This window comes from Caloenas nicobarica, chromosome 1 (assembly GCF_036013445.1).
Source record: "Caloenas nicobarica isolate bCalNic1 chromosome 1, bCalNic1.hap1, whole genome shotgun sequence".
Classification (NCBI taxonomy): Eukaryota; Metazoa; Chordata; class Aves; order Columbiformes; family Columbidae; genus Caloenas; species Caloenas nicobarica.
In genome coordinates, this window is record NC_088245.1 from 62243832 (window position 1) to 62315920 (window position 72089).

General features: G+C 38.0%; 1 protein-coding gene across 1 annotated transcript; it reads right to left on the reverse strand.

Moving 5' to 3' along the window:
* Positions 1-11624: 11624 nt before the first annotated feature.
* MTPN (myotrophin) lies at positions 11625-52563 on the reverse strand. The gene is made up of 4 exons (XM_065626713.1): positions 52218-52563; positions 28276-28389; positions 27036-27119; positions 11625-14908 (listed from the first exon to the last, which is right to left on the reverse strand). Exons 1-4 carry the CDS (start codon positions 52287-52289, stop codon positions 14822-14824), a joined length of 357 nt encoding a protein of 118 aa, XP_065482785.1. The 5' UTR covers positions 52290-52563; the 3' UTR covers positions 11625-14821.
* Between the last annotated feature and the right edge of the window lie 19526 nt (positions 52564-72089).

Here is a 72089-nt window from a genome sequence, read left to right on the forward strand (position 1 = left end):
TGCTGGCAAACCTTGGATTTTCAGTTGCAATGGATTTCTGAAAAATATTGCAAAGATGCAAGTTCACTCCATTCCTGAGCCTGCATTATTAACGGTCTGTCCAAACTTAGTTTAGATGGAGAGGAAGTCGTGTATTGAAGTTGCCTCAAGAGTAGCTGGTAATTTGTTGTTTGTTACAAGAGGCAGGGGCAGGGAATCGATTAATTCATTCAGAAAAGGAATCGATTACTCCCCTAAGCGTATGTTTACCCTTGTAAAGAACGGTTTATAGAGTAGGATGCTTCACAAGGACTTTGGGGAAAAACAGAACTTCTGGCTTGATTTTAATTGCCTATTTATGTGTTTGGGATGCTTGCATCCTCTGTTTCCTTTGAAGTTAGAGTCCAGAGCCCTGAAGGACTGTAAAGTTACAAGATAATTACTGATCGCTAAGGGACTATGCTTTCTAAAAAAATTGCCCATATTGTTTCTTGTCTATTGCCCTCTCCCCTGTGCAAGTGATTTTAAATAGAGAAACTTCTAGATGTAAAGTGCTTAAAAAGTGCTTAAACTTTCCAAAGACTTTTTATAACCTCCTTCACAAGAAGCTATTGAAGAAACCTGGCAACCAGCACAGGGAAAAGTCATGGCACAGTTTAAAACCTGAGCGAGAGAAAATTGGACATTAGTAGCTATTTCTCACTGTTGACAGAGGTTAATACTGGGGTGACCAAGGGACCAGCCTTAGGACTGGACTGAGAACATTCAATCCCCCTATTAATGAACTGAAAGGGAGGGTGAACAGCAAGGTGACTATATCCCCTTGATTATTCTAGATTCTTGTGGCCAGTGAGGATTACAAGAAACTTTGGAAAGACCTAGCAAGCCTGGGGAATGTGCCAGATGCAGTGAATCCATGGAGAGCTACGTACAATTTTTGTCACTGCTGTAAATTAAGAAAGAAAAAATTGCTGCTTCTCCCTGAGAACAGCTAAAATATTGTCTCGGCCTTATCATATTTTTCTTATTGCTGTTAGGCTACATTTTTTGCTGTTTCAGCTCTCTTCAGGACCAGGTGAGCATTAGTGCTAAAGCAGAAAAAGAGGCTGGGGCTTGGCCCAAGACGGGGAAAAAAATAATCTGCCTTTTCAGCAGCATTTGCTACTTTAACTGTTCAAACTGCAGCATAAATGATTTGTCCAAAGATCAAACAGAATCCGTCACATAAGGAAATCAGCTCTCCTGAATCTGAAGACAGCCACTTAATCATTTGGACCATCCTTCTTCTCAGCGGGGAAAAGCAATGAACAGCAATAATCTACTGGCTGTCTCCTGTATCTTGCTGTACTGTGGATATCTGTAACTCTCCCACTACTGCTGCGATGACAGCAACACTGTCATGGTAAAAGCCATGACAGCTCACACCACTATATGTCACACCAGTTGCATAAGGATCCTTTACACCAGACCCCAATACATTACCCTTTGAAGAGTGATTTTCTTCCTCCTCCGCTGTAGTTCACAGAAGCTCATCAACGAAGGCCTGCAAGATTATACACTAAAAAGGTGTTGAACAGTGCTAAAAGCAAACCTAGAGGTGACAGCTGTGAAAAATGAAGTCATTTGCAGCCAACCTACACAGGCACTCCTGCCACTGCTAGCTAGAAAACGGGGAGCTGCCTCAAGGACAGGACCCAAGCAGGAAAACCCAAAGTTTTGTCACATCGGATTAGCCTGCCTTCAGCCAAATAGATTCGCGTTTCCCAACCTCTACCAGGATCGCTTATTACAGAATGGAAAGAGTTTAGTGCTTGTTTATTTTGTCGAAATATACATTTATCTTTGTTATTTCTGTATTCAGGATTACTGGGTTGGGTGACTGCTTCTCAAGCGCTTCTGTATAAAGAGTCTACATCAAAACAGAATAAAGTTTCACAAATTCCAACCAGCTATAAATAAATAAATAGAACTTGGTCATTCCCAGTCAGAAGAGAGGCAGAGCCTGAAAGTGTAGAAAGCCTATGGAAACTAGTGCTTTGTAATTGGTATTCACTTATAATGCTGCCAATTCTAGACCCACTGTTGCATTTTAGAAGGGCTGCCGTGTTTGTCTGTTTCAAGAATAAACATTACAGCTGCTTTCCTGTGCTTTTTGCAACACTGTATTTCACAATGCTATTCCAACTCTGCAGAATACAGTGGTTTTACAGTCAAAGATTAAACAATAGCACCATTTAGAAAGCAAATATTGAACCGAAGATCAAAGCTGCAACATTCACTTACTCAGCTTTCATCTTTCAAAAATTGCAACTAAAACAAAAAGAAAACAGAAAAGCACAATTCATTCATTTGAAAATAGTTTCTAACTAATATCCTCAAGTTTAGAGTTATTGCTGTTGCTCTCTCCCAAACTGCAGCATAAAAAAGCCCCAATGCTCATTTTACAATACTGAGCTAATGCCCTCTGGAGCAGAAACTATTGGACTGTGTAAACTTGAAGTTTATTAGCCAATGCATTGCAACAGACACTTTGCTTTCCTTTCCTATAGAGTAAAAACTCTTTCTGCTGCCTTGGACACAAAGATAGCTTTGCCATAAGAATCACAGATATGAATGCTGCCCATAATTTGCTGCTCTGTATTTTTTTTTCCAAGTCTTGCTGCAATGCATACTTTCTATTATTTTTACTCTTTATGTTGCCTGATAATTTTCTGTGTTCCCTAATAACACTAAAAATTTCCTACTTTGCCCCTCTTATGTATGACCTTCGAGAGATCTCTGCAGCTGTCACTTTCCAATGTAATTTTCTCCAAAATTCATCAATTCATAATCAAATAAATGGTTTGGACCCTTTCCCCAGGTCAGGATGACCATTTTTATTTCTGTGGTCCCAGTTCTCACTGGTCTGAGTGAGACCCAGTTTCATTCAATCTTACATTTTTCTTCCTTGATTAGCAGGTACAATGGATACAGCTGAGTGACTGCAGTCCCGGTATGATCCTTAGTTCTAGAAGGACATTTATTCTCAGTGACAAGAGTCACAAGTCATGAAAAAGTGATATGCAGTCTAACCATCACCTGCAAAGTTCAGCTACTTTGACAGTATAGCCACAGGCATTGCGTGTGATCCTGCATCATTCTTCAGCTTCTTGTCTTGTGTTTGTTGAAAATTCCTCCCTGCCACTGGCTCCGCTGTTTAACCGCGTTTTATTTTCCAGCCAAATACCATTTCTTGGTATGCAAGCAGGATGAATTCAGAATTCTTCAGCTTGGTCGCAATATCCTGGGCAGTTACACTACACAGGTTAAGAGTGCTTAAACTTGTGAATATTTCCTACTTTTGATCATCTCTTTCCAGAGCGAAATTATAATTGGCAAGGTCAAACCCAGTGTTTTCAAGGAGTGACTTGCTAAATAACCATGAAACTGAAGGATGCACAGATTTTCTGGAGACTTAGCTTTTTTGTATATTGCAGAACCAAAAATTAAAAAAAAATATTTTCCTCCTTCTCCACTATATACTTCTTAGCTATGTTGTATCAGCCTGAGCTCCTTTACTGCAAAAATAACTTGTTGCAGGAACAGCTCTCAAAGATCAACTTTAACTTCACAAAAGCTAAACACCACAGATGAAAACAGTGAACCTATTTAACGCTCTCCCTAATATTTCCCCCTAATATTTCTGGAGAAAGGGAAATACTACATCTCACAGAAACAGAATAGAAAAGATCAAAGTTTTTGAGAAGACCTGGCCTCCTGTAGACACTTGGCCTGGCTATCCATTGAAACAATGCCATGCAGAAACATCCGCCTGAAGACACTGCAGAAAATAGAGACCAGATTGCTAATACACAAACTTTTAAGGCCTAATATTTCATGTTTCTCTGGTGTAGTCACAAAGCTGGGAAACTGTTTTTAAGATGCTACTGGTACTGGATAGTAATGGAGACGAGACATATATGCTACTGTGTCAAAAGACAGATAAGAAGCTGAGTAAGTTGCAATTCTCAGCTTGGTGCACAAGACATTTATCTCTCAACTGTCTCAGGCAGGAGCACAGAGCTCATTTTTGCTGTTGTTTTTTTTGTGATTTTTTATTTTTGCCTTTGGCAAAGGAAGTGGGAGATTCCCATGGCTATTTCCATACCTGCTTATCACCCACCACAGAAAGCCAAGTACATTCATTTAACTTCTCATTACAAATAAAGTGTTTGGATCGAAATGCCCTGAATTCTTCAATTCTCAAAACAAAATTCTTATATATTAGGTAACAGTTGTGATAACAAAGGTGTCCAATGTTATCCATTTCTGTAGAATTCAACTGGTAGAAAAATTTCATCAGTTCTTGTTGTTATGCTAACCCTGCCAAAGACATATTGATGAAGGTATCGATTTTTAATCACAAAATTGTATCAAAGTCAAGGGATCGGGGAAATTCCTGCCTCTTATTACTTGTGATCAATGGTCCATGAGTAAGATAAATTACCCTCTCTCTTTCTCTCTGTCTGAAAAGAAAGCAAAGTAACTACAAAAAAAAAAAAGATAACTTCTATTCTAGATGTTACTCTGCCTGTTTGCATATAGAGAAGTTCCCCCAGGCTACAAGGGATTATTCTATTTTAATCAAAGAGCACACAAGCAATACATACCAGCTTTAAAACTGAGAACCAAGAGACAGAATAATCAGTTTGTCTACCATTATAGGTAGATGAATTTGTAAACAGAAGGAAAATGCTGACTGATTTTCTCATGACAAAAGAAAGCCTGAAAAAAACGACTGCCAATAACATGTTAAAAAGTGACCATGTTTCTTACTATTAACCCTTCAAAATAAATTTAGTATAATTTCAAAATGTCTGTAAGGCAAGCTTTATGTTGTTATTTACTCAAATACGTTAATAGGTTGACTCCCTTACTAGCTATTAGTCCTTATCACTGCTGCTCTTACGCTAAATAAAACTTAAAAAGAAATTTGCTATGCTTTCAGTACGCGTCCACAGCAAGTATCGTTGCTTTTCTTAATACGACTGCTGTCAAGAATGACAAAGGCAACTTTAGACTGCTGGTTTCACCCACCAGCTTTTTAACAGCAGAACACAGAACATTTGAACAAACATTCTAAGTCCTCAGTAAATGGATGAGACAAGATGACCAATCAGTAGGTGCATCCTAGCACATATACCTACTACCAGGCAATGGTTTGAATGTTTCCTTAGGAGAGGATCCAGCAGAATACACTTTTTTTTTTCTGTAGAAGATTTGAATTAGACAGGTCAAGCTCATGTTACCTCTTTGAAATAATTTCCTCACTCTGGTAAGTTGTCACTACATGACAAGAACAACCACCTGGTTGAAACCTTTTTTTTAAAAAGGTTACAGTTTTCTGCCTAGATGGCCATGAAATTATTGATGGGTTTTCACAGCCACCAGTGAGAAAAATGCATTTGTAAGTCCACAATGTGTCGCAGCTGCTCTCTGGAGCGAGAATGCTTGTGCATGCAGCAGGTAGCTCTGCATTGATGTGGGCCTCTGCTTCATAGCAAACCCCCAGTTCAATAGAGCAGGATTTCTCAGTCGAAAAGGTTGACGAGCAACAGACACCTAAGCTTTTCTGCAAAAAGTTAAAAGAGTAATTAAAAAAATTCACAGAGCATGTTGCATCTATCATTTCAGAGCAGGAAAGCAATAAATAACATCTTCAGCATGAACACACAGTGTTACAGAACATTGTAATTCAAAATATTAATGATAAGAAAAGTCAACGAGTCCAGTCATCTGGATTGTGGATTGTATCTCACGAATGCACACACAAATCTTATTCATTAAAATGCCAGGTGCTTAGGGAAATAGGCTGGTTTGTTGAACACCAAACCTGAATGTAATATTTTTCTTTGCCTTATCACATCAACAACTATTGCCCTCCACTCCCCTAGACTGAAGCTCAGATGTTTGTGAACTTCTCTTACAATTGTTATTGAAAAGTATATTGTCTGCAATTGTAACTGTGAGGAAATGAGCTTGAAATAGCTTGTTGCCATGTGATCTTATTTTTACGTCCTTCACTTGCTTGCCTTGTTTTTTGGTGTGAAAGTCTAAAATACCGCAAAGCCTACTCAAGCTCCTTGATCTTTTTACCCTTCTGTGTTACAGCTGATCTTTTAAATCCTGATCTCCACTATGTCATTTTGTCTAATTAATTAAAAATATGTTGTCTGCTCCTGAGTCATCCTGCTGTTAGAATGTCCAATCTTGGAGGGGTGCATTTGCCCAGGTATATTTTGAATTATGCTGTATCATAACAATAAAATTGGAGTCATAAGGTCAACTACACTGTAAAAAGCAGTTGGACCACAACACAGATGATGTCTTCTATTTCTGCCAGAGTATGATGTATTAACCATCAACAGTTCAGTATGCAAATTAAGTACCTTGCTGTTTTAAGAAAATTATGTTGCTCCACAGGTTGAAAAAAAAATAGAGTCATTTACATTCTTCCTATTAACCTCTAGCATTATGAGAGAAGCAGTCAAGAAGGTGTCGAGAATTCAAACAACGTGCTGGTGAAAACACTTGTGTTACATTCACATTATTTCAGGATAGCACCAAGGATCTCTGTGGCACCACTGATATTACTGTATTTTGCAACCACTTTGCCTTCCAGTAGCTTTCAGGAAAAAAAAACCCAACCCAAACCAAACAAACAAAAAACAAACAAGGAGAAAGTAAACCACATTATTCTAATCTTACAACTACTCAGTGTACACCTGATGTGAAGAAAAGCAGTAAAGAGATAGAGCATCTGATACAAAAAGAAATAGGACATACTACTATAATATTTAATGTGGAGAACAAGCCTGTAGTAGCATGGAGATAGGGTGGAAAAAGTCTTTAATTCACTTAATTTCTCCTCAGTCTTTCCTCCTGTGATTTTAATTCCTCCTTTCCTGTTACAAATGACAGACAGCCCTAGATGGAGAACTTCCTAGTAACATCTACAAACAAGTTCTCAGCCTCCTTTTTAGGTGTCTATTCAAAAGGCAAAGCTGCAATGGGGTGAAGTACAGCTTTTGAAAGCCGTACATCCAGGGAGGGCAGATAAAGATGAGAGAATGGGAGCACGTGTCACAGGTCAGCTCCCATGTGTGGGGAACAAATGCAGTTGACAGAACGTGCTCTTTAGAAACCACTCCAGGAGATTTTGACATTATAGTATGTTTCACTCTCAGTACATCTCTGTAAATCTCACCTCTGATAGTAAAAAAACCCAACCTAAACCAAACCGTTCAAACTCAGGCTCTGAGCTTTGCAAACTGGGAACAAAGGAATTCTCTTTTCCCCAAAGCAACCATCTGCTAACTAAGTGCCAATTCTTTTTTTTTTTTTTTAAACAGACAAGAGAGTATAGCCAATATATATCCAGCTGTTTATAGTGAGAACAGAGTCTTAGAAACACCTCCATATTAACTGTACAGGTTATGCAGCTTTATTGCTGTAGGCTGGGTCTTTTTTCTTTCAAGTTCTTGTTTAATATGGCTTTGTAAATATTTAATTTATAGCTATCTTCAGAAAATTCATTAATTTATAGGCTTGGGTTTTGTTCTTACGTTTTAAACCTCTGACAATAGAAATTGGTGCGCTTCCCGTCTGTTTCATTTCTCTCTTTAAATAAGCTTTTCCGTGCTTTTGAGATGGTTATTGACACTGACTGCAAAACACACAAAAATAACTCCTTTAAGGTGTGTCAGGTCCTGACAGATAATTCTTCCATCACCTTACAGGCTAAATACACCAAAAAAAAAAAGAAGGAGGAAAAAAAGTTTTCCTATCGAGAATTGAAATAGAGAGGTTTGTGCATAGTCACAAAACAAATCTCTTGCTGTTGTATTGATCTCAGTTCAAATGATATTTCATCCAATAGCTCAAACAAAAACTTAACTATTTCCTCCCATATTCTATTTATGCCCACTGTTCAGGATTTGTCTACATGTTGATATTGGTATCAGGTGTAGAACTAGATTTTCATAGCAATTTGTTAACAGCATAGTTGGGAAGTAACCTTCTGCACAACTGCTCCTATATAATAGACAAGAACACACGAACATTGGCTATGTTACTTTTCATTAAAAATAATGCAAAAGATACATTTCTGTTAGAAAGGGTGAACTTACTCTTTTGCTTTATACAAGGGAGCAACGAAAGCAGCATTCCTCTTTGCAGAAACTGAACTAGGTAGTAATAACCCCTATTCAGATATCTGTCTTTATGTTAGTCCTAATTAAACTTCTACATCTGCTCTGTGCTACAGTGGGCTGCAGCATGAAGCTCAATTAAGAGACACTACAAAAGTCTAAGGCATCATGCAGCTCTCCCCGGGATATCGGCACTCTCACACAGAAACCAAGTTGAATCATTACGTGGGGACACACAAGCTTGGTGGCTGCATGGTGAAGCTGGAAGGGAAAAAAACCGACCAAACAAAACCAAAAAAGGCATTTCGTGTCGAGCTGGAACATACCTGGTGTTTTTTTCCACTAAAAATACATAAGAAAGGGGTGGTTGGATTTTTTTTTTTGGTCACTCCTAAGTAGCAAGTGATAGGACAAGAGGAAATGGCCTCAAGTTGCACCAGGGAAGGTTTAGATTAGATATTAGGAAAAATTCTTCACAGAAAGGGTTGTCAGGCATTGGAACAGGCTGCCCAGGGAAGTGGTGGAGTCACCGTCCCTGGAGGTGTTTAAAAGGTGTTCAGATAAGGTTCTCAGGGACACGGTTTGGTGCTAGAATGAGGTTATGGCTGGACTTGATGATCCTGAAGGTCTCTTCCAACTGAAATGATTCTATATGCTGTCACTCTTTAAATAAAAGGCTACATTTCTTAATTAAAAGTCTATTCCAAAAAGTAGTATAGCTTCATTTCCATGAAAGTGACGTACTTTTCAAGACCTCCAACCTCTAAACACTTCTGAGGCAAAATAAACATTCATCAAAGCTTTAAAATGGTTTCTTTTACTTTGAAACAAAAGCTTTGGTGAACAAACTGAAGTTTCTTCTGAATGTACTGAAGAATTGCTTTCAGAGGAAAATGATAAGCAGCACGTATGAAGGAATGTTTCAAAGGCAACTAATTTTATATATGCAATGAAGCTGAGTTTGTTGTAGGTCAAGAAATTATTTTTTAAACTGAGTTTTGGATCCTTCAAATTGGTACTCAGCTTGAGACAACTGAAGTAAATTTTCCTTTAACAAATTGTAAGATTGATACACAATCTATTCTGGTTTGGACACACTGCCCTGCCCCTCAGCTTTTATGGCCATGAGATGGACCTCAGTGCATGAAAAGGAAGGTCTCTATTAATAATTTTGCAATGTTGCAAAATGAAGGTACATTTGTCGAAAACAGAATCTCACCAAAAAGTACAAAAGAATCCTGTATTCTGTAGCAGCCTGCTGTATTCCTGAAAACAGAGACATTTAGGATACAGGAGAATGGAGATGTGCACACAGGTACTTTCCAAGTACAATTAGAAAAGTGAAAAAATCAAGACATTCCAAGACTTCTGTTTGAAAGAAGGCTCTTCAAATTAAAATTAGATCACAACCACAAGCAATGGTACGTAAACACAACTTTTATTAGTTTTAAATTATTAGAAATGTTGTTTTGGCTGCTAAACCGCTCCTAGGAAAAATGCTCATTCACTTCCCACACAAACCACTATATGCTTTTGAAGACTTTCAGGGCACTACATGAAACAAAATGCTTTCTGAACACTCTATCTAGGAAGTTTATGGCATTAATTTAGTTGAAAGCTGTTCTAAACTGTCAGATTACGAAGGGATGAAGGGATTGAGAGCAGCCCTGTGGAGGAGGACGTGGGGGTACTGGTGGATGAAAGATTGGACATGACCCAGCAATGGGCGCTTGCAGCCCAGAAGGCAAATCCTATCTTTGTATCAAAACTAGTGTGGCCAGTAGGTTGAGGGAGGTGATTGTGCCCCTCTGCTCTGCTGAGACCCCACCTGGAGTCCTGTATCCAGCTCTGGAGCCCTCAGCACAGGAAAGACATGGACCTGTTGGAGGGGGGCCAGAGGAGCCACAGAAATGGTCAGAGGGCTGGAACAGCTCTGCTGTGAGGACAGGCTGAGAGAGAGAGCTGGGGTTGTTCAGCCTGGAGAAGAGAAGGCTCCGGGGAGACCTTATTGCAGCCTTTCAGTGCTTAACAGGGGCCTATAAGAAAGATGGGGACAGACTTTTTGACAGAGCCTGCTGTGACAGGACAAGAGGTAATAGTTTTAAACTAAAAGAGGGGAGACTTAGGCTAGACATGAGGAAGAAGTTTTTTTTACAATGAGGGTGGTGAAACACTGGCCCAGGTTGCCCAGAGAAGGTGGTCGATGCCCCCCATCCCTGGAGACATTCCAGGCCAGGCTGGACGGGGCTCTGAGCAACCTGATCTAGTTGAAGATGTCCCTGCTCATGGCAGGGGGTTGGACTAGATGAGCTTTGAAGGTCCCTTCCAACCCAAACTAGTCTATGATTCTATGATTATAAGTAGAACAAAAATATTCTGAGCAGAGCTTTGAGAATATACTTTTCTTGAAACAAAGAAACAATCAAGTGATCCAACTGAAAAAAATTGGTTTCTTTGCCCAACTTCCTTTTGGAAGGGAGCTGAGAAATCCATTTGTTCCAAAAGATCAGCTGTAAACAGATGTTAGGAAAAGTGTTTACATGTATAGATGAATTTGGTTAGCGAGACACTGAGGAATGTGAGTGAATGGAATCTGTGTTCTGAACCTTAGCTAGAATTTACTCCTACAGAAAAGCTGTCCATTAAAAAACAAACAAACAAGGTCAGATGAATTGAAGCACATACATCAATTGCTATCATACTGTTTGAACTGCTTTGGTATTAATGATGAACATATCCTCTTTTTTCCAATATTTGACTGAAAGGTTCTTCATACAGCATTAGAAGTCCCTGTTTTCAAAGTTTAGCACAGAAAAATAGATTAATTTTCTTTTGAAATATTTTTTCCCATATTTATAGTTTTCCCACTTTGACACAACACCTGTCTGTACTTTTTAATTAAAAAGTGCATAATTCAAAATAAATCTTATCAAACGATTCAAGCAATAGGATCTAGATCTCTACTGACAAGCAAAGTTATAACAGGAAGCTCTGACCGAGTCACCATAAATATGCACAATAATAATGAATACACATTTTATTCATACTTTGGCAGTGTTTTCTGTAAATAACTGTTTCATTTTCTTTGATAAAGTACAGAACAAATTGCTTTAGCCTTCACAGGTAATAAGAGGAACATCCCTCTATCTACAAACCGCCTCTCAGAATTTAACATAAGAAATCTTCAACATTATGCATTACCATTTAATGCAGAGTACAAGACCAGAGAATTAAAACATCTTTTAAATGAATCTAAGTAAAACAAAACAAAAGCAACTTTATATATTTAGTTCTCAAAGCAGCTTCCATTCCACATTTAAGTCTTATAAGTACCTGAAGTTTTTAATCACTGTACATGTGAGCTGGAGCTTAAACGCCTTCCAGGCAAATAAAAAGTTGCAGCCAGAGATGAATAAAACACAGCAGCAGAAAGGGAAATAAAGCCCCACATTCTCATATCGCACAATTCAAGTTTATTCCATTCATTCTTGCAACACAAACTTAAAAATACAGTATCATTTAGCATTCTGATGTCTATGAACCATGATGATGATGAACCCAACTGTGTCAAAACAATTAACAATGGTGAAAAGAGAAAGTCAAATATCAAAATGCAGAGAGCACTAATTTTCTTCTGTCACTGTATAGAAAGATGATTGTTTATCCATTTACAAAATATAATTAAGACAAGTTCCTTTTGAAATTTTGCATGCAACACTGCAATTGCTTGACCTAGGACACTCCATTCTTACCAGCTTCTTCTACAAATAATTAAACATTATGTTCAAAGATAAAGTTCCATTTAACTATTGTACTCCTTTTCCCATTTGCCCCACCCCCCCTCAGGAAAAAGGAGCAGAGGGTATAAAATTCAAAATAAACGTAAGGTTATAACTTATTCAACATAAATTTAAAAGGAAAAGGTTTAAGAACAGAGTGGATTTCCAAGCACATGTGATTCCAGTCTGACAAAGTATTTAAATTCTGTTTATAGAATGTAAAATAATTTACGGTTTGGTATTTTAATCTAGTTAGGGCCTACTCAAAGATACAGCCAGTCACTTTTTTTTTTTTTTCTAAAGTAGAGCTAGCAGGGGAATAAACGAACAAGCCCGGTTTCTAGATGATTACAAAAGCATAAGCTTTTGTTATTACTCTTTTTTTTTTTCCTCTTTTTTTTTTTTTTTTAAATTCTGGGCAAAATGATCAAACACCTCTTATGTAGTGCAAAAAGCATGAAAGTATTTCTTCTTTATGAGCCAAACATTAAATGCCCTCTTTTAACTATCTTGAAAGGCAGCTTGGGTATGTATTACAGCCAATTAACACTTGTATCACTCAAGTTTGTTTGCATTTTTTTTCCCCTCAAGTAAGAAAAAAATTAGGTGTCCACATAATTGTAGAAAAAGGGAGGCAAAATTGCCTCAGTGAATCAGCAGAAGAGTTAGTACAAAGATGATCTTTCTTTACTATGATAATGCTCACTAAAATGAGAATTGAAGGGAAAGGCAGGAAAGAATACAGAGAAAAAAACAAACCAAACCAAAAACCAAACCACTCTGGCCAGACGACTTGACACTAATCAACACAAAAAACTTGAATAATCAAGTTTTTTCACATAAAAACAGATTGCAGTTTTCTAGACTAGTATTTTCATAGCTAAGTATTTAATAGCATAATATGGAGGCAAATTTATGCCAAAGATGATTACTTTCATAGCTGAATAAAGAGTTAAACCTATAGTCTGTGTTCACAATATTACAATGACATGACAACCCAGCACTGATCAGAGATAAGATTAAAGAGTTCGCTTTAAATAGTCATTAAAAGCACTGTTCACCATACATGCTTGTTCTTTTATCAGCAGCTCCAATTGATTTATCACTGATTTCCAACCCTTCTGCTCTTCCTTGCCATCCATCTCCAAGAAGCAAAGAGTAATTGCACTGTACAGTTTATGGCCAGAGTTGATTGTTTTCTCCATTGCTTTTCTTATAGGATGTGTACATGTAAATCAGGTTCTGCTGTCCTTTTACAGTCTAAATGCAAGGCTTTTTATAGCTGAGACAGTCAACCATAATAAGCAACATTATTCAAGTAAAACTAAGTCTCCATTAAATATGAGTGGTAGTCACCAGCCTACTTCTACATCTTTTCAATTTCAACAGTGATATCAAAATATCAGCTACTTTTCCTTAATAATTCAGTATGAGACATTATATACATTTTTTTTCTGTATTGTGTATGGTATCAGAAAGTTTGAAATCTGTATTCCAAAAAAGAGGAAGATGTATAGTTTGTGGTATGAACTTTTCTGTTACAAAACCTGTTATTCAGTTTCGGATGAATCAGCAGTCTAATGAAAATTTTCAAGATGGGACAGGAAACCCTAAAACTTTGTTAAACACCTTCCTGTGAGTTATCAAGGCTGTTGTAGTACTGTCATACTTACTGGTATAGTAAATCTTATCTAGAAGTTGATGGTTAATGTGGTATAGTTGCACTGGGAACTTTCAGAACAAGCCCCAGGCCTTAATAAAACTTGAGGGGTTCACTCAGCAAGCAACAAAACACTGATTCAAAGATATGCATAATTAAAAGTGTTGTGTTTTTTTTTCCTCCAGTAGTTAAAGCAAGTTAAGACTTCTACTTGTATGTCTTCCTGTTCCTAACACCTGAACTTAGAAAGCTTACACGTACTTTAAAAGTTTACAAAAAAAGTTTAGCAACAATTTTCACCTCACAGGAATGTCTGAATAATTACTGTTCATTTTCCACACTTGACTTTATTACCCTTGTGTACCAAACAGCCTGTAGCTTTTGCACGTGTCTATAAATTTTATGCTGACATGGTGAGTAAAGAAATTCTGTCTTACAATACTTTTGGAAGTAACTACTGTGACATTTTGAACTCTCTCAAAAAACAGTTGCTTAAAAGGTCCATCCTGGACTAGAACAAACATGGGAAAGAAAAAAAAAAAAATCAAATTCAAGCATCCAAAAGTACTCTGACAGATATTCTGGAGTGTTAACACCACCATGCCTCAACTGATCTTTCTTGGTTTACTCAAGAGTCAGAAAAACATCAGTATGACATCCAATTAGTCAATATAAAGAACAGCTCCAATAACTAGTATCAAAAGTCCTCAAAACTGCAACATAAGCTTTAGGCAGAAGAAGAATAAAGCTACCCAGTGAGAGAAAGCGAGAAAAGCAACCCAGCCACCTACATTACTACACTTCAGATTATGGCAGACACTAATAGCATGGGACTATTGTTTCCTTCACAATTAGTTTCAGGTACATAGCACAGTACTTCCATCTAAAAGATTATTTCAACAAAAATCTTAGTACTAACCTAGGAGGTTTACAAGCCAAAAATTCAAGATCATGGTCTGTCTTCCTTCTTCCATTTTCACTAAAAACGGGAAGAGATTGTGCACTGAAAAGAAGTCCTAGAGGGACACTGTTCGTAATAGTTTTCAACCCTCTCCTAACAGATTATCTTCAATACAAGCCTCTAACTAGTCTGATTCATAAAGAATTTCCCTCCCCCCAAAGTATTTAGCTGAAGAAGCTGGAAGATGCAAAGAGTGACAGACAGGCAGCAGTGTGAGGCCACAGGAGAGACATTTAAGATATCGGTCCATCCGTCACTGAAGAAGAGTTTTGATTGCCTGGTTGTCAGTGGCTTCAAAGGCAGTTAGTCCATCTGGGCCTTTCACAGTCTTATCAGCACCCTGTAAAGACATGAAGAAGGATTGTCAAGTCATAAAGTCAGGCTGTTTTACTATAACATGTGTCACAAAAGTTACTCTGGATAATTATATTGATTATATACAGCTTTTTAATGCAGAGCATTTTTTCCATTTAGAAACCAAACAGACAAGATTTATGTGCAAAACTATTCGGTACACAGCTACCCTAAATTTCAAAATTTACTTTAGAACTAAGAAAAAAAAAGTCATGTCTTTGTCACACAGTAAATTGCAAGATCAGCAAATTATCAACTAATCTTTGATAGAAACAGAAGGATTTGGGTTTTTTTCCAGCAACTACTCACATGAATGCAAGAATTTAGTATTACACGCTTCTATGAAATCTATGGTGAAGCAAGCTTTTTCACACGCTATATTAAACAGGTAATTTCTGGAAGAGCTTACTAATAAATCAGACTATTTTCTTTCTATATCATGAAAGACTTCATCCATCTAGGACTGTGCTTCTCTCCCATTTTGGAAAAATCCCTATTGCTACATAAAAAAGACCAAATCATTCCAAGTCAAAAAGTGATCCAGTCTGTTTTGAATAAGTTATGCTTACACCTAAAAGGCAACAAAACAGAATAGGAGGGCAACAGGAGGATAGAGGATAACAGAAATATACCAACTAGACAAACTGTAGAATAGTAAGCGCAAACACAGTCTCCATGCTAGAATTATGGAAAGAGAGAAAAAGAAGCAAAGAGTAATTACCTAGTCATGTTTGTTTTGAGCACTGTGTAGTCATAAAAAAAAGTGAAAAAGCAGACTGAACTGTAAACAGGATAGATAAGTAAAGGGAGAAAAGTTATTAGAGAACACAGGACTGACTACGGAGATCAAGAGAGATGTTTCCTGAAAATAAGATAGATTCCAGAACACCTCCTCTTGAGAAGATACACAAGTCTCACTTTAAAATGTGTATCTGTTTAATCAAGTGACAGGAAGAGCACTGTGGGTGGCAAGAGCATGTACTGCAGAGGTTTGCTTCTAGTTTTACACATAAACTCTTAGTTGAATAAGTACAAATATCTTCTCAATCACATTACAATGAAGGAAGTACACAGATTAATAGTAAAGGACACCCAATAGTTTTCTAATAACATAACAGACATAGAATTTCAAGTGCTTCTCTACTGATAAAAGATAATACACATAAAATGCCACTAAACTTCCATATGTAATACTATGTCTGTTCCCAAGACAACTCTCAGCCCATTTAACTTCCCATAGTAACTGTTTCCAATGATCTAATAAACTGGACCTGACATTACTATGATTTGCTGCCAATATTACTTTTCATAACACAGAATATTTCCATCTTTGAGACCTCTACTCTCTACTTATAAATATTCAATCTGCCATTCTAAAAAGATGGCTTTATAGTGGTTTCTAAGGCATCAGTGCCCATCCTGCAGCCCACCAGCCAAGCTGATCCCATCGCAGCAGTTCCTCTTCTTTGCAGCCCCTAGAGACCCCCAGTGCAAGACGTGAGCTGAACAGACTGTTTTGTTTGGTGGCTGTCAGGTGTGGGGCAGGGAGTCAGGCTTCTGCTATCAGGAAAGAGCCTGGGAAAATAACATGGTCTGAGAACTCCAGTAAAGAATTCAGAGAGGGATACTTACAATTGCTGTAATTCCCTTCAGGCAGCTCACTCTAATACCTTTCAGGTAGCAGAATATAGGCATACATTTTGCGCATATGCAATGAATTCACTCCAGTGACAGAAGCAATCATAGTATTTATCTCTCTCCTGTCACCATGTAACATCCTTGGCCCAAAGAGTATGCAGTATGCTACAGTACCACTGTTCTGTTGGGTATGAACCTGATCTGAACCGTTCTCTTCCCAAGAAGTGACTAGTTGGTCGCTCCAAACACAGCTTAAGCTGAAACCACAGAAATTCACTGCTTGTGAAACATTTATTTTTCCTCTTAAAAAACCTGAGATATTTGACAGGTATCATCTTAGCTGTCCTGGGAGAAGAAAAGCAACCGTGAAAGTAATGATTTCTTTTGCAGGTGTTGATTATTTCTACTGCTTGGATAGCACTCTCAGATTAGAGCAGGGGTGTCAAACTCATTTTCACTGGGGGCCACATCAGCCTCACAGTTGCCTTCAAAGGGCCAAATGTATTTTTAGGATTTGGCCCACGAGCCTTGTGTTTATCACTTGGTTACGTGCATTGTACTCAAACTTTATCACCGACACTGTCTCATAACACAAAAGACTTACTGGTTTTTCTCCTTGGAACACAAACACATATTCACTTTCCCATCTCTCATTAAATTGCCTTCCTTCTGCATCCATCTTTCTCTTTCTGGACATTTTTGAATTCACGAGTGGGACCCTGGGTGCTGGTTACAAAATATCATTTTACAGGTACTTTTAAAAAATAACATGTAATTGCTGAAGTTCACGTATCTGACTAATTTATTAAAAAATTAAATGAAATATTTGCCCAGTTGAGAGTAACCCTTTAAGCGTAACCCCGCCCCGTCCCATGCGTAATTCTTGTCTGTCTTGTCTTTCAATGCCCCAAGGCAGTTAGTAGTGTCCCCGATCAGTCTCAGCTATTACTCTTTTTACACAGGCTCACTGCTCTCCTGTAGATACAGCTGCAGCTCCTGCAGCGTAACATGCGTCACACCTGACCAGTGCGCTGGCAGGAGCCTGGGGGCAAAGAGCTTGGCACTGCTACTGGGTTAAAACAAAGTGCCAGGCCGGATAAAAAAGCTGAAGGGCCGGATTAGGCCCACAGGCCGTGTGTTTGACAACTGTGGATTAGAGCCCATGTGGAAATCAAAAGGGCTTCAAAGCCGTTCTTTGGTGTTAAGCTCGGAAAACCTGAAGGAACTTGAAGAAAAATGGAACTGTGCAGTAACTGACCTGCCAGTATTCATCTTGAATCAGAGTTTAAAGAACTTTAACTTATAAAACTCTCCCTCAGTGTATCAGCATTTAGGGTACAAAAGATATAACTGTTAACTGAAGTAACTTTAAAGTATAAAGAGAACTTTTAGTTTAGATGCAGGACTGGTTTCCACCCCCATGCACATTTGTACTTCAGAGAAGTTACAGACATGGACACCCTGAGTTTCTAAAACAGTTTTACTGAAGGATAGGAGGGTCATGCCTACATAAGGAGGACATAATTTAATAAACTCAGCATTAATAAGTTAGGAGAACAGCTCCTTAGCTAGGCAGAAAGATTCCTGCCTGCATTCAATAGAATGAGAAGGAAGTAATAAACTTCAGGTCAAGAGCACTTTAACTTTCAGAAGCAGAACAACACTGCCTGGAAGCAAGTTCAATGGAAAGTTCATCAGAGTACAATGATTCCACAGTACTGTCTGTTTCCCCAAAGTAAAAAGCTGTTAACATTTTATGTTTGTCTTACATTCTTTTCTTAAAATACACACACACAAATATATATAAACCTTCTTTGGCAGGGTAATCACAAACAAGAACATTTGCCCTCTTAAGCCACCAGGCAAAGCACAAATGTTAAACATGCTCTGAAGGCAGCACAACAGCTACTTGGGTACAGTTGCAGTTCAGAACAAAACCCCACGAAGGGATGAGATAAAGACAGTGCAGAGCTGCCACCAAACCCTGTGAGACTGGAATTGGGGGCACTTAATAAAGCTGGTAGACGACTGGTTTACACAACAAGCAACAAACTTCCAAAAGAAGTTGCCAGATGAAGTTATGGAGGCAGATGTCAGCGTGTTCCAAAAGAATATGGATGAATTCATGGACAACAAATCTATAACCACTTCTTAAAGGGGACAGATGTGTGTAACTCTAAAATTTCCAACACAACAATTATGAATAAGAAGAATAAGTGAGCAGAAGTGGTCATACTCACAACTCTTCCCAAATGACATCTCCTCTGCCACTGTCAGCAGAGAAAAAAAAGGTGCTAAATTACCTAACTCAATAGGGTATTTCTTATAACACATTTTTAGTGGACAGTAGAAATCAAATTGCATTAGAGAATTTTACAAAAAGCAGAACAAACTTGAAAGATGAACAAATGGACAAGATTTGTCACATCTTTCATGATAAACCTCATCCTCCATTAGAAACATTCAAAATAGTTTATTGTCTATTTTAACAAGGTATTAGTTTCTCCTACACTAAAATAATCATATTTTTACATTACAAAATAAAATATAAAATTCTTCAAGAAAAACATGGAACAATTTGAATTCTATATATATCTTTCTGCTTTTCAAACAGGTGTCCCTTAAATCTGCTGTCCCTGAAAAAAATAGAAGCAAACTAAAATACAGTGACTGATGTTCCTTCAGTGCAGTTCTTAGCACTCATTACTTTATCTGTTATTTTGTTTTGTAGAAGGCTGGTACATAACATGAGCAAAATAAACACTTGGTATTTTGGAAGACAATTCAGTTCTAATTTTGTCAAAAGCTACTAAAAATTCATTTCCTCACTAATAGTAGAATATCTTCCAATATTACGATGTTATTTAACATTTTTTTATAATACTGAAAAGACAAAAGTGAAAAAATGAAGACAGGATATGACATTTCTGCCTCACTTTGAAGTCATTACATGCTGCAAACCACTTTACTGTTTAAAATTACAAAGGCTATTTTAATATGCCCCAAATTCCTGGAAAAATATTTTAAGATTAATAAAAAGGATTAACTATTGTTAATGTAATAGTAAGAGAACAAGTCCTGCCTTTGAACTTTAGACTAAAGCCAATTACTTTCATGTAATACAGTAATTCAGGGCAAAACAACATGTTCAGCTGTAACTCAAATGCTGATGGAGCAGTTCTAGGTAGCACAACAAACCTCCATAGGTCTGTTCTTTGGGATGTCTACAGTATGACGTTCCACACATTTTCATAAACGTGAAAGATATACTCAGATGTCCCAAAATTATTTCTAGTATTTTCAGTTTTATATACTGTATAAGTAAGGTTTGATAGTTTAAAAGGGAAGGATTATAAAAAAGGGCAATTTTGTAGGAATATGCAAAATTAATTCTTCAAAATATATGTATTTCAAGGATACAGTACTCTGATCTCAAGCCTGGCCAAAAAAGTGTTTATTAGAAAAGCATGTCTCAACTCAGACCTAGAAGGTTTACACTAATTCTGGTAGCCATAACACTGTAAGACTGAATTAATCCTAATTTAGTAAATTCACCCAGCCCTTGTCAATAGCAGTAAAAAACATCTTCACCCATTATGTATTTGAGGTACCTGGGATCTTTCAATTTTTGAGGATTAATATGATGCTGTATTATTACCTTCTGGTAATAGTAGGTTAATTAAGGTTTTTGGAGGCTGATCTAGCATACGTGTAGCAGCTGTTTCTTAATCTAAACATTAAAATCTTGTGCCCACATGGAAAGTAAAGTCTTTCCCAATATACAGAAAAGTTACAAGTAAAAAAACTTCACATTTTAAATTTTTTTCCCACTTTAGTATGTCTTAAAGTTTTATAATGAATGTGCGATTTTACAGGATCATAGAATATCTCAAACTAGAAGGGACCCATAAGGATTGTCCAACTCCCTGCTTCTTGCAGGACAACATTGGAACTTTAATCTCTATAGGTTTGGAAGGAGTGACACTATTTTAATATTGAACATGCCAATTAAAACTTTGGTTTTGATCTTTAATTTACCACTTTATCAATGTTTTCTTCTAGTCAGGCCTGAACCATCAGATATGACCACAGCTGTGCTAAGGTAAAAACTATGTAATGACTCCAATCTGTTAAAAAAATCCTTATAGTAATTGATTATGGCTGATCACTAAAATTAACACAACAGCAGTGCTTGAAAACAATCATTTGTGATCTCAACTTTTGAAGGTTTCAAATCACACCTAAGTTTCTTATAGTGTAATGAATCAAACCAAGCATTGCTGATTCCAAAATTAAAACATTTGAATAAGGCATCAAGAAGTACTCACTGAAAAACTGACTTCAGAATAAAGTGTATGAAAAAGGCCCTTTTGAGAAACTACCTTTGGAAGAGTAGAATATATCTACCCTTAAGTCATGTTAGGTGTTTATCAGTAATCCTATGTATGCACTGCAATTAAAGAGCAAAGTCATATAACTATTTCATTTGTTTTAAACAATGGAAGAAGTTTTACTTATGCAAAATAGCAGAATGTTGGTTATAGCTATCTTTTCATATTGGAAGAAATGTCTAAACTTCAATACCAAGGTAAGTTATGGTAATGTGAAGCTACAGTTCAAAGTGCTTTAATTGTAAAACCATAATACGACTTTTTTTTTTTTCCTATGTTTCATGAGTAGAAAAAAAAGGAATAAAAACAAAATAGTGGGGAGTTAAATCCATGCAACCATTACAATACATCAAAACTTAGAGAAAAAAAAGCTAAACCGGAACAAAGGATTTACCGAAGAGTAAAAGCAGCATAGAGCTATTTGCTTTCTGAAGCTGCAAAATTACTGCTTAAACCTCCTAGAGTACCTATTTGCAACCACTAATGAATATTAAAATCGCATTTCAAATACTTCCTGTAAAACCCACCATGCAATTCCATCAAATGATTCTTCAGAGTCCTTAATTCACCATTTTTGATGTATGTACTTTCCAAAGTCAAACCAAACATTATGGGATTACCTGTCTTTCACAGAAGGTCACACTTTAAATGCCTGCAGGGTTCTAAGAAACTTAAAGATAAATGACTTGGTTTAGGGAGCTCTTAATACCCCTCCAGAGACAGCAATTTGAAATGCTAGAATAAGTGTTATAACACACAAGATTAAGGAAGAAGCTCTCCTGCAGTTTTTGTATCGCTGCAGTTTTAATATGTAGCCAAATGCTACAGGATCATCAGGCAGTTTAGTAAATGTTAACTATGTCATCATTTGGAGCCATGGCTGACTCAAGACAGAAGTTAATGCATTTTTAGGGGGGTGGTGGGAAGGAGAGGCAGGAAATAATATCTATGAAATCTAAACTTCTGCAGAAGTAGTCAGTTCCAGTTCCCTTAAACTGCACAAGAGATGTAGCAGCAGAGTATACTCTGTTTTGGCAGGCATAATATTCTAGACTTTCTTCATCGGGTAAAACTCCTTCTCATTGAGCATGCAGCTACAGCTCCTTTTTCAAGCATCTATTTCACTTCACTTCTCACCTCCTTAAAGTCTCACCCCACCTACAATTGTAGCTGAATGTCACTTTCCATACAAAGGTCAAAACCATTGTTATTAACCCAAACTGGTATTCAGATTTTGCCCAGCCTATTTCTTCATAAGGATTTTTAGTGTTTTTATTTTCATTGCTAAAATGAAGCAATAGGAAGCTTTCTTTTCTTAGCAAATGCATATAGTCAATTACAAATACTTCTCCCAGGAAATTTGTGCTGGTTTGACCGAAAATGAGTTAATTTTCTTCATGCAGTTAGAAGCCTTTCTTTTTCATAGCTAGCAGGCTCATTATTTGGACTTAGTTTGAGAACAAGAGATAACACTCCCCGGACAGAGTTAATGTTTTTAATTGCTCTGGTCTGAAAGCCAAGGACATTTTGTGAGCCCCACAGATGTGAGGCATCGAGGCAGGGGGGCAGAGATGGGGCAGAGCTTGGCTGACATCCAGACTGATCAGAAAGAGTATTCCAGCCCATTAGCATCATGCTTCATATTTAAGGAGAAGTGGGATCTTCCGGTCTCAGTCTCTCATGTTCTCTTCGCTCTTGGAGACCTGTTCAGGGGAGTTCTGTTCGTGACTTTCATTAGTTCGTGACTTTTTGCCATTCTGCTGTTTCTCAGAGGCCTCAGGGCCTTTCTGCCTTTTCCCCGCCCCCTTTTTTTTTTTCCTTTTCTCTCTCACAGATCAGCTGTTGGGACCAGGTGCTGTTTCCTGGGACTGGCTGCTCGGCGTGGACGGAGTTCACAAGGAATTGCATTGAGTATCTTTTATTTTATATTCTGTTTCTAATAAATATATATACATTTACTAGTAGTGTACTAGTATTTTGTTATTTTCTTAAACTGTGTTTATCTTAATCCAAGTTTCTCCCTTCCCTTTTGATTCTCTCCCCCATTTGGTGGGGGGGTGAGCGGGAGTGAGCAGGCAGCTATTGTGGTTATACTGCTAGCTCTGGTTAAACCAGGACACAATGAAACTGTGTATCCAAACAATATTATTTCCTGTGATCAGGTACTTTCAAATAGAGGCCTCCCAACATATACTTCTAGCCATATTTAAATTACCATACATCTTATACTACACAGTTAAGGAATAAAGACTTGCATGTAAACAAACAAAAATACAGCTGTGGTAAAAGTTACGCAAGGGCTAGATAACCTTTAACCTTGACTATTTTTTTTTCTCTCAGAAAAGAAGATGTAAGGCTGCATTAATCCTTCAGATATGACAATACCCCAGGTACCTGTTGTCCAATGACAATAGGTGGTGCTTCTTTAGCTTATCAAAACTAATAAACATCAAACCAGGCTTTCAAAATGCTGACAACAAATAGGCTTGCAAAAATATTTTCCCCACAGTTCTGCAAAAATAAACATGAAGTACGGCAATGGAGAGAAAGAGATCACTTCTGTCTTTGCAACTAATAGTATAAGGCCAGTATGGGTATAAGGGACACTACAGGGCTAGCTAAAAGGACTTCAAATTCATCCTTCCCACCTGTTCCATGTCTCTTACTCTCAAGTTTCATCTGAAATTCATCCATCCCCTACAAAAAACCTGCCACAACAGAGACAGCTGAGCAAGCATTTAGTACATGGCAACAAGCAAACACCATCTGCCCTTTACCAAGGAACACCACAGAGACGAGGTGAGCAGTAAAACAGAGAATCTGGGTTCTATGGAAGCACATCCAAAGAAGAGCGAGGAAGCTGGTGAAGGGTCTAGAGAGCAAGCCATATGTTTAGCCTGGAAAAAAAAAAAAAGAGTCTGACAAGAGACCTTATTACTCTCTGCAATTTCCTGAAAGGAGCAAGGTGAGTGTCAGTCTTGTTTCCCAGGTAACAAGTAACAGGATGAGAAGAAATAGCCACAAGTTGCACCAGGGGAGGTATAGATAGGATATTAAGAAAAAAATTTTTCACTGAAAGGGTTATCAAGCACTGAAACATGCTGCCCACGGAAGTGGTTGAATCACCATCCCTGGAGGTATTTAAAAGATGTGTAGATGTAGCACTTAGGGACATGGTTTAGTGGTGGACAAGGCAGTGTTAGGTTTATGGTTGGACTTGATGATCTTAAAGAGTATTTTCCAAGTAACAACTGTGATTTATCATACAAAAGCCTTGCTGAAAGTTACTTAAAATTCCGTAAAATAAATTGCTGCTTTTTAAGGGACAACAGTTGGTGTCATGGCTTCAACTCTTAGCATCACCTACAGCAGGGGTGTCAAACTCATTTTCACCATGGGCCACATCAGCCTCGCGGTTGCCTTCAAAGGCAATGTAATTTTAGGACTGTATAAATGTAGGAGTGGTTGCATTTTTACAGTCCTAAAATTACATTTGTCCCTTTGAAGGCAACCGCGAGCCTAATGTGCTCCCTGGTGAAGATGAGTTTGACACCCCTGATCTACAGGAAATTGAATTAGTCATGTACCATGTATGTTAAAATTTTTTGTAGAGACTGAACTAATAAGAGCCAGCGTAGACCAGTTTCAACAACAGAAAGCATAGGGTTGTAGCAGCCCAGGCTACTTTAGCTTAAGATCAAGTGGTCACCCTAATAATTCTAGTCAGTTTAAGAGCTTAGAATCTTGATTCAGTGTCTCTACTATTTATATGTATTTATTATCCTCTGACAGTGAATTATGCCAAATACTTTCAATGCCTTTGCTGCTTTTAGTGGAAGATTGTTTAAAGAATGCTCTGCAGTCACACTACACTAGAGTAACGAGCTTACTTCCATCAGATGACTGAATCATCAACAGTAACAGTTTACAAAAGTCCTGCAGGTCACTTTGACTAAGCTAACCTTCTTCATATTTGGTACTTTTATTAAGGTATATCTTTTGCATTTTATGTCCTATTAATGTCCAAAACATTCCTTGGAAGTCTTGTGGAATGCAAACACACTAAGGAGATATTCATCACTGTGTTTATCAGATCTCAAAAATAGTGAAAGTACAAAAGAATATTCATTATTTTTGTTTTCCTGATTAAAAATGTTGAAGAGGCTATTGAATTCTAGTTCAACAGCTTAAGGGATATTTTTCACAGGTGCCACATATGCAAGATATCAACTAACAGGGTAAATGAAGGCAGCTGAGAGTAGGTGTATGTAGAAACATGAAACTTCTCATCAGTAAGTAGAAGTTCAGTATTCACAAAAGCAACACAGAACAGCTTTGAAGAAAAATCTTTAATATATTGGTTCATCATCTGCAGTTCCACTATTTACATACACTAACATCACACACTGAATACTTGTCCTGCATTTGGAGTAACAACAAAATACACCCCACTCCATAAGTAAGGAGGAAGAACATGGAACAGTCAAAGTTGAACATTCAGTAATTTTTAGAACTTTGATTAAGGGTTTAACTACCTGATCTCCCACATATCTGCTATTAAAGAACGTATGAAATCAGACTATGTGAGAAACAAGGTGTAACCAACAGATGTTCAAACTAAAGTAATAAGATAACGGTATTAAGAACAACCTCATAATATAAGATATGCCTCAAATAGAGCGAGCTGATGCACAGAGTTCAGTTCATAAATGTTTCATCAGCTAGCCTATGTGAATGGAAGCAAGCAGATGCAGTACAACATTTAGCTCTGTATGAAGAAATCTGAAAACAGGCTTTCCAAAAATATCCAGTTGCAGTAACATTTTTCTAACCCCACCTCCTAGGCCAAGTTCACTTTCTTATAACACTCTACACATCTCTGTAAGATTGCCTCATCTTTGTGACTGTTGAACTTAACCAATGCCATTCAATCTGTACTGTGTATAAAGGTCAATACATTCTCACAAGCTCTGTGAAAAACAGCTAGTTCGGGAGGGAACTTAATGCCCTCTCTGACAGAGACTGCAATGAATGCACAACCCTTACTAGTTGCCAGACAATTCATGTGTGAACTTCAGTTTTGAGGAATTCATTATTTGAGCAACCTATTTAGAATGCAAAGCACTTCAAAACAGAAATGGAAAGAAATACAGCACGGGATAAAGGAAACCTTTTTTTGTAACATGTATATAACTATTCTAAATGAAGGATCAGCCCTTGCAACGAATTTAAGCAAGTCGGATGCACCATTTGAATCCTAAATTAACAGTCACAGCGTTTTGTCACAGAAAAGCATAACTAATGTTAGACAGGATCAGAGAAGTGAAGAAGAGTGAAATTCACGCAGCATTAAGGCAGTGAAGGAAAACCATTTTACCTTGGAAGCGGCATATGAAAACATTACACAGTATGAAATCCTTTGGCCAAATGATTCAAGTGGGTTCATTTACTGAAAATGCACTGCTAACCTCCTCTTTTCAAAGTAAATGAGGTGTAACAAGAAGGAGCACGTATGAATGGAGACAAAACATTGCTTGAATTAACTATTGCTTTGTAAAATGCATCATCTTAGTAATATGAATCAAAGGGAGAACAGAAACAGATTAAGCTTGTTCTCCCCAGGACAAAATTTACAAGCTCTTTAACAGAGAAAGCTTCTCTTCCTACTTTTCCTTCCCCTCACCCTGTCAACCCAGATGGGTTTTCAGTCATCTGGCAAAAGAAGAGGGAAACCACACCTATGAGCAACTTCACAGTGGAGATTCCATCACATGAAACACTTAAACAGCTGCCAAAGCTAAATCCCACTCCTCCCTGTCTGCTGAAGGAGTGCATTTTTCTGGCCTGATCTGCCCTTAATATTCTCTAGCTGGAGCTCACAGTACTGTCTTAGTGGTCACTATTACTTTTGCTACACCGCAGAAGTCCTGGAACTGTCTCCTTCAACTATCTTTACCATAATCAGAGTACTCTCCCTGAACAGCATTTGTATGATGTTCTGAATTTATCTGGAGCATCCACAGTCTTATTGAAAAAACCCCAAACATGCTAATGTATAACTTGTTCTAAACATTTGTATCTCACCTTTGACAGAAGCAATTTCACACAGGAAACATGGCCCTCATAGACTGCAGATAGGAGTGGTGTGATATTATGTTTGTCTGGAGCCTGTAAATTGAGACACAGTTATTTGAAGCACAATTTCACACAGCATGAAAAGGTTTCACTTAACTTTTAAATTCTCTTTCATCAACAGTAGAGTGAAGGTAAGGATTTAAGAATATTATCCACAAATACATTCCCCTCAATTTTTTTACTCTCCTTTCTAAAAAGAAAATGTATTGTTTAAAAAAGTCAGGTAACAGCAAGATATTTCTTCCATGAGATTTCTAGCTATCCCAAAGTTTGGGTATTTTTTTTAAGGCAATTATAGAAATTTGGGGGTTTACCTGACAAATTTTACCCATTTAAAAAACACTACCCCTAATTGTCCCATTTCTCATCCAGCCAGACTTCAGAAACCATTTTTGGCTGAAACGTTGTTTGGGCTGTCTTCTCTCTAAACTATAATCCCACAAAGAATAAGAAATGGAACAAATTAAATGTTCTTATTTTTTCTTCCATTTCTTCCCCTCCTCTCCAGTTAGGAGAACACCTAAGGAAGAGATAATCTTCCCAGACACCAAGGAAAAAAAATCCAAGCCATTTTGTTAAGGACTAATGCTAAGATGTGTTGAACATTAACTTTCAGATGAGTATTCTAAACCACAGTGTTTGGGGTAAATGGTTAAAGTATTTAGAAACTTCACTTTATAGAGAACTACATTATTTCGAACTGCCAATACAGCCCATGACAAAAATCCATACATGTCAAGTTACACCAAAATGACTGTTTATACAAGTAAGAATGTCTACAAAAAAGGGAAGCACACCAATTTAAAGAGGGTTGATCCTGCCCTGGCCAAGGATGCATTGCACTGTCTTCTGAAGTCCCTTCCAATAAATGTAATATGTATTTCACGCAAGCTTTTTTTATATGTGATTACTAAATTTATTTTTCTAATCATAGTCAAACTAAATTTAAATTTTTATAGCTAAAAACACTTTTCCTAGTGTGTCCAAGAAGAATAGAAATATTTAATGAACGTAATTTTAAGCTTCTAAACTCTAGGAGACCACATCTCAAATATTTTTAAATGCATCAACTTGTTTAGTTCGATTGAAGTCCTTCAGTAACCATTTAGGCACTTATACCAATCCCTTATGTGTGTGTGTGTGTAAGACCCTGACACTCCAACATCTGTTTGCAGATTGATGTACATACATTAATATCAGCTCCTTTCAATAGCAGAAATTCCAGAATCTCAAGCTGTCCACAGTCTGCTGCATAGTGAAGAGGCTTCCTCCCACCTTCAAGTGTCCGGTTGACATCTTCACCCTTCAATGTAAACACAATCTAATAAGCAAAATTTTAGAGCTAACACATCAAGAAGAGCTTGAAAAAAAATCCAACACTTTCAAAACATGCTGAAGAGTGTACCATCCAAATATTTAAGTCATCGCCCAAGAAAAAGGAAAGTTAAGTTGCTTGATTTCCTTTCCCTCATCTATGCATTTAAGACTAGGACAACCTTAGTCCCTTCTTCTGCACTGCATCTTAAGTATAGTGAGTACCCAAGTGCACTAGGTAACTCTTGTGATTTAAAAAAAAAAAATCGTTAGAGCTCGTAAAACACACACTGGCTCATTTTAGCTCTCCTTCCAACTGGGATCCTAGTTATCTAGCTAAGTTACTCCACTTACTTCTATACATATTGAAGTTTTGCACACAGAGAAACCAGATGCATAGAAATAAGTCAGCATCGTAACTACTAAGCAAGTTAGTACAGACCACCCATAATTTAAAACCCAATTATGACACTGTCCATTCTGTTTTATAAACAGCACCTGCCAATTCTAGGTGACACAAAAAAGTCTGAAGACAATCAACCAAATCAGGACACAGGAAACTGTATTGTAATGCCACTCGTACTGGTGGATTGAGACATCTCTTAAGGCGTAAACAAAATTTAATTTACTGAGTGCCTAATCAGCTTTGTTTCTTCACCTTGGGTTGTGCAACTAAGGATAAACTGATTTGCAGCACTCCAGTAATGACAAGAAGTTACTGGAAACCAAATACTCACAAGCTGTGTGGTAGGTGACTTCTTGCTCATATGTACAAGTAATATTAGTATTTTAGGGAGTGGCTAAATTTAGCATCATACCTCAAGTCCTGCCATCTCCAGAGAAAAACAATCACAAGAATTTCAGCCGCAGCACCAATTACTACTTCTCTACAGAGCTCCTGCAGTTCCCTCACTCCTGCCCCAAATCTCTAGAAAGTTCACAGAATAGAGAGCTTGACATACATCTTCCAGATTTCACCTCACTTCTAAGAATGGAACGGGAGACTGTCAGAAGGAATCTTACTCTGCATTCGATGTTCTATGTTATCAGAGTTTGATACTACCAGCCAAATAACAATATGCCCTCAGAATTCTCCTCTCCTATCAATACAATATTCAATTCTTCTCATAATATGCTCTGCTGAAAGTCGAAGCAACACAGTATTTAACTTCAAGTGTTTAACTAAAATACTGTACATTCTGTGGTCTCAGAAGTCAGGACCTGATCCTCACACTATTGAAGGTTCTGCCTTCAAAATAGCATGAAGCAGTTGCCAGTAGCACAACCAGAAAAACTGCTGTTACTGATCCTAAAATATGACTATGGCTTCTGAAGCGTGTTGGACATCAAGAAAAAGATAGTTTTCCTTTTATCTACGGTTTTCAGAACAGCAACAAATTATACTTCTAAATGAAGTCCACCACAGCTTTAGCTATGTGGACCTTCAACACTGTACAATAGTTTATAACAAAATTCCAATATGACTAACTGAAGGTCTAACTCTACCTGCAACAACTTTACTGGTAAACAGTATTGTAATGTAACTTCTCTTTTGCTGAATTTCAGTACAAAATGTTGGTGGGGATATGTTAACAACTGTGTTCCAATTAAACAAAAAACAAAATCCAGATCACAGTACACTAACAGCACACAAATATACAAATAGCCACACTGGTCAGAAAAGTGCATAAGGAAGCAGCATGTACTTATCTACCAAGTTTAGCTCTACCCGTATTCTTATTCGCACCTTGCCACTTCCCATCAATTTAAAAACAAGCGGCATTTAAATAGCACATGATGTATGCAGTTACATAAGGATTGGGATGCGTAAGTTTAGGAAGCCAACCATCTAAAAGCCACACAATCACTACCCCCAAAAAAGGTTCTAAAAACTCCTGTGATGTCTGATGCATTCTAAAACATAGTAAATAAGGGGGTAGAGGAGAAGAACAAGCAAGCTAACTGCTGGGATAGCACACACTACAGCTACAAACTTCACATTCAAAAAGAAATTTAGAATCATCACATCATAAGATTAGGACAGTCCAGCAAAGCTTCCCCTTCCTTAAGCTTATAAATACTACTTGGCTTATTGGCTTACACTATAGCTTTGCCTTTTTTTTGTTCCCCCTTTTCTTCATTTTAAAGAATACACCACAGATCCCTTTGTTCTCTCCTAAGCTGGTTGTGGAATAAATTCCTGCTGGACAATGAACCTTTAGAAGGGGAAAAAAACCCCCAACACCTAAACACCAAGTTTGCCAAGTTTCCCTTACAGATGATGAAAGCTTGTTTATAGGGGAGTATCTAGCAAAAAGTCTGTAAACAAGATGTCCCAAACACAGACTACCTGGATTTGAATATTAGCACTAAGAAAATGTATCAACAGCATTCAAAGTCAAACATCAGAACATTTTAGTCCAAATTAATAGAACAAAGACATCAAAAAAGTTATAAAAATAAGTACTCCTAGGTTCTGCAATAAACAAAGCTAAATATCCAGTTGTTTCATGTGTGCAAAAAGCCACTGTAAAACAGACCACTGAATGTTATAAAACTTCGTTTAGCCTTTCCTGCTACCCATCCAAGACATATAGAAGTAGAAAGGGAAGACAAATCAATCCATTTCATATACAGGGATCAAACCCTAGCACAAGCATCTGCTTTAAATGCAGTCTCTAACACAAGTATGTCAGAAAACTTGCAGGGCTCTTCATAGATTTAAATATATAAAATTTTCAGTCTTTATACCAGCTGCCATTCATGTGCTTAATTAAGCCTTCAGGATACAAGTTGCATATAAAATCACCTATAAAATGGGAAAGTCAGAAAACTGCTTGAACTGTCATGATCCAAATTGGTAGTACACTCGTGTCAAATACAGTAGTTACCACAGCTGTAACAATAAACCCTTTACTTAGCTAGACGGTGATGTGAAACACATCTAACATCCTAGATAAGGTTGTCAAAGATTATCTAAACAAGCTGCTGTTCTCCTTTAAGATTAGGATATACAATCTTGTGGGTGTTGATTTTTGTCTTCACTGGATGAGCACTCCAAGTTGGATTTTCTTGCTCTTCCACTTGAAGCATTCCATTCAGCTAAGCCAGGGAGAGATGTTGACTTACATGAGTAGTTGGGTTCTCAGTTTTGACAGACTGGCCAGCCATGACAGACCACATTTTATATAGGAAATACATCTTCTCTATATGGTGGCATCTAAAAAATAAATGACTAGAGAATGGACTAGAGAATTCAAACGTTCACATTAGCAAAGAAATTATATATTGTAGCTATAGCAACAAGCTCCAAATGCCAATTCACATCTTCATATTATAAAGGAAAATCTAAGCATGAGGTCAAGATTTGAGCACCCTCTCATAAATAAATAAGGCAGCTCTGCTGAAAGTGTGGCTAATTATGACGACAGAATCACAGAGTGACACAAAGCAGTCTCTCGAGCTCTGCAACAGACTGAAGCACGAAACAGCACAGAAGATTCAAAAAAAAAGAGAGCTCTCTCTATGTAAAATTTTCCAAAATTACTGTATTTGTGAATCATATCGGTCAAAGACATCATACTGCATGTTAGGAACTTGGAAATCAGCAATCCTTTCAGATGATTCTCAATACAGACCTCTGAGACAGCAAAGTAACCAGTATTTTGGTAGGCTGAAACCAAGACTCTACTAAATAGCTGCTAAAGGTTTCCTTTAAAAAAGGCCATACTCCACACAGGTATAGGTCAGAACCTGCACAAACTGCCAAAGAGGAGCATGACTTTTCCTTCACACCCACAGGAACAAAATTTTATGTATATTAGACAAAAAGTGAGAGAATGATTCTCCCAGGAGTTTTATGAGACTTTTGTCATCTTCTGGAACCTAACAGAGCAGAAACAAGGTTAATAGTTATGAGAGTACATTGAAGGAGATATAATTAAGTCAGAAGCAAAGAATCATCTCAACTTCAAAATAAAATATACCTTCAGTCAAAGGCCACGCCTCTCCCGAAAGAAGATTATTTATTTTCACTTTCTAGAGTGGACCTACAAATTCACTAACAATTGTGCAAGTGTTTGTGCAAAGCCTCAGAAAAGAACTTGCCCTTTCAAAAGGAAAGACATAATCACCTCTTTTACTCATACACAGACAGCAGAATATTCATTTAGAGGGACTTCAAGTATCAGCTTCAGTTGAAAGCTGGTTATCAACTGATCACTGAAGGACAAGAAAAGAAAAACTTGGAAGCTTAGTTCTAAATACTTTCAGGAGTTCTCTCTGCTTTTAAAATAACTAATAGTAGGATTCATTATAGCATCCTCTGAATGCAGCTATCATCCACTTTCTGTAATTGAGCAATTCAATCCATAAAAAGATGTGTTCTAACTAATGTCTTAAGTGAGTACTGTCAAAATTAGTTACCCTTGAACTTAATTCTTTCACTACTCTCCATCACGCACATTTTCCTTGCTCCACCTTTTCTTGGCAATATACCTACACAAAAACTCTGGTTGTGTCTCATGTACTTTTCCAGTTGAACTCCAGTCAAGCTTTGGCTTTTTTAGTTACACCCTGGGAAAGGGCCTATATTCTTCCTGAGTACCCACCCTCACCTCCACTTTTCACATTCCCCCTCTTTGTATCCGAGCTCAGTGAAGAGCCAAGCCCTGACAGCCAAGCTGCCCTCCTGTTACACCTGCTGGATGTCCCAGAACAGTCTAGAAGGATCAACACTTTAACAGCTTGAATAAATTCTGCCAAATTTAGTTCCTTATTCTTTTGCAGCTCTACTTAACAGAACAAATCAGATGTCACTGACTTTGTCCTTAATGCACATTATGACATCAGCTCATTGAAAATGTTGAATGAACAAGTTTAGTCATGAATTACAAGTTCTAAAGCTCATTATTTTCCAGGTAGATTATTTAACCACACCAAACTGACACTGTCCTTGAACAGTCCCCACCTTTTCTGTAGGGTCTATTACATAGACTGTATTCCACACCTCCCTTTGTCTTGCTTTACCTGCTAACTCCCTTCTTTCCCAGTTGCTGCCAATTTCACAGGCATTAACATTTAAAGCCAAATGAGCTAAAACTAAACTTGTCTAGTGCCACTCTAGCATCCCTACAGCATAATCCATGTGCTTCAAACACAGGCTTACTTGGCAGTGGCACACCAACCGAAACCAAATCTGAGGCAGCTATTCACTCGGGCACAGTGGTTTGACAATAATATTGCTCCAGAACATTACTGCCATGCTACTAATGTCACAGCTCACCCATCAGTTTAGCACCGATTTTCTCCTGTGTAGCAGTTACAGTATCATTACTCCTAGCCACAGTCTGATCCTTCCTAACACTGCATCAGAACTAGTGGCTGAATGATGAACTAATCGGTCTGAGAATTAACTTGATCATTTTCTTCCCAGCTGAATCTCCTCCTTCATCTGATTCACCACTTGGCACCTGAACACATCAGAAATAAGTAGCTGGGATTTACACTGCAGTTCTACCACAGAAATAGAAACTGAAAATCGTGACCTCATTAAATCCTATTGCATAGGTTAACTGTATTAGTAGAGCAGTATCTGTAATACTGGTGGCATTAAAATGCTCTTTCATATTTAGAAACAACTCCATATCCCCATCCGTACTTATCCTGTCATACAGAAATAACTTCATCTCCTCATTTAATGTACTCCTTTCATTCCAGTTTTAATGAAGGAAACCAGATTCCATGCAGTCAGATGCCTTTAAGAGTGCAAGGAAGCATCCTATAGGAGCTACACTACCAGGTAATTCCTGTCTCCATTAGTCTGGAAAAAGATGAACTCACTGCACAGTCTCTTGCATTACTTCCATCTCTTCGCATACAAAACTTGGCCATTCTTATGGAGTGTTAGTTAACTCTGACATTTTAAAGATAGCAATAACTTCATTGCTGTTGTCTGGGAATGAGGAAGAGTGAAAAATCCTTTTTCTATAAAGAAAAGTCCAAGTCCTATGGATAAGATATTTGGAATATCTTATGGCATATTGAGGACACTACTTCTACACAACACTTCATGACTTCCCCACAGACTTTTGTTCACACTGGTCATATTTGTTTTTAAAAATCCAACAAAGAGATGAAGTGAGATGGTTCATCAGAAGTACTTCCAACTAACCTCATTGCACAGATCTATAGCAAAAGATGTTAAGATTCAACTTGCAGAAAGCATGACATCCCAGGTTTTCAGCATTTATATTCCTCAGGTGTAGAAACAATAGTCAAATATGCATGGATGAAAGAGAAAAGTAAACTTTAGGTCTTGTACCTTTTTGTTTCTTCATCACATCACAGCGCATGGCCATTATATCAGAAGGAGCACATGTGTAATATGCTTTTATGCAATGTTAGCAACATTATTCACTTTAAAGTGCATGATGTAACAAAAAAAAAAAAAAAAAAAGAAAAAGGAAAGAGAAAGAAAAAATCCTCCTGGGATTTTATGCCAGAAGAAGCATTTGAAAACAAACAGGTGAAATTCAGTGTGGCATCTGGTTTCTATGTTCATCTTCAGAAGACATCTTTAAAAAAAACAACTCCTCACAGCTATCTAGGTAAGCTTTGATACAGTCAATAGCAATGATCAAGGTATAACTGAAATGTAAAAATACTTTCTTACACTTTGACATTCTGAATGCAGAGATTGAAAATACCATGGTCAGGTGTCCCAATTTAATTTTAACTCTGTAAAGTGAAACTGGCAGAAATAAACTGTAATTTATGCTGTTGGATACAACCTGAAGACACAGTTTGCCACAACAGAAGCTACATTGGTATCCACTGAATGAAATATTTTCTTCCAATCTAACTAATTTTTAGTTTTTATCCCTACCTCATTGCCTGAAAGAGTGAGTTTTATGTTTTTAAGTGGAACACAGATAACCTAAGGTTTGAAAACACTTAGTCTTCTGAAGGGAAAGCAAGCTTGGACAAACCATACCTTGGAAAAAAATTAGCCATGTACTTAAACAGAGTTTAACAGACAATCTTGCACTTCTACAGTGGGGACGCAGGAGGCATGGAAGAACTTGTGTATTAATTTCCTAACACTCTCCTTCTTTATCTCAATGTCTGAGTCAGCTTACACACCCCTCCAATCACTCTCCAGTATAACTTTTTCCAGGTTCATCCATCTCTGGAATGACTTAAAACCAAAACAAAAAAACCACCCACAAACAACAACAAAAAAAACCCCAAACCAAACAACATCTAACAACTCGGTAGATAAAAATGCATTTAGCTATCTTTGTCATTCTACTTGTATTCTCAGAATGGTTGTATTTTAAGAATTTAAGCTGAAGTTCACTGCTTAACCTGTGTTGTATGTGCATAGACTTTAACTGTTTACTGCTGGCACATTTTAGCTCTGGGGGCATCCAATCCAAAAGTTACCTCTCTAACACTGCAGATCTAAACACCCTGACTGAGAATCCTTTAAAACAATGCAGCGGAAACAACTGGAAAAAAAAATTCTAAGACTTTTATTCATCAAAGTCAATGATTCTACAATTTCTTAAATAATTCTGAGCTTGAGAATATTGTAAATCAAACAAAATCTTCTGCTCTTATTCTACTTCCTGTAACAGTAAATATGTTAGAACGACATTTTTACATAACTAATCCATGGGTCATAAACACTGGCCGTAATGACAGAAAACTCTAATACCACACTTCTGAGACCTGACTAATAATCTAAAAATATAAGGACAGTTTAATTCTACAAGCTTGCAAACCTACTGACTCATGGAATCACAGACTATTTAAGGTTGAAAGGGAACTCTGGAGGTTATCTAGTCCAACAACTGCTCAAAGTAGGTCCAATCAGATCAGGCTGCTGAGGACATTTCCCAGCTGAGTTCCATACACTTCTGAGGATGAACAATTCCACAAGCTCTCTAGGCACTAGCTGTTCCCAGGGCTTGATCAACCTTACGTTGGAACATTTTTCTCTTATACCTAACTGGAATGTATCACATTCCAACTGGAACTGTTGCCTCTTACACTTTCATTGTGCACCTTTAAGCAAACTTCTCTATATCTTTCCCATTGGTACAGAAAGACAACAATAAAATCTTCCCTTTAGGTTGTCTTCAGAGGGAAAAAAACCCCAAAACCAACCAAACAACACACAGCAAAAACAAAACAAAAAACCCACAAAAAACCAAAACCAACCCCAAACCACCACAATTCTGACACCATCACCTTGTTTGTCCTCAGCAATCTTGATAGCCCCCAAATTCTTGACTCTGGACATGTTCCAGTACATCAATGCCTTTCTTCAACTAGGAAGCCCAGAACTGGGCACGATATTCATATGCTGGCCTTCAATAACACAAGGGTGCACTGTGGACTCGTCTGCAGTTTGATGTCCAGGAGGACCCTGAGGTCATTTTCCAAAAAGCTCCTACGCAGCAAATTAGTCCCCAACTTGTACAGGTTTACTCTTTCTAACCTAGTGTCCTGACCAAGGACATCCCATTGCCTAGGTTACCAATAAAAATGTTAAGCAATACTACCAATAACCACCCTTGATAGATGCCACTGGTAACCAGCCGCCACTTAGAAGTGATGCTGCCATAACAACCCTTTGAGTCCCACAGCCCAACCAATTTTCCACCAACCTCATAGTCCATTTACCCAGTCCATATAACAAACTTTGGCATTGTCTCTCACTGTATCCTTACAGCTAAGTTCTTGTCAAATGGTTTCTAGGACAAAAAGTCTTTGCCTTCCCAGAGACTGAGGCTAAGATGACTCAACTACAGCTCCTCAGATCTTCCTTCTCATCATTCTTGAATATGAGCATGATGTTTGCTTGCTTAGATTCATCAGGAGCATTCATTCCCCCAGTCAAATATGACAGGACAGTCTCACAAAGACACCAGATAGGTCCATCAGCACCTTCAGATGCATCTCACCTGATACCATGGACTGATGTATGTTCCAGCCCACTTACGGAATTCCCTAACTCCATCTTCTTATACTCTGGATAGTGCTTTATTACCAAAGACTTTCTTAATAGGAGGAAGGACCTGGAAAGGCTTACCAATAAGAACAGAGGGAAAAAAGCTTTTACATAATTTATCAGGAGGTCCTCTGATCCATATAGTAGTAGGTCCAGAGTTTCCTTTGCCTTTCTTTCATTATCAATGCACTAGCCCCTTCTACTGCTCTTAAGATTCCTTGCTAGTTTCAACTTCAACTGAACTTCGGCTGCCATACCTCCCACCGCTGCTCATTTATGCTATGTTTCTACATTCCTCCCAGTGGACCATTTTGCTTTCACCTTCTGTGTAACTCTATGTACTGGTTACAGATTCATCAAAATATGTGACCAGGGACATAAGTTGTACATCTAAGTAACAGCCTTGAAAAGCACTCTTTCAACTCAACATTTCTCATGCTGTCATGAGTGAGTCCTAGAATGCAAATGGAAGCCCCTGAAACATCTTAACCTTCTTTAGACAGGCTGCAGTATCATCTTATCTATATTCAAGCAACACTGAAAACAGGAAACCTGATCTTCTATCACAGAAATAGAATTTTATAGCTCACCTTTGACAGGACAAGAGGAAATGGCCTGAAGTTGTGCCAGGGGAGATTTAGATTGGATATTAAGAAAAATTTCTTCACAGAAAGGGTTGTCAGGCACTGGAACAGGCTGCCCAGGGAAGTGGTTGAGTCACCATCCCTGGAGGTGTTTAAAAGATGTGTACAAGAGGTTCTCAGGGACATGGTTTAGAGGTGGATTTGACCGTGCTAGATTAATGGTTGGACTTGATCATCTTAAAGGTCTTTCCCAACCAAAACGATTCTTTGATTCCCTGAATTATTCTTCTAACAATCAGTTGCTTAAGCACAGACCTTCAGCTTAAATACCTCAGTTTTCAAGCAGCTTACTTTAAAGACTTGAGAAAAACTAAAATTGAATGCTATGAGTTCAAACACAAGAAAGCTTTCATTTTTCACTTTTGCCAGCACAAAAACCTAAGCTGAGGTTTACCATTGAAAACTCAAGTGCTATTACCTCAGTTTTCTTGCTATTGAAATTTTCTCACTATTAAAACTTTCCATGGGCTTATGTGCAGAGAGCCTGGATTCCTCACATGGCCTGATGGAGTGCTTTTTCCTCTTCAGCGTGCCTCTGGAGTGGTTCCATATGTATTCTATCCCATAACCCTAATTCTCACCTAATGACTGCCAAAGAGCTGATTCACATACTGCTTACCTGAACTCAAAGCTGGATTTGTAGGTGTCTTCTGTTCGAATGTTTTTCTGTAAAATACGTTGAAGAAATCTGAACACATTTCTTAACAACAGAGCTCACTATATGGAAGTATTCACCAGCTCTGCACTTGAGGCCTTCTGTTCAATGATCCCACAACATTCCAGTCTTTTGAAATGGTGTTGTAGTTCAACTGACTTTTGTCCCCTATAGAACAGTCAGAGGGTCTAAAATGCAGCACTGACTTTGAAGCAGTAGTTTTCATTCTTGCCAACATATAAACTGATTTAGCCAACCAGAATGTGCTCTGGCACTTTCACAGGACCTTGGAGATTACTGAGAGAAACACCCTTAAAATTAATTCCGTAATTCAGGCCTAATGGCTTTTCCCAGAAAACTTATTTCTAGTTTTCAAGTGTCAAAATTCACACTATTCAAACCACTTTTGAGTAGTCAGACAATAAATTAATCTCTTCCTATGACCTGGTTATACAATTTTATCTATAAATTTAGTCATGGTAACTGAAATGAAGCACTGGCCTGAAACAGTTTCTGCTGGGTAGAACAGAGAGTTTAAATATCTGCATCCAGTACTGATGCTGACTCAGTTTTAAATTGCTACAGTAGACATACCCTCACATCAGCTGTCTTAATACAAACCTAAAGATAACTGAACCACTAGTTTAGTACTTTAGACAAGGAAACCATTTTTGTAAGCTTCTGGGTACTTCATTATAATCCTAGACTAACATTCCATTTTCACATTCCTGTCCATTTTTATTAATTGGAAACAAAACCAATTCAAATGACCATCTTGTAACACAAGTCAGCACAGCATGTTATTTAAAATTTTGTACTTTTTTTCCTGTAAGATGAAAAAACTCTTGACATATGATGCTTCAGGGATTACAGAGCTAAGAAATGCAGACATTTCCACTCAACCTGATGTGTAAAAATATATACTCAGTAAACAATGCACAAGGCCTAAGGAGAAGCAACAGTTTTCTATATATTCTGCTCAGGAAGGTTATTGTGTCTCAAATTTTCTTCTCTCTATCTTCTGATTCACAAGAAAAACGACCCACTTCCCCCTGATCAATATTCAGCCTAAGAACAAGAGTGGAACATGGTAAAGTAACTAATAATTCAAAGGCTGGTTTAAGTCTAAAGAGCAAAAAGGGAAGGAAAAAGATTAAGGTGTTGTAACTTGTGGACTGCTTATGATTTTGAAGCAGATTTCTTCAGTTAAAAACCAGCAATAAGTTCCTGTCAAAGCTGAGAAATCAACTCATTGAACTGCAAGTAGGCAGTTTCCCATGGCAACTGCAAAAATTCTACGCAGCATCCAAGTTTTCATTTAAATTTTCAAAAAAATTACTTACTTTCAGTCCACTAAATAAATTAATGTAACCCTGTCTCATTCAGCCTGCAGCAGAGAGACTACTGCTGCTAGTGCTCAGTGGTTCAGCAAATTCTGACCATTCCAGTAGTTTTCCAACTGTAGCCTGAGTGGACCAGAGTTGTCTACAGACAATGGAACAAAAGCTAATGAGCTAGATTTATTGTATGGGATAATTACTTTCCACTTAGAGAATTTCAAAAGATCTAGAAATTCGTTGTTTTTTGTTTAATGTCCAAGAGCAACTGTATTAGCTAAGCCTTTCTATTGATTATCTTTGTGTTAATAGTAAGAGACATTTAATAATGCCTTTTTCACACTACTGGGTTTTCTTTATTCCCTGTCCTCTAAATTTCGTAACCCGGAACAACAGGGAATTTTCTCCTAGCTGTCTTCTTTCTACCCTATATGCTTTGTGGAATATTTGGTAAGAGCTCTCTTTACACCTTCCTTGAATACAGAAAGTTAAATCTCTGTGGAAGAGGCTGCAGACATTAGTAGCAACTTTTCATTGCTGTTCTGGATCCACATCTAGTCTTTGCTATAAGTTTTGCTCACCACATCCATCTTAGCTTCAGTATTTAAAAAGTTGAAAAAAGGCTGCTCAAAGAACTTCAGCATAACATTCTTTCTACAAGACACAGGTTTATCACAAAGAGGTATCTGTTCTGATGATAGCGTGAGTCTCTCCAGTTGTCAATTAACAGCAAATTCTACAACCAGAACAGACAGATGTAGATGTTCCTGTGTGTTTCAAATGGGTATCTACTTTGCAATTTCCTACTTTGATAGAAGCCTCAACTGCTAATGATAACACAAATACTTGGTCTACACAAGTTAAGAAAATGAATGATGAACCTGATGATGGATTTTGCCTATCCTGATGCAGTACTTAAAGTACTCTGAAAAGCTTTTATAAGCATCTCTACAATTATTTTGGCTTAAGCCAACAAAAAGGCACTTAACAAGCATACTTCTCAGGTTTTATTTGTTAGTGGTAAAAAAGTACCTAGCTTGTCCAATCATAACCCAATGCAATCTAAAGTCCTTTGTCTCAGTCAGAAGAATACGATTCCAGAAACAAACTGCTAAATAAACTGAACTACTGAGACATCTGTGCTTCAGTTGCTGTATCAGCATTTTTGAAACAAACGAACCTGACATACAAGTTATTATGTAGAACTGTAGTGAACCTACTGTTTCCTAGCTACAGCTTCTAGAAACTTGTGCTACAATCCCAACTTCAGAGACGTGTCAAATATGTGCATTATTGAAAACAGTTGTTCTCCCCCCCCACACCCCCCAATCCTTGATCTAATTAATATTTGAGTAACAAATAGTGGAAAGCACTCACTATTTACATCAGCAAGTGATGAAACAGGAATGAGGAGACCAGTTTTGCAGCCTCTCTTAGCTCTTATGAACTCCTATTTAAAAGTTTTGTCCAAAAGCACTTGCCTCTTAGTCAATGGCTCAGAGTAATGCAGCAACTGGTTCGGACAAAATAAGCTGTTGCTGACAAAGGTATTATTACTTCTAACGAGAGGATCTCTGTCCAGACTACTACTTCAACTGATGAATGTTAGTGCAGTAAATATTCTAGATCATGAACTGAAACAGCTGATGATCAGACACGCTTTCTAAGCTACCTCTGCTCGGAATTGTTTGAATTTGGAATTAAAGTTAACATGCTTTAGTTATAGCATCGGAGCCTGCCTGTCAGACACTATAGAGGGGGGACAACCAAAAATAAAACCATTTAACCACTAATTCCTAAGAAATCATAGCCAGATCTAGTGACTGTATACCTTGACACAAAACTAAGGTTCACTCTAAAGAGATGCATTAAATACTGTATCCATTAAACACAACCATACTTAAACCAGGAATCAGATGAGGTCTCAGCAATTCAGTAATGTACCATCAGCAGACTGACAACAGATGACAGTATCAAACCAGAAAAATCTCCTACAAAACACCTGTTCATGTAGTTTCACATAAACTCAAGCTTAACATGTCAGATCATCTAGTCATGGAACTCTGAAAGTTTAGACACATAAAAATACACTGTACCATGCTTCGCTTCTTTGGTGCCACTAAGTCTGTATTACAGTAAAAAAATAAGTTCAGGGATAAAACAATCCAAAGGTTTAATAATAGGATTCTGGCTATTTCCTTCATTAGATCATTGCTCCAAAAGTTAACAAGCTGAGCAAAGAATAAAAGCCATTACCATCCAATCTGCACTTAGTTGTTAGTTCTGAATTAAAGCATTTTCAGTTACTGTAAGAGCCCCCAAATCAACATCTGTATTAAAATCCTTCAGTACACGTTGTCCAAAGAATGCACAGGAAGTGACTGTTTTTCTTCTAGGAGAACAGTATGCGCCAGCTATTGGGTTTCAGTTTCAATTGATGCCAGCTTCATATTTTGACCTTTATGCATGATCTGAAAAACTAACAATAATTAAAAAAACCCACACAATAATTAACTTTGAGAACTCATGTTTATTTTGTACTCCTTCAGGATGATATGAGAAGATAAACAGGAAGATGAGTATATCTTCCAAAAATTACTGCTATAGTTTAAAAAAAATACTGAATTTAAATGTTATAATTGGGGCTTAGCATCATAAGCATGACTTACTTCTCTAGAAACTGAGCAAAGGATATATCCAAGGCAAGATCAAATGTTCTGCCAAAGTAATGAAGCTTATCTTCTAAATAGGTTTTCACATAAGATTAACAGGCATTGTTTTCTTGTACACATTGAGTTTACATTTTATTCACGCAGCAACGCATAAGAAAGAAATATCAAAAGCAGTATGAGTTCTAGAAGTTTTGTGCCTTAACACAGATTTTTGTTGACATGCTGACGCAGCTGATGATTAGAATTATGCAAAAAACAAAACATGGAAGTAAAAAACTTAATCAGAAAAGTTATTTTTAAAACCACTTTAAAATGCTGCTTTCTAAGGAGCATATACTTTAAAAAAAGCACACACTAAAATACACAGAATGACTATGTCAACCAACAATGTACACTTGATGTATTCAGCTTCACTGTTAATACTTTCATTGAAACTTACCAATATTGATACTGCACTTTTCACATGTAAATAATCCATCTACAACTGTTATGCCATTTTCCTTAGATTTCACCAGGAATTACAGATACTAAAGTATTTTCAATAGCAATGTACTAACTTGTAACAAGAACTGCACTGTATTTCATGTTATACTCCGATTAATGGAACATACTTTGAAATTAAATGTATTTACTGTTGAGTTACTATCTCCAAGACAAATTTAAGTAACAGACAATTAATGCTTTATTACCAGCCAAATTCAAGTTTTTTTCAACAGTGTTAAATATCCATCCCTTTAGCCAAGGAAGAGTTAATACTATTATTGAAGTTAGTGAGAAGTCAGCAATCCAAGAAGTAAAGGTTCTCCCAAACACCTCACTTGAAAGCAAAGGATCTTGCGATTTATTTCATGGCATACATAGAAATGCAGATCTGACCTCACAGGAACTCTCCTGACCCGTCTTTTTTATAGACACTTCCTCCTCCTGATTGCATTACCTGAATCAAGTTTTGGAAGTGTTTCTGAGCAAATATAAAAATACTTTTTAAACATTTATTGCCCACAGTATTTGCATTCATAGCATCACTAACAAACCAGTTTAGAAGAGATATGCTGATAGTAACTGTTCTATGGACAGCTGTCTCTTTTGTCTCAAATGGCATTCCAGCTCATCTTTCCTCCTTGAAGCTAATCACTAATTTATAGGTGACAAGTGTCTTAAAAAGCAAGTTTATAAATTACTGGAGTTTGGGGAAAGAAAGTATCAGTCATTCAGCAATAATTATCAAGGCTTGATCTTAGCTTATAAAAAGCTTTGAGCACACAATTATGTTTTATAAACTCAGTCCATAATTAGATACACATTAGAATATTCTTTGAACTTTGGCTGCAAGTATGATACACACATCTCCTGAATACCTTTCTAGTGATGTTTTTGTCTGTTCAGCTTATTAACCACTGCATGCAATTACTCTATTGATTTTCAAAGTGTAGCTGAAGGCTAAGTAAAATGATTTCACCATTTCCCTTTTGGCCTGCAACCAGTGAGGAGGAAGGCAGCAATGTACATAAATATAGACAAAAAAATACTCTTAATTCTTCTTGCAGCAAAATAGTTACAAAAAATTATTTCTTTGGAGAAATGCAATAACCCTTGGCATGTTATGTATCTGTACTGAATTAAAGAATTACACTGCATACAAAAGACTAATAAAGACTGTAAAAACAAAGTGCTAAAAAAGCACCAAACCCCAAGTCCCACGGGTTACTTCAAAGCCATATTCATGTGCATATGCATTATGAGTTTACAAGACCATATTTCTCTCCCTTCCCACTCCCCTCATCAGGATTTTAACTCTGTTCAGGATAACATCAAGTTATTTGCTGTCCTTTTCTTTATTAAAAAAAAAAAAAAAACAAAACAAACCAAAAACCACAAAACAAAAAAAACCCAAAAAACCAAACCACCAAAAAAAAAAAAAAAAAAAAATCAAAACTCTCAAAACACATGCGGGAGCATTCCAAATTGATAATTAAAACAACAACTGTAACTTATTAATACTGATTGCTTTCCAAGTCAGAGATCTATAGATCTTCACTGCATGAGACACGAACACAGATATTGGTCCCTCAAACATTTAAAGGAAACTACTGTTCCCTCCCCATTTCTGGCATGTTATTGCAGAATTTGTCATTGGTGGTCACAATCAACATAGGCTTTAGCATCAATTTGCAGTAAAAAGAAAGGAGTGATAGCATATCCAGCATCCAATAAAAATTTCAAACTCTTTTTAAGATGAACTGTGTTAATTTGTACCCACTCTCCTCATAACAAGCTAAAGCAGAAAAATATCTAATTGTTCAAAACTGCTGAAACTGCAACTTGTAAGCAAAACAATTGTTATATAACAGACCAGTCAGTTATCAGCATTTATTAATTCCAGCTAATGCTTTTGTCCTAGTAACAGAAGATCTGTCTACATAAATGACAACTACCTCTTTCCATAGAATTGTATTGGCTGGTAAACACAACATTCAATGTGAAGCTTTTGCTGGAGGTGAAGAAGAAAAATTAAGAACAACAGTACAAACCTTCAACTTTGGAAACGTGCAAATTAGGTACAAAGAAGTAACTTTGTTCACACTTTTGTCGGGATGCATATTCAGAAGCTCAAACAAGCATAAACATAAGCCATAAAAAGCCTGCTAAGAACACTCATCTAGGGATGCATAAATATGTGACTTAAGCAATACAATTTTAGACATCCCCTAGGTTTTTGTATCTTTCCTAATTTCCTCTTCTGACCTGTCATCTACACCTTCAAAGTGCCTTTCAGTCTCATAAAAATTCTTGGACTTCAGAATCCTGCATTTCTGAGTCTACTATGTTCTGCTTAAACTTGGGTAGAATATTTGACCTTTAAGTCTGATACTTTAACAGCTAAGCATAGGCTCCTTCGGAATAAGCATATAGAAATTGTTTGGTCTATTGTGAACTGTCCAAGGGATTCCTTATTTATGTATTTGACACTGCTGCAAGATCTGTTTATTCAGTATTTTTACTTATGTGGCCTGCATGACTCACCAATTCCATGGTACCCAAGTCAACATTCAATGCATAACCTTCACAACTAACACAACTTTCCACGTATTGTTCCATATGGAGACAGGATACAAACCATTGCAGAGCTGTTCTCTTGGACTTTTAGAAAGCTTAGCTCATCTTCCATATGCCTTCCTGTTGAAATCAACATTAACTGAATTGGAAGACAAGAGCTAGGCTTGAAAAACAAGCATTTAGTAAAGATAAAACAGATACAAGAGGGAAAACTGAGGTTAGAATAAGGGAGGGTGGGAAGAAAAGGAGCAGTACTAGAAGTAAATATTTTCCTCACACTGCTGAATTCTCTGCTTGTTATTCATAACCTATTCCTAACTTTGTGCTGTCATACTTCGTAAAGTATATGCTAGAGACCACAAACTCAGATAAAACAGGACATATTCATAGCAGGGATAAAATCCACTTTCAATTTAGGGAATGGAATGCATTAGTAAAACTTTCAGCAACAAAAATTTTAATCCAGTGTCTTATTAAAATCTTACTTTGATCACCTTGTCCCTATTTTTTGCAGCAGACACCAGTTAGACAGCAGACAAATCAGCATGATAAGAATAGCCCAAACAGAAACAAATAAGGAAGTACTTAATTTTTTATTTAGGCATAAAGAAGTAAAACATGACTCATACTTAGGCAATTTCTTAAAGCCACCAGGAGTTTCAGAGCACAGAAGCCAACTGAATGAATAAAACTATGATAGGCCTGACGACAACAGCTCAGAAAGATTCTACTACATTTAGCAGCTCCAGATTCGTGATCAGTCTTATGAACTCCATTTACATTTCAGATGAAAATGGCTTCAGAATCAATTATACCTGTAGGTCCACAAAACAGACAGATTTGAGAAATCTGGGATGTTCATTCAGCCAGCAAGTCATGCATTCCACCACAATGCCAGGTTTACAGCTTAATTTTTTATTCCATGCTGTTCCTATGAACTATATAAAAAACTTATGCACAAATCAATAATATTTTTTAGCAATTCTTTGCCACATGTCCTCAGAGTCTTTTGGATCAGACTGAGGAAATTAATTAGCCATGCTGAAAAGGTGTTTTTCATCAGCCTCATGCATCTTATTGTACTCACTACTAAAAAGCAACTGCCACACTGTGTTCTTCTAAAAGTTTATCTAGTACATTCATGGCATTTTAGTTAAGAATAACTCTGCCATGAATATGGAACCTGCTACCAGCAAGTTACAATAGCAATTGTCTTGTTTCATAAAAGAAAGGTTTAGGTCATCATGTTCAAATTTACAAAGTGTAAATTGAACACCAAGTTTAAGTAATACTAAGCAGTAAAATAAACTATCTTTAGTAATCACACTCCAACACAATCAACAGTAACCAAGATGAAAATAATAGAAAGCCTAGAATACTCCAGAGAAAGAGAAACCCACATAGTACAAGTATCGGCATAACACTGATGAGTTAAAATGCGGAGATATCCAAGAGGCTCCACAGGGGATAAACTCAGTCCAGCAGCTCCCAGGTCAGTGCTAACCCTGATATGCTCCTGGACAAACTACTGAGATAATACTCACGCTGACCTGTAAACCAGCAAGGTTTTGAGACTGTCACTTAAGAGCAAGAAAACTGTTTCCAAACCAGAGGCAATCCAATGTAGCCATAATAATGAAGTACACTTCAGTGTGCAACATAGTGATACAAGGTGAACTCCAGCATATCCATACTATGGTTAATCTGTAACTCAAATAATTCATCCATCTATAATGACCAGCTAAATGTTTGTTTTCATTTAATTTGTTCCTGAATAAGTTATTTCAATAGACACTTAAAAGAATATAGGTTAGCCGTCAAAAATTAAAGCTATTTATTTTTCCATTCTAATGATTCTTCTCCCAGATATGTTTTAAGTCTCTTCTCTTTTTCACAACAATTAGACCTTAACTATATGCCTGACTGCTACTCCTTTTTCAAAAAGGTATTTCTAAACAGTGTTTTTTGTTTTAGCCTCTCCAGTTAGCTTTACAGTACTTAAGTATTCCTCATTTCTCAAGACATATTCAAACATCACTATATCTCAAAACCTGCAAGACTGTAGTATCACCATTTTGTGATGGATACATAGGTAGTTGCTGGTTTTTTGGCTGAGTTATTGAAGGTCTGCTAAGGATTTGGTTTTGTTTATTTTGGTTGTTTGTTTTGTTATTTTAAAAAATACTCCAGGCCAGAAATGCCTACTAGGCAAGCATAGCATACACATACTTTCTAAAAAACATTTGTTTCACAGCCTACTATCACTTCGGCCTCCCAGTCCTCACAGCAATAAAAACCTGGTGCTTCCAGTTTGGTTGACTGCCCTATCTTATAGTATTAGGTAAATTGATTCACTAAACATAACGGTAAACAGTGGTATGTTTAGGAAGCAATGATATAGGAGATGATTACAGCAGCTCATGAAGTGAGGAATTCTCAGTTCAACTATAGGAGATGAAATTGCTCTAGAACAAACGTCTATTGTAACCTCTTTCTTACAAATCCAAGTTTATCTTGCCAAAAAATTTGTGCCTAGTGACTGAACAGGAATTATACTTAGCCTGAGAAATCTACTGCTGACTGCAAACATTACATGTATATGTTGACAGAAGTCTTTTTAAGCAATTGTAAAAGCTTCTCTCATTCTACTGGGGAATGAGGATAAAAAAAAAAAAAGGAAAAAGAGTAAACACCATTCATGTTAAATAGTTCTGCAGGTTTAATATATCCTGCTCTTCTTTTAACTAGCACTTTTTAACCCCCTGTTCCCTCTGTCAAGGGAAACAGATTTCCCTAATCTGCATGAATCCTCCCCACTCACTTAACTGCACATTTGTTTGATCTGTTACCATGAAAGTTTCTGCTTTCTGGTGGAATTTTAAAAATTTGAGTGGATGTACGTGGGAAGAGTGCAGAATTCCTTCAATCCCTTCAATTCCTGCAAAGACACCTCTGAAGCCAACAAATGCTGGCTATATTCAAAAGGAAGACACCAAAGAAAGATGCAGTAAAAACTACTTTTTAATCTAGTAATCATAAAAAATAGATTACACCATACTTAACTGCTAGCATAACACACTAACTACAGTAATTCAGTAGAAATTAACATCTACCATAAAGAAAACGTTGACACAAGTACAAGTTGAGAGATGTAGAGACTAACAAAATGTTTCTCACAAAAATGAAAGTAGTCTTACAGAAGTATTCAAACTATACAAACAATCTTTCACATTTTTATGAAGTAGAAGCCAACACCACCTCCCAAATGCAGAGACTTGCAGCACTAAGATCTCTTTTGCTAAGCTGCAAAGCAGTATCATCTGGCAGTTCTATGTTTCATTGCCACCCTCCAGAACTACCACTTTTGTGAAAGATTCTTTCTGAAGAAAGTATCTTCAGGAGAATGCAAGATCTCTCTACATAGAAATACACACAATGCAAATGGAGACTCTTCCTTCTGCTTCTGTATTCTTTCTTTGTCCAAGAACTGTTGAAGTGGCAGAAACTTTCTCTACTTAAACAGGATAAACCATGTCATTGAAAAGAAAGGTTTTCACATTATACCTTAACTTTCACCTGCTGTTGGAATCAATGTCTGAGGGCCAATAAGCTACCTTCTTCTTGGTACCTACTAACCAAATCTGAGATGACAAAAAGATATTCTAATGACTTCAAAGACACAACCTCCAGAGCTTATTGCACACAAATGAAGAAAAGCCATGATTGATTATCAGAGTTGAACTCTTGTAGCCTGACTGATTACATCAGCCTATACACTATTATTTTTAACTTGCCCATGGTCATCTAGTTAGCATTTCAAGCTCTGCCATTCGGATATGAAGCAAAATCAGAAGTCAGACCCTTTATGCTGTAATTGGCAGCACACATGATTATAGTTAAAAGCTGTTCTGTTTCCAGTGAACTAGTGGGGAAACAAGACTAGAACAAAAACCAAAACAAATGAGAAGCTGGAAATCAAAAGCTTCAGGAAGACAGACAAGAAAAAATTTTATGAAGATGCATACTGTAAGATATATAAGACTGCCTCCCACATTGAAGGGAGAGGAAATTTCTACTACTGCAAAGTTTATATAAAGTAAAATTCCTGAACATTATATCATACTTGAAACAGGAAAGCAGTGGGGAGCAGAAGCCATACAACTGATAAGGAAGACAGTCAAAAGAAAACAAGCAGCACAGAAAAGATTTTCTTTTTCTGAGAACTGTAACTATCAAAGCACAGTTTGCCCTCACATATTTCATTAACTTAGGAACCAAGAATGTGAAGTTCCAACTGAGGCTTCTCATACCATCAGAGGATTTATAGAGTTCTCTCACCCTTCCTCAATGCACATTTCCTGTTGTGCAGTAAAACGTAAGCTCATTCTTGTACTCCTTTATTCCTTGAAGGTACCTCCCTCTACGTCATTTAGTTTCACAAAACCCACTAGCATCTGTCTGTACTCCTGTAGAACTTAATAAAAATTAGCAAAGAAAAATAACAAACTATTAGGAAGGAAGAGGGTCCATCAAAACTTGCTTATATAAGTTTTGTTTCCCCAGGAAACCAGGCTAAGAGTTTACTAGCCCACAATCTGTCAAGCAAACATAATGGACTGAAAAGAAAACATTAGACTTCTTATGTTACTGGCAAGTAGGATGCTTAACAGCTGATGATAGAAAGCATATTTGCAAGTGGGGGAAAATAATGAACAATATTAGCTCACAAATAAGCAGAAAATTCCAATGGTTTATTCATCTTCTACATTAGAAGCAGTTCTAAAATAGTAAGATTGTTCAAGGATTGTAGGCTTCTTTTACTGTAATCATCTAACCACAGACAGTGTCTCTCTTTTAAAGGTTTCTACCTCATCAGTGCAGTGAGATGATGCACTTCAGCCTCCTTACTATAGCATCATCCAAGCTGGCTCAAGCCTATTTCGATAACAGATGGAACTAAGTATTTGACTTTTTTTTGCTGCAGTGGATGGAGTGATCACATAAATCCATTGGCTACAGGAGTTTCAGTGCCATTCAGGAAAGGTGGAAATAAAAAACAAGCTTTGTAACTAGTACTGCAGTGATCTTGCAGATATAAACTAACTCAAGATGGTTACTGCCAAAGTTTTTGCCTCTGCAATAGATACACAAGGATCCACCAATCGCTGGTGTGCAGAGAGTTCTCTATAGATATATACAGAATTCCTGTAAAAGCTGTAGAAAGAAAAACTAAATCTGCTACTGAAACACTCTGGAGGCTCCCAAACCTGAGAAGAAATAAGACACATTAACGTAGTATCCAACATAGACACAAGTACAGGACCATTAACAAACAGCTCAGATGAGATAATTACATTATTCCCAGTTATTAACTCTAGCACTTTACAGACAGAGCAGAGCATGTGAGTGCACAGCCACTTCGATGCGAAGTCCACTAGCTCAGCTGAAGCTGTCAGAGAAGACTATTCAAGCTAAGCTGTTGGACTTTGTACTAAAGCAGCTGGAAGTACTTGCATGCATTTCTTTTTGCCAAGAGCACTACAAGTTTGCGTAACTTTCAACCAGTTGACAACTGGAGTAGGAAGAACTTAAATCATCACAGCAAGATATATCAGCATGTGTCAAGCTCCCAAAGACAATCACTAACTTGTTCAGAGATCTAAGTAATTATAGCTAAATTACATGTAAACCTCTGCTCTGATGTAACAGTTTCTAGACAACATGTGAACAGTAAGGATTCACTAAAGCAGAATCTTGCCCCTATGTACAGGCACTTTTCCCACAAATCTCATTGACAACTCAAGGCAAATGAGGACAGAATCCAGCCTCCAAATACTACAATGTACCCGAAGACCTTTCACCCATTACGCAAATGTCTACTGTTCCTGTAGCACTCACTCTAACTAGACATCGAAACACTCCACAGAAGGTTAATTCATTAAGCCTCAACACACCCAGTAGCTTAGCATCACCCTATTAAGGACGAGCCCTGAGGCATAAAGAGGAAGGATAACCAAACCAAAGCCACACATATGCATATACGCACACGATTAGCGGGGCAGGAATAAGGATATTGGCTGTCAATCCAGAAAGTTTCACGTACTGACCTATAACAAACTTCACCAGCATGCACGAGGATCGACTGGGGGGCAGAGGGGCAGGAGGGGTGCAGGGCTGCCGGTGAGAAAAGGAAGAAACCCAGGAAGCGAAAGGGCCGCGAGGGGGGGAGGGGAAGCGCGCCCTACCGCCTGGACCCTCACCGCCGCGGAAAGTTCCCAGAGTCTGTCCCCAGGCAGGTCGCGGTTCCCGCCACCCCCACAGCCCGACCCGGCCGAGCCCCCAACGCAGGGCCCTGAGGAGGGTTCCGGGCACATCCCTCCCTCCTCAGCTCACAGCGCCGCCTCGCCCATCCCAGGCCTTCGCCGCTTCCTACCTTGGCCACATAATCCTTCACCTCATCCAAGTCTCCATTTTTGAGGGCCCACATGAATTCCTTGTCAGACATCGCGGTCGCCTAGCACAGACGCGGGCAGGCGAGGCGGTGAGGGGCCGGCAGCACCTCCACGGAGCGAGGGCGGCGGCACGGAGGGCAGGAGCCCCTCCCCCGGCTGGCGGCCGCTCTCTCGCTGCCTGCCGGCGGGCGGTTGGGCGGGGCGGCGGCAGTTAGGGCGGTTGGAGCTCGGGGACAGAGGGAAGCACGGGAGAAGCCGCCTGACTGAAGGGAAAAGCGGTTTACTTGCGCGCGACGCTTCCGCTTCCGGTTTCCATTCAGCTCCCCTCCCCCGCCCACCGAGGTCCCCTACCCACCCCACCGAGACACCCACGCGGGACCGAGGGGCGCGGGGCGCATGCGCCGCCCGCAGAATGCCGCCGAATCCACTTTGCGCATGCGCACACCGAAAGCGTCCCTCCGTTCCCGGAGATACCGCGGGGGGGGGGGGGGGGGGGAAGCGGCGCAGCGCATGCGCTCAAAGTTCCCGCGGCCTCGCCCAGCCGGCGGCCCCGCCCCCGGTTGCCCGAGGGTTGCCATGGTGACGCGGCCTGCGGCGGGCCCCGGCAACCGTCTCGCCGCTGAGCCTGGCCTGGGAAACTCAGCCTGGGACAGCCCTGCGCTTACCTCACCCAGTGCCGGGGACCCTGCGGAAGATGTGCGTGGGGCGTTGCGTCTCTGTCCGGGCCGCTGCAGCGTGCCCGGGGCGCAACAGGCCGCGTTGGGCTCCGGGAAACGGCGGGTTGCTGGCTCCTCCATCTCAACCGGCTGAGGAACTGCGTGTTTAAGTATCCGTTCCCACTGACCTGTTCTACAAAACCCGAGGCACCGAACATGCTGTGAATAATTATCATAATGCTCCCAAAACATGAGCGGGGAGACATAAAAGGAAGCGTGTGATAATTAATTAATGCGTTGGCACTTGCTGGATTGCGTCTGTTTTTTTGAAACCACATGCTTTGCTTATGGAACATGCAGCCCGTTGTGTGAATCATGCTTGACTGTTGAACAGGCAACTGCTCTTCCTAACCCCCTCTGGCAAGCAGCATCCTGAGCAGCCTTGGAGCTGGAGCTGCTCTCTTTGACTGTACCCAGCCTGGCAAAGGAATGAAAACGTACAGATGCTGTTTAAGGGCAGCAATGCTCTTATTAGCGAGAAGGTGGGGGCATGCCACCGTGTAACAGAAGAAGATTTGTGGCGGGGTTGTGGCATTATACGGCTCATGATTTTTCTCTGTTTTCTTTGTATTTCTAAAGGATAGATATGTTGCATTTATGTAGGGCTTTACAGATTCTCGTCAAGGATTAAATGGTATTTAAACGAAATAGCTAGAATGTTCATTTCCAAGAAATAAAAATCTGTACGCTTTCAAGTTGGATTAATTACTGATTTCATTTATAAAATGAGAGGTTTTAGAACGTATGATTTTGTCCTTGTTCTTTCCGATGTTGTTAAAGAAAAAAGAAAAAAACTGTGAAAGGCAAACTGTCAAGTGTCCTTGCATTGTTTCGTAAATGCTCCCAGTACATGCATAAATACAACATTTTCAGTGCTTATTTTTCAGTCTACAGAAATGGTAAACAAGTTTGTATTTTTTAATGAGCTAAATCAAATTTTTAAATTTTTTTAGGAAGATTAAATTATCCTGAATTAATAAGTCTGGTGAAAATATATTTAAAATTCTGGATACTTACTCAGATATTTGAATTTGCATCAAGGAGACAAGTTGTGACTGCATTTTTTAAATGTTGCTGGACACTTCTCTTGCCATATTTGTACTCACTAGCCTGTGAATTCTAATCTTTCAATTCGAGGAACAATTTGGCTATGTTATCCTTACTCCTAGCTCATCACTGAAGCAAAAAAACCCACAAACCAAAACACCAAAACTTTCAAGCTTCCCTGTTCCTCTACAAGTTCTGTTACCTAAAGTACATGGTTTACTTGGACATTTCTCCCCTTCTACCTGATACATGCCTTTTCGGGAGGTACACTTATCTGTGAGCTTCAGGCCCTGATTCTAAATGGCTTTGGTCTGCTTAGTGATGAATTGTGGACCTGTCAGGATGCATCCAGAAATAAAAATCCATACTTGATACCATTGTCTCACTGTGGGATGCTGTCATATATACCTTAAAAGCTGCATGTGCTGCCTTTAGCCCTCTTCCTTTTACTTCTTTTGAGTTTAGTTCCAACTCCTAGAAGTCTGTCTGCGTGTAAGGACTTAGACATATTATCAGAAAAAAAAAGTGAAAGAAATGCAGTGAATAAACGTTTAGCAAAGGAATTTCTTATATAGATTTTTTTTTCTCTTGAAAGTACTATAAAGTTACAAACACTTGAAAAGAAATGCAGTACTAAACATACAAAGTCTGTGAGACCTGGGTTTGATTGTAATGCTTAAACTCAGAACTGCCTTTACACTTCTCTATGCTTACCTTATCTTTCTTGTAAGCAGTAGTAGAATCACTTTCCATTTGTGGAAAGATCTCCTCTTTGTCCTTTCTTTAACCATACTAGCCAAAGATCTAGGCCAGCTGCAAGTTTGTTGTTTAGAGAATTAGTTTTTTGTTGAGAGGGAGTCATAACCATGAGCTGTAGATTTTACGTTGGCTTCTCAGATATAAATCTTCACCTGGTGACATTCTCCACTTCAGCATTTTAGTCACATCAGTAAAAGTTTCAACACAACATGAAAGTCACGCTCCAGAAGATTTAAATGAGACCTCTAAACAAAGTGCCATTTGTATTTTGATAAAGATAAGATCCAAATGTATTATTGCTCAGCCTGGAGAAGAGAAGGCTCCGGGGAGACCTTATTGCACCCTTTCAGTGCTTAACAGGGGCCTACAAGAAAGATGGGGACAGACTTTTTACCAGGGCCCGTTGTGATACGACAAGGGGTAATGGTTTTAAACTAAAAGAGGGGAGATTCAGGCTAGACATATGAAAGAAATTTTTACAATGATGGTGGTGAAACACTGGCCCAGGTTGCCCAGAGAGGTGGTCTATGCCCCATCCCTAGAGACATTCCAGGCCAGGCTGGATGGGACTCTGGGCAACCTGATGTGGTTGAAGATGTCCCTGCTCATGGCAGGGGGTTGGACTAGATGACCTTTGAAGGTCCCTTCTAACCCAAACTATTCTATGATTCTGTGATTATCCCAGTCAGCATAGCATACCTTTCTTTGTATGTTCTCTATGAATCTGTGCTTCATTTTCTGATTGAAAACTGGTTATTTCTGTTCTGCATCCTCCAGAAAATTTGAGAAGCAGCATGAGATGCATTTCCCCACATTTGAATATCTGGAGGAGCGAGGGAGTGATAATGAGTTAAGGTGTGAGAATACTGCTAGATCAATGAACTGTGCTTTCTACAGCCCAGTTATTCCCATTGAGATGAAATTAATCTACTTACTGGTTAAACCCTGTTTTGACCACCTACATAATTGCTAAACACCCCCATAGATGCATCCTCCTCTGCTGACCAGAGCTTTACTTCCACAAGTGAATCTCACATACAGAAAAAAAACATCATTTTTTTGCATATATCTTCCTATATTTGCCCACATACTTTTGCATATAAATATAGTTTTGCATTTATCTGTTTCAACAAATAAATCGTAATGCATTATTCTATTCAATTATACAATATTACTATTATATAATGCATATGCTTATATAAATCATAAGTGCAGCACACAAATCATCTAGAATACAAGATAATCCAATGAATTTAGCTATCCAAATAAAAAAAAAAAGAATAACATAAAAAAACAAGAAAGAGACTTGAATACATAATGATACCCTTGCAGGTTTTATTTAAAAACGCATGTTTGATCTTGTATATACTAAATTCCCTTTGTGTAATGCCTAGCAATTCATACACAACAGCTGTTAGTTCAACAACAATAGCCAAGCAGTAATATTATATAAAATATCACCATACAGATTGCAGTGTATTGAGGAGAAAATAATAAAGTTAACAGAAAATAACAGGCTGGATAAAGTTATGAATTGACACAGAGATCTAGGAATGACAGGTGAAAACTGTACAATTGATTGGCTTTCTGTTTGTTATTTGGTCACAGTTATATTATTTGATGCAACTTGTCTGCTGTGGAGATTACCAGAGAAGAGATGCTAGTCTTTTCCCCTTACTTTTGAATCCAGCAACAAATTTACTTCATTTTAGCCATAAAAGTTTGGGGTTTTGGTCCATGCATCTCAAACTTTATTATACAGGATATGAAAGACAAGTAGACAAGTATCTTCTCTCTCTCTGAGTTCTTTCTTTAGTTGCGTGAATCTTTAGTGAAATAGTTTAGTATTTGCTGAGATTACTGCAAATAAATTTCTTCCTAACCTTTAGAAAATCCGTGTAAATATTTGAAAAGTATATGTGTATATATATATAGGGCCAAATTTTGCTTTGCCTGTGTTATGAAGTGTCTGAAAGAAGAAGGAGCGGAAAGGAAAAGGAAATAGGAGTTATTTTTTCCCTCCTGAGGTCAAGCGGGATTTCAGCCAGGGAAACCCAACAACTCTTGGCTGTATTTATTGTGGTAGTTGAAACAGCAGGGGAAGCAGACAAGTCAGACATACAGTTCCAGTTCTTTAGTACTTGTTCATGGATTCCAGTGAGGCTGGACCTTGGAAAATAAGGCAGTAACTTGAGTGCCAGCCTTTGGTAGCCAGGAAGGGCTGTGGAAATGCATCTTCCCATGGAGCAGAACTGCCTCTTCCTTGGACACTGTTTAGCAAACATGATCTAGAAGTCAGTGTAGCAATTACTAAACAAGGGGCTGGCTCTGGAGGCTGAAGCAAGGAGTGTATCAGTGCTGACAAATACTCTCAGCAAGATCAGTAGGTGCATAATGGTTTGGAGGTTTGCCCCATAAATAACCAGGCTGGGCTTATTTATTAACACAGAGTACAAATCTCCTTTTGGCTTAGGCCTTCTCTCTTTCAGTATTGTTTGTAGATGCCAGTAGGTTTTTATAGTTTTCTTTGTTTATTTCACATTTAAATACTGTACCTTCTCCTATTTACAAAAGTATGGGTATAAGTCATTATTACTGTCTGCATGTCTAAAACAAACTAATATATTTGTGCCTTTACCCAAGAGAAGATACCTTTTAGCTATAACCTTATTTCTCTTTTCAGGAGCAGTTCATAGGAAATTCAAGTTCAAGAAATTCTCTCTTGATAATCTCAGTTATTTCCCTAAATTAAAATCATAAAATTATACAAATACAGAATAATTTAGCTTGGAAGAAACCACTGGAGGTCATCTGATCTAATCCCTGCTCAAAGCAGGGCTAATTTAGATGAGGTGGCTCAGGGACTTTTCCAGTCAAGTTCTGAGTACCTCAAAGTGTGATGAAACCACAACTTTTCCTGGCAGCTTGTTCCTATATTTGACTGCTTTCACCAAACAAACAAAAAATCCTTATATCTAATAAAAATGCCCTGTTGTAACTTTATATTTGTTACCTCTTATCCTCTACCTACCTCTTCAAGGAGAGCTTGGCTCTGTCTTTTCTCTATATTCCCATGAGGTAGTTGAAGACAGTCGTAAGATCGCCCTCCCCCCACCTTAACCATGTCATCTCAGAACTGAACAAGCCAATTTCCTTCAGCTTTTTGTTATATGTTGTGTGCTTAAGTTGGCTCATCTTCTTGGTCTTCTTCCAATGGACTCCCTCCAGTACGTCAATGTCTTTTTTAGTTTGGGGAGCCCAAACTGGAAGCAGTACTCCATCTGCAGCCCCACGAGTGATGACCACAAAGGATGTCACTCATTACTGTTTATTCCTTAGAAGGCTGAAATTGCTTTCAAGCAAACTATTGCAATGAAGGGTTAAACACACAAGAGCTTATGCTGGCGCGAGTGACAGCACAGTCTCTCTTCCAAAGCAAGCGACTGTTCAGTATAGCTGAGTATCACAATCAGGAGAACTTAGCCCAAAGCTTTGCTGATGGTGAAAGAGTCTGAATAGGTTACAGTTTGCTTTTTCACAACAGTATGGGCTTTGCAGTGCTGACAAAGGTGAAATCTTTTGCTAGTAAGCAAATGAGAATTGGGCACATTAGGGATTGATAAAAACAAAGGGGAAACATAAGCAACGTTTCTTTTTTTCACAGTACTCATTGTTAAAGCAATAAACAACTGGCTACTGAGAGTCATACCAAAGTGATTTTCTAGTTAAATGAAAAATAATTATTGAACTTGCTCAGCTACGTAGAGATAATTATAAATTCTAATACTGTAGGTAAAATCGTAGGATTTTAGAAAAATTTGGAAAACTGAATTTTCCCAGCTTTTTGGGAAGAATTGCAGATAGCAAAATTCTGCCTTTTGTAGAAATGATAGCCATTGAGAAAAAAAAAAAAAATGACATCTACTTATGCATTATTACCCTAATTCAGAGAAGATGTCTGTAAAAGTTACAGTTTAGAAAGTGAGGGTAAGTTGTTATAATTTATATGTTGAGTGAATGAATGACTGGAGTGGTTGGGTGATATGAGAAGTAGAACAAACAAATGAAATGTTTAAAAGTTTCAAGATAATCCAGAATAAATAATTTTATACTTCGAACTTCCTTCGCTGCTGCTTGCATTTCCATCCAGATCAGTGCCTCGAGTTAACATGCAGATGAGTGCAATCTTCCAGTTTTTTATTTGGAGAGCAGTCATAGGTCTAATTTTAGTAGGAAACAGCTCTGTCTGGAAAACCTAAAAGGATGCTGCTGAACACTTTGAGTTTCTACAAATGCAGCAGAGAAAGTTGCCTCTGGAGCTGCTACTTGTTAGATCTGCAATTTTCCATTCATGGACTGTGTACTTCAGCAGGTGTTACTGTTTTCTTACCCTTACTAAGATGAGAATTTTGTGGGAGCTCCTATTTTCATGGTGGCAAGATCTTGCAACCAGGAGAGACATTGACTACTGGCTTCCAAATCTTGCTAATTTTGAAACTGTCTTGTTTGTGGGGTTTTTTTGTGCTTTAAGCACTTTCTGAAATCCTCCACTTTCAAACCAAATCAGAGTTCAGCATCCCAAGTCACAAAATGCAACTTAAACACAAGCATTGATATCACCCACATAAAAAAGCTGAAATACACTGTATTTCGCCCTTTGAATGTTTTATGGAACAGTATTTATGGATCTAGCTGTGAGCAGTAGAAGCAAATGCAACTGCCTGAGTATGGTACACAGAGTTTATTGTGTATATGGTCTGTATGTTTACTATAAGGTATAATTGTTCTAAGAAGTACACAGCTTGTAATTATGGAGTATGGAGTATGGAATAAATCTTCTTTAATCAAAACCACAGTTTTCAGGTTTAGAATGTCCAGATTAATCATACAGATTATATACAGGGAATTAATTGATTGAACATTCAAAAACATTGATGAAAAGTGTGTTAGTATTCCGTTCAGTACCATAATAAAATCTGGACCTTTGGTTCCACCCTGAGACGTACCATTTCAGACCAGTATGGTCCTGGCTTTGTGCAGATTGTTTGCCGTTACACTGTTTTTACACTGTTTGTCCTGTGAGCATCAGAGGATCAGTGAAAGTCTTTCGATATAATATAGCAAAATTCATCCAGTTATGTGATACTAGTGGCTGATTTAAACACTCTGGTATTTTGAAGAATATTTTGTATATTGTAATGTGTTTAATAAACTGAATCTCTGCTTATAAATCACAGGGCAAGGACAATAACTTCCTTTTTCTTTTTTTTTCAGGTTTTGAAGTTTTCACTAGTGATGTTTAACAAACAGCAAGCAATAACACTAACAGTCATGGTGCCACAGGGAGACACCGTTGTCCAAACCATCATTTCCCGTGCCTTCATTTTCCCATCCATAATCCAATATTTTTCTACACTTGTGAAGAGCCTTCAGAATCTCAAATGAAGGATGCGATAACAGTGAAAAAATATTATATGGTTGATGGGGTTGTTCCTGGCAATCATATGCCAAGATACAGGATAGATAAGTGTAAGGAATCAATTATGATCGTTACTACTCATCTTTGAAGGAGAAAAAAAAAAAAGAAAGAGCTAGAATACTTTGTTGAGAGGTAGATTTCTTCACAAAAGTGGAACATGTCCTGCTTTTGCAGGCTGTTTGTATCAAAAAATAAATATGTTTGGCAACAGATGTAAGAAAAGTCTTAGCTGCACTACAGACATTTGTTCCTGGTACTGCACTGAAAAAGTTTGGTTTTGTACATTAACAAAAATGTTATTCATTCAAAATAATTATACATGTTCTTGCATAATTTATATTTCAATCATGTCTCTAGTTGTAAAAACATGGATAGGGTATGTCAACTAAAAATGCTGTACCTGAGATCTTTTTGTGGTGTTTTTCAGATACCTGTGTGACATGGTGTTCAGTTTTACTCAGCAACCTTTTCCTTAGTTTGAAGGAACAACTTTTTTTTTTTTTTAAGCTTTGTCGTTTTTATTCGTGATTTATTTCTTTCTTTCACATAGTCATGGAATGGTTGGTATTGGAAGGGACCTCTGGAGATCATCTAGTCCAACCCAATCTGTATTTTTTCTTTCTCTTGCCCATTTGCTATTTAGTACATGGAGTATCTCTTCATATTAACAGAGGCAAAACTGCGGTAATGCTCTTACCATAATCTATTTATGTAACAGTTTGGACTGGGTTCTTCTTCTTTTGCAAAAGGGAATAGCTTTCTTGAATGGGTGTATATCTCTTCTTGGTAAATGTATTGTGTGGATTATGAAACATTTTGCTCTCAGTTTGGTGAGGATCTCCAGTACAGTACAGTCTGGAGCAGTGCTGTGTTGCAATGCTGCCCCTTCCATCCTCTCAAGTTATGTTTTTGCTGTATTCTCCATGGTTTTAACAGGAAGTGGGAGGAATAGAATCATAGAATCATTTCAGTTGGAAGAGACCCTCAGGATCATCGAGTCCTACCATAGCCTAGCTCTAGCACTAAACTATGTCCTTAAGAACCTCATCTAAACGCCTTTTAAACACCTCCAGGGATGGTGGCTCCACCACTTCCCTGGGCAGCCTGTTCCAATGCCTCACAACCCTTTCCTTGAAGAATTTTTTCCTAATATCCAATCTAAACCTCCCCTGGCGCAACTTGAGGCCATTTCCTTCTGTCCTATCACTTGTTACTTGAGAGAAGAGACCAACCGCCTCCATGCTACAACCTCCTTTCAGGTAGTTGCAGACAGCGGTCAGGTCTCCCCTCAGCCTCCTTTTCTCCAGGCTAAACAGCCCCAGTTCCCTCAGCCGCTCCTCATCAGACTTGTGCTCCAGGCCCCTCAGCAGCTTCATCGCTCTCCTCTGCACTTTCTCTAGTACCTCAATGTCTTTCCTGTAGAATAAATGACATCCCAGCTTTAAACGGCTTAAAATGATAGCTGTCACTTTATTAGTGTAGTTACTGAAAGCCCTGGCAAACCTGTAACATGCATTATTCCAACACAGTGTGTGGGAATACTACAGGGCCCTTGCAGTAGTCTCAATAAGACAGCTAGGTAATGCTCAGTGTATTCTGTCAGATTGCATGTCCTTTATATGTCACACTTCAGAGACATAGCTGCTAATGATTGTGATGGTAGGTACGGTGACATAGTATACCACCATCATTACTGTTAATAGACTGTACAGACACAAACATCTGCATCTTTCTCTTCCTAGGAGATGCTTTGCTGGAGAAGTGCAACCAGCCCAGGTGTCTCTGCACCGTGCAATCCAGGGCTTCCCAAAGTGTCTGCATTACCCTAGACAATGGAAAAGACTGTGTATGGTAGCCCCTCCTGATTCTGCCACTTAGAGTTTATTTGTACTTTTAATTAACTGTGCATATACTAATGAACACCTTTGTTTAATTTCTTAGCAGATTCATGAGATCATAAAGTCTCAAATAGCACAGAAAAGACGAGGGAGAGTCCTATGCTCAGAATATTTCTGCAGCTGTAGCTATTTTTAAAGCTTTGTGCTCATCCACCATGGGTTTGCAGAGCCACTTGTTATCCATGCTTCACTCCACCCAGTTACTGTGCTCAGGAGCTTTTCCTGTGAAAATACATACTCTGTTTCTGCCAAAGAGCATGGTGTATAGAAGCAGCATGTCAATACATCCTATCTGGATAAATTTACATGTAATGATCACATACTGTGCATGCCTCATTCCATATCTGTCTTCTGTTTCTGGTAAGGTCTTTGTTAACTTGCAGCTCATTGAGTATTGAGACTGTTTTCTCACAATTCTCATTTGAAATGTAATTGCAGATTACATTGTGTACATGCTGATAATAAAGTTTGTACTGTCCTGTGCACAGAGCTGTGACATTTACTTCTCTCTCCATCCACCAGGTGTTACTCTCCAACTTCTGACTGCTGTGTGAAGTGAAATTCAGGGCTTTGCAGGGAAGGTAGAAATAAAATCAAGAGAGAAACAGTGAGTTTTCCTGTGTCTTCATATTTCCCTGTTCCTCTCCATGGAAACTAATGAGCACTTGACCCTCTCTGTTTTTATTTTTTTTGGAGTAATCTAAGGAAACTGAAAGATACATGGGTATTTGTCTATGCATATGGTACGAAATTATGAAAACAGCAATGTAACATATATAAAATGTATAGGGACACAGGGACAAGAACAGACTTCTATAGCAATTTTCACTTTACTTCTGTAGTCCCTGTTCATAGTAATCAGAGGTATATCGCTCCTACTATAAATAAACAAGTCAGCATGAGCCACAGTTGCAGAAACAAGTTTACACCATTATGGGTAGCAATTAGACATCAATTTTTGTTCCTCTGTTCAGATACAAATCCAAACCAGAAGAGTTCCCTGTTCTTGGTTTTCCTCACTTTGTGTGAGGCCAATTCTGACATTGAAGCAGCTGCATGGAAGATGCAGGACTTATTCTTTAATATCTGTTAAAGATTACATGAGCTGTTGTAGGAGGAAAAGGCTTATGAGAAATCGACAAGTATTAAAAGATTAGCAGATTCTCTTTTAACTAGTAATACATATGGTATGTGTCTTCCCTTTTTTATTTAATTTCATATTCTGTCAACTAGGTCTAAATTTACTGCATATGTTTTTGCCTAATACCACTAAGGACTTACATACTTAACTATCTCACAGTCTAGTAGGTGACGAGTACCTATGCAGATTTTGGCTGACATGAATAAAAAAGCAATCTTGGTGGATGTGCTGTTTTTGACAAAGCTATCAGAGACAGATATCTCTAAGTATAGATTTACAGGTCTATACTAAATTAGGAATGTAGGAGACACAGTTAAATGAGAAGCTTAGTAACTGTTACCAGATTTTCAGTCATTTTTTCTGTTCACTCTGGGTTTGGTACTGGATAAAACATAGCTATTTGCAAGTGAATAAGCTAACCGAAGCCACTGTAGCCTTTTTTTTCTTTTTTTTTTTTTTTTTTTGGATAAAAGATCCTACCTTAACATCAGTGTTGGTGGAATTATTTTAAATGCTTCCAAGCAAATGAGCTTCCGAGAAAATGAGCTTCCAAGAAATACGGAAGTGCCAACAGAGCACTCAACTGCAAGTCAGACAGGATGATGAGTGTATCAGGTATTGAAGTGGTACGTGGGAAAAAGAAATGTGATTTTGTGAGGAAGTTCTCTTAAATATATTCTGTGAAGTACAGATTGCTACCTAACCTTTGAGCTTATAAGCCCTATATAGGCTGCAAGGGAATATGAGCATGTGTATTGGAGGGGAGAGGCATTTTGGTCAGAAGTAGCACTTTGTGGACAGGAAAAGTTGGTGAGGCAAAGAGAGCCCTGACAGCTGCAGGTCGGCTCTCCCACTGAGTGGTGTTACTGGTCTTGTGACAAGAAGTGGTCATCTGTGCACCCACTGAACTTGACTCACCTGTTGCCACTGAAGGAATGAATGCCCCCATGGAGTGCACCAAAAGAGTGACAACTGAGTGGGTGATTCAGGGAAGTAGCTGCTGAACTATTTTGAATATTTCAGTATGATATTCTGCATGTATTCCAAGGCTGGGACTCCATTTCTCCTTCAGCTGAGGAAAATAGAGTATTATAATGTTTTTCTACTTCATATTCTCCTCTCCATATATGCCTTGTATAAGGAAAGCAACATTGAAAAACTGCTTCAGGTGGCAACTGAAGGTCCAGTAAACAAGTAAACTTTGGGTAGATTTAAACACTTGCTGAGTGAGATGTTTATTGTGACCAACTTCTACTTATTTTAAATGCCCATATTTAACTGCACACCTGTTTTCTATCTAATAAAACTATTTCTTCACCGTTACCTTCATACCAGTGCATGTGATCTGTCTTGAATATACCTCTTTTTCAAGAGCATGGTTTTGCTTTCTCACATGAAAAGCAGGGAAAGTCTTCTTGCAGAAGCGACACTCTGGTCACTCATTTCTCTTGCTGACAACACCCGTAGAAAAATCTCTGTCTCTTTGTGGCCATGAATTATATCCTGCCTGACCTCTAGTGGTTACCTCCGTGAATTGAATCTCTACCTGCCAATGGAATGACCACGTTCACTACATACGTTTAACCATCAGGAAAGGAGTGATCACACATTTCAGACGACCTCAGGTTTAAGAGAGTGCAACAGAAAGAGAAACCAAATGGGATTTCGGGACTAGATCTCAATTAGGGTTGTTGCATGAAGGGTGGCATGATTAGTTGCATGTGGTTAAAGACTTCAAGCTCACTGCATGAGTTTAGGCATATCTCCTACACATTTGTCAGTAGAAATATTATCTAGCCATCTCTATAAAGTGCTTTGAGATCTATGGATAAGGTTTTCATACATTTAGGTAGACTTGATCTACCAGTGAAAAAGGTAGGGCACAAATAGATGCCATCCTGACCTGATGTTATAGAGCAGCAATGACATCTTCTGGATCTATGTGTGTACTCTCAGTGTGTGGTTCTGTACGTATTCACCATATACCAGTGTCTATATAGTCAAAGGTTATATCTATTGCTTGCAAAATCAAATGAAGACATCATTGTAGTTATATATCTTGCCTCTTTGCAAGTAATTATGAAGCATGCATGCGCATGTAGATGATGCAAATATGTATGTGTGTGTACGTGTTTCTGCATGCTGAATCTGCATGCAAATTTCTGTATGTCATCATCCTGCTTCAGTGAGTCTAAAATCAGTTTGATGTCCCCAAACCTGTTTTTCCTTTGTGCATTTGTCATGTTCCTATTCTATACATTTAAACATTTCATAACCATCTGCTTACTTAGGAATTGCTATAACCAACTATGGATGAAGCATAAATAATTCTTAATCACCAGAACAGACATGGAAACAACCAACAGGTACCTGATAAATGAATAGGTATGTATTCACACTGCTGTTCCAGAGACTTGTATATCAGCAGATCAGCCTCACCAAATTCTTGTATGCTGCTTCAGTTTTCTATCTAGAATATTTTTGGCTACATTTACTATGCTAATAGAAAAACAATCTTGCTGTTAAATGTGCATCTACTTCTAAAAATTATACACTATTTATAGCTTTTATCCTATAAGAATGAATGTGGCTTTAGAATGTTTAATGTCAGTGCATATGCCAATTTATCTTGGTAATGTTTTTAACGTTGACAGTTCTACTTCAAAATGTTGACACTACGTATTTTTTAGCCTGTTTTTAATGTTTCCTGTCTGTATCACAGATACTAAAATTGGTAGTAGAAGCCTTCCTGTATTTGAGAGAGGGTTTCTGGTTAAAAGACCCACCATACTCGGTAATGATATAAAAACTCAGTGCACCAATATCTGAACACCTGAGAGGGAAATAAGTTTTTCTCTGCAAATAGAAAGAGCAAAAAGGAGAAAGTGTGGGAACGTCCTCTGAATAATAATAAACAGATTTTTTTTTTCTTTTCTCTGGAGCCCGTCACTGTTTTACCTAACTATTGCTTTAATAGATTAAATTTTAAATTACATTTGCTGTTATTGGACCTTGTGTGGTTAATGAACCAGCTATGGTATATGAAGCACTACCTTAGTAAACTGCAGCTTTAGAGTGGAACTGAAAGTCCTGTGTAATGTTCCACAATACCATCAGCAAGTAGCTGTTTCATTTGCTTATAGCTAGAGGAATTTTACTCTGTGATCATCTGACATAAAAATAGCAGAACTAACTAGTATTTCAAGTCAGTATTATAGACTATCAAGAGAATAAAATCTGAGTTAAAATTCTATTTAATAAAAAATATTAGTGGATTAATAATGAAATTGGAGGTAAGAAACTTCTGTAATCCATTGGCAATTTTTATATTACCTACATTTATAGCCTCAGGCTAGTAATTTTAAACATATTCTCTCAAGATTTTCTGAATCAGGAAATTATTTAATTTAAGTATATAGTATCTGTGCAGCATTTTGACCATGATAAGTAGGTTTTGCCTGCTCATGATCATTACTAATGAAGGTAGATTAAGATTGCAAGGTCAAGCACTTCTAAATTAGGTTGTACAAAACTGGTTATTGTCCACTTTACCATTATTAACCAGTGGCTGAAATTTAGCAAAAATAAGAGGAACTGGGGTGATGAGCAGGCAGCCTTAATTAAAATCACCATCCATAGCACCTCTGAGAAAAATAATTTGATACAGAAAAAGTATAAACTCTTTTTTAGCCTTCCTAGGAGAGATGGGTATCCAAACAGTTGGATTTGATGGTATCGCAGATTGTACTGGATTTAATCTGCACTGACATTTTGAAATGATTGCTTGTTTTACTAGGGAACTTCAAATAAAACGTGTTATTCCCTGCCCGTGACTCACTGTGCATCTGAAAAGATATAGGGCACTTTATTTGGGAGTCACATATTTTTCACTGTTGTCCTTAATGGAGTGATTCTGACTGAAGGAAACAGAAAGAGTCAATTTATAGATGTCAGCACAGCACCTGTAATGGAAAGCAGATGGAAGGTTTGTGCTGGTAACCTGCCAGTAAACTGCCTGTACCTTCCTCAAACAGATAGAGTCAATATCGCCTTCCTGTTGGAAGGGGGGAGCGGCTCATGCACCTATCCTTGATGCAAAAAAGAATTAAAACTCTAGTTTTAATTTTAGAGGAGCCATTGCTGGGAGGCATGCTTGGAGATATTTTGGGGGAGTGACATAGTGATTTTGTGTATTTTTTAAATGCGATGATATTAGACTGAGTTTTGCTGGAAGCTGTTCTGCACCAGGATGGCCAGGCAGGTGGCGCCAGCACTGGTACCAAGTGGGACCTGCCTGCAGACTCCTTGGTTGCAATGGTGTGGCCAAGGTTATCCTGTGGCCAAGGACCTTGTGCAGCACCACACAGGCCTGAGGGCCAGGCTGGTCGTGAAGCACAGCACAGGTTTGTGTCTGCTCAGGTTATCTGTCATGGGGATCGCTGACTCCTAAACATGCAGTGGTTTCCTGGTCAGGATCAATACAGAAGAGGGGGAAAAAGTAGACTAAATCTCATGGTGCCATACCTTCTTTTCTAACTTGCATTCCTCTGCAGGCACCACAGACAACGTGGCTTTATGCTGAGTTTTTCTAGCACAATGACTAAGTAACTAACCACAGTGGATTCTCATTTCTTTGCCTGTTTTCTTCCTGGCATTCCAGTAAGCAAATTTTCATGTACCTCACATATAAATGCACATTTTCTCCTATTGTTTGCCTTTGCTTTATTAATATATTCTATGTAAAACTGTGTTTAAAACATGTTTTCCTGACAGAGCCTTTCAGATGCAGGAGAGAGTGCTGTATCTGTAGAAATGATGCATTTGCATTAATTCCTTTAGATCTGACAAGCTATAGGATTTTCATGTAGTTTTGTATACAGTTTTAATACTTGTTATTTCCAGATCAGAAGCTAGGATTTCACTCCATGCATTACAATTAAACTCTAGCAAAACTTCAGGCATAAACTTTTGAATGGATAGAACAGTTAAAATTTTCTCTTTGATATACTCATGCTCAAAGAGTTAATTATCTTGAAAAAGTAAGTGAAAAATTGACATATGACATTTTAAAAATTTATTAAAATAAAGCTAGGTTATCAAATAAACTGTGTGCACATTTGACAGCCGAACATCCCCAAGCTGTTAAGGGATGCAACATCCCTCCTTCAGTTTTCACAATTTCAAGGTAACATTTTAGTTCTTACTATAGGAATGGAAGGAGATCAAATAGCCAGCAGTGATAAGGTACATTATGAAATCCTCAATAATGGGCAATTTTTTTTGTTAAAAGGCATACTTCTACCCTGTAGAAAAATACATATTTGCTGTCAGGTTCAAACAGAGAACTGTTGTGCATGAAGGGACCAGATTTGCTATGACCTGCTGGGGAACATGAAAAGATCACCTTGTGTTGTCACAGTCCTGCAAAAGATTGACATGCAGAGTGGGTATGAAGGGTTGTCAGCACCAACTTTTATTTGGTCCCATGAGCAGGGGTGATGAGTACGTCTACACATCTGTCAAGTCTCGGCCGCTCAGCATGAGCTTCATTCGTCTGGCTCCTCCTTCACTTCTCCCCATAGCAAGGGCTTACCTCTCCCACATTGACAAGGCTTGTCTTTGATATGTCAACCCCATACCCCTATCGAGGACAACTGTGAAGCAGAGTCTTAGGAGGTCATGGACTGAGGCTGTAAAACGGAGAAAAAACAGGGACACTGTGTTGCTGCCAAGGAGCTGGTTACGTGGCACGTAACCTTGTCCTGCTGAGTGGCACAATCGGCAGCCACATCTCAGGGCTGTGGCTTTTCCCAGCTGCATGAAGCACTAGATATGCCTCTCATTTGATGGGAAGAGGCAGAACTCTCTCTTTTTCCTCAGAAGAAGTAATCTGAGAGGTCTGCAGGTGCTCAGCAGCAGAATGGTTGAAGGGATTTACTGAATATGGTTTCTAGTGGGAATTTACTTAACAAAAGCATTTTTTTTGTGCTTCCAAACCAGTATCTCATTTTTGACGTCCTCGGAATCTGAAAGGGTTCACATCTTGTTTCTTGACTGTGGTTGGAAACATCTCTAGTCTCCACAGATCTTTAATCTGTGGGGATTTTTCCTCCAAGGGTTACAGCTATATGACATGATAGCTGTTCAAGTTCAATGTAGAAAACAAAGCTCGGTTTATAAATAAGAAGAGCCATGAAGAGGCTATAAAACATATACTGCTATTTTGTGAATAAATTTTTCATTTAATACAATGTTTTATATACTGACTGGCTTCCTTTGATCTATATTTATTATCTGCCACTTGCCTTGAAATGAGAAATGTAACTACTTTTATAAATGGATTTGAAAGGTTACCTAGTTTCATGGTAGCTTCTCTAAGTTACCATTACATGCTTTGCTGAAATGTTATTTGGTAACTTTCTGAAGGAATATTTCGGTGCTCTGGGGTAGTGATAGCTCTCTCTTATTCATTCATATGTGAGAGGCAGGAACTCTTTCACTTTCCTCTATGCAGATAATCATTAAAATAGTCCAGCAGTCTCTTCACTGGCATGTGGAGGTCACTCATTTAAAGCCCTTTTTCAGACTTTTCAAAACCACATTAATTCAGTTTTTTCTTAAATTTGAAATGATCCATGACATTTAGTTTTATCTTGAGACAAATTTCTCAAACAAAGATAAACTTGAAAATTTGCTTGTTACATGGTATACTTCAGGGTTTTTAAGAATAGTAATAATTTTTACTCACATAGGAAATGTTCCTTTATACTGGATCATTAGTTCAGCAGATATTATAGAGTGATTCAGTGAAGGTTTGTCAGTCTCCATATTCATATTTGTTAGAGAACCAGCTAGCACAGAAGGCTCATAGCAGAGATGACAAGCTCCTGCAGGGCCAGTGCTGAGCTGAGGAAGGTCAAGCCAGCTAAAGGACAGTCTCTTCATGGGATTCTTCCTCACTGTACCTAGTGAGGACTTTCCTGTTGACTCCAGCAGCTGCAAACTCATGCTGCAAGGCCAGAACCAAAGGCCCATATATCAATGATAGCCTTTCATGCAACTTGGGATGAAACAGCTTGAGAAGATTCCATATGCAGGATATGACCTTAGTTACACCTTGAGGTATTCAGAGACTTGCACCTCTCAATTTATTTATAAGAGAGCACTTCTGCTCCCTAAGTGCTGTTACTCCTTCAGCTCACTCCCTGTCGAGAGATGGGGCTGGGGAAAGTAAGATACTTATGTGTAGAAACTGTCCAAAAAAAGAAATGCTTTCAAGTACTCTCTGTACTTCTGTTTCAGCCAAAGACACACTGTGGTCTTGCTACCTGTTGTGAAAGGACCGTCCTGTTTTTCATTATTGCAAATGACATTCTCTAATGTTAATCCACCATTTACCTTATGCAGATAACGAACATTTGTAAATATATATATATTACAACTTTAATAATTGCAATTTATTCTTCACTGTGGTTTCTTGGACCTCTTTTTCTTCCTCCTTTTTCACCAAGATCTCTTGTACAATCACTGGTTAAAACACCTATCTCTTTTAATCACAGTTAGATGTGCAGATTTTCAGTGCGTCAGCTGTATATTCTTTTATGGTACCTACTTTATATTTGAATCATTCATCACTGAAGCAGGACAAAATAAAAATGTAAGTACCATTCTAAGCACTCTGCAACTTAAATAGTCCCTTTTCAAAAATGCTGAAGGGGATTGGCAAGGATATAGTGATGAAATATAAGCTCATTATCCATCAGAATAGAGTGAGCTGGGAGGGAAAAAAACTGCTTTATGTGGGTGTGTTCATATGTAATAGGCAGGAGAGGAAGGCAGACTTCTTAAACTGAAAACAATAAGCCATTTTTTTTGGTATGGGCCGAGTGAAGAAGGTTCCAAATTTGGACCTAAGTTTTTTGAGAGAATGTATTGTAGGCATTTCATATCTATCTATCTACCTATCTATAATTTTTTTTTTTTTTACAGATTTTCTACATTTTATTTCCAGTAGTACAGTTATTTTCTCTAGTCTTTTTTTTTTTTTTTTTACTTGCCTACAATATTTCTTTGAAGGCTACTTACTTGACCATTTATTTCTGCAATGCCAAATATTTATACGCGAGGAGAAAGGGCTGCGCTCTAGTGGGCTGATAAGTTACTGCAGCTCAAAAGGCGGCAAGAACGGGGCCTTTGTCAGACATTGGCTGTGCTCAAATCAAATGACAAAAATATTTGTCTTTGGAATGTAAAGTTCAGACCAGCTAGAAAAGATGTCAAAACGCCAGTTCAGCAGGGGAAATATGCGTGTCCTTCACCATATGTTCTTTCTTCTGTTGTTTTAAGATCTTTCTTCAGCCTTGCTTAACTACAGGCATGGAAATTGAAATGTGCTGCTGAATTAGGGTCTGTATGTGAAAGGTTATAAAATGTATGTATGTTATAAATGTATGTATAAATGTATGTAAAGTTATAAAATGAATACAGAGGTAGGTAATTGGAAAAAAAAGGAGGAAAAGGTAACAAAATCCTTTTGTTACTGTTGCGTTGCTGTCATACAAAGCTCTTTTTGCTAAGAACAGTGGATGTGATGCAGTTCCCAAAGAGCAAATCTGATGACAAGGAGTCACAGGTTTCCTTTGTATTTGCCTGAAAGAGTAGCAATTTAGACTCAAGTGAATAATTCACAGCAAACAATTTATCTGAGGAGTTTGGCATCTTAGATCATGAAATATCCATGAGCAAATTGTAGCTTCCTTACATGTACCCTTTTTCTGGGTTTGATGAGTGCATTTTTGAATTTTTCTCTTTCA

What these genes read in the sequence shown, in the direction of transcription:
- MTPN (XM_065626713.1), bottom strand. Translation starts at nt 52,289, where the DNA reads ATGTCTGACAAGGAATTCATGTGGGCCCTCAAAAATGGAGACTTGGAT. An exon ending in TGAAGGATTATGTGGCCAAG is followed by an intron (nt 28,390 to 52,217) that starts GTAGGAAGCGGC and finishes TTTACATTGAAG; the next exon opens with GGTGAAGATGTCAACCGGAC. An exon ending in TGAAAGGAGCTGATATTAAT is followed by an intron (nt 27,120 to 28,275) that starts GTATGTACATCA and finishes CTCAATTTACAG; the next exon opens with GCTCCAGACAAACATAATAT.